The sequence below is a fragment of the Oncorhynchus clarkii genome, chromosome 6, assembly GCF_045791955.1.
Source record: "Oncorhynchus clarkii lewisi isolate Uvic-CL-2024 chromosome 6, UVic_Ocla_1.0, whole genome shotgun sequence".
NCBI classification, from domain to species: Eukaryota; Metazoa; Chordata; class Actinopteri; order Salmoniformes; family Salmonidae; genus Oncorhynchus; species Oncorhynchus clarkii.
Genome location: NC_092152.1, coordinates 22693554 through 22765268, shown reverse-complemented (window position 1 = coordinate 22765268; position 71715 = coordinate 22693554). Strand labels below are relative to the sequence as shown.

General features: G+C 41.9%; 4 protein-coding genes across 9 annotated transcripts in view; all 4 read left to right on the top strand.

Moving 5' to 3' along the window:
• The window catches only part of LOC139411974 (early estrogen-induced gene 1 protein-like), a 13688-nt gene extending 6441 nt beyond the window's left edge, over positions 1 to 7247 (top strand). Inside the window, exons 3-12 of the mRNA XM_071158742.1 lie at positions 2376 to 2496; positions 2756 to 2785; positions 4806 to 4922; positions 5394 to 5440; positions 5600 to 5745; positions 5881 to 5988; positions 6085 to 6268; positions 6424 to 6545; positions 6673 to 6742; positions 6832 to 7247. Of these exons, the coding sequence (XP_071014843.1) occupies positions 2376 to 2496; positions 2756 to 2785; positions 4806 to 4922; positions 5394 to 5440; positions 5600 to 5745; positions 5881 to 5988; positions 6085 to 6268; positions 6424 to 6545; positions 6673 to 6742; positions 6832 to 6886 (1000 nt within the window). The 3' untranslated portion in view covers positions 6887 to 7247. The remainder of the gene's footprint in view (positions 1 to 2375; positions 2497 to 2755; positions 2786 to 4805; positions 4923 to 5393; positions 5441 to 5599; positions 5746 to 5880; positions 5989 to 6084; positions 6269 to 6423; positions 6546 to 6672; positions 6743 to 6831) is intronic.
• Positions 7248 to 12670: 5423 nt separating this feature from the next.
• Positions 12671 to 13390, top strand: LOC139412329 (submandibular gland secretory Glx-rich protein CA-like). The gene has a single exon (XM_071159164.1). The coding sequence runs from the start codon at positions 12671 to 12673 to the stop codon at positions 13388 to 13390; it is 720 nt and encodes a 239-aa protein (XP_071015265.1).
• A 7962-nt stretch (positions 13391 to 21352) lies between these two features.
• LOC139410792 (phosphatidylinositol 4-phosphate 5-kinase-like protein 1) lies at positions 21353 to 27531 on the top strand. Of its 3 annotated transcripts, XM_071156302.1 has the most exons (10): positions 21353 to 21386; positions 21500 to 22460; positions 25470 to 25520; positions 25667 to 25821; positions 25940 to 26064; positions 26158 to 26192; positions 26271 to 26326; positions 26409 to 26518; positions 26694 to 26856; positions 27066 to 27531. In XM_071156302.1, exons 2-10 carry the CDS (start codon positions 22272 to 22274, stop codon positions 27502 to 27504), a joined length of 1323 nt encoding a protein of 440 aa, XP_071012403.1. In that variant the 5' UTR covers positions 21353 to 21386; positions 21500 to 22271; the 3' UTR covers positions 27505 to 27531. The 3 variants fall into 3 exon arrangements, with proteins under 3 accessions (XP_071012403.1, XP_071012404.1, XP_071012402.1); XM_071156303.1 differs by lacking the exon at positions 21353 to 21386 and having other exon boundaries at positions 21387 to 21559; XM_071156301.1 differs by lacking the exon at positions 21353 to 21386 and having other exon boundaries at positions 21387 to 22460.
• Positions 27532 to 28195: 664 nt separating this feature from the next.
• LOC139410823 (endophilin-B2-like) lies at positions 28196 to 53302 on the top strand. 4 transcript variants are annotated; one of them, XM_071156363.1, is made up of 12 exons: positions 28196 to 28467; positions 29581 to 29722; positions 31929 to 32057; positions 37401 to 37534; positions 37758 to 37850; positions 42489 to 42551; positions 42981 to 43004; positions 43212 to 43301; positions 46666 to 46766; positions 46930 to 46944; positions 47110 to 47311; positions 52049 to 52203. In XM_071156363.1, the coding sequence occupies exons 1-12, from the start codon at positions 28405 to 28407 to the stop codon at positions 52154 to 52156; spliced, it is 1164 nt and encodes a 387-aa protein (XP_071012464.1). In that variant the 5' UTR covers positions 28196 to 28404; the 3' UTR covers positions 52157 to 52203. The 4 variants fall into 4 exon arrangements, with proteins under 4 accessions (XP_071012464.1, XP_071012465.1, XP_071012467.1 ...); XM_071156365.1 differs by having other exon boundaries at positions 28284 to 28467; positions 29581 to 29966; XM_071156364.1 differs by lacking the exon at positions 46930 to 46944 and having other exon boundaries at positions 52049 to 53302.
• The last annotated feature ends 18413 nt before the right edge of the window (positions 53303 to 71715 follow it).

Here is a 71715-nt window from a genome sequence, read left to right as displayed (position 1 = left end):
GTAATATAAATGGGAACACAAAAGGATTCCGGTATTTGATCTGGGAGTGTTTGTTTTAGAGTAGGCTGGGGAGGAAAGGGATGCTCCTCTGGGGCTTTCAGTGTTTGGTAGAGGAGTGTGTGACTTCACACACTGACCTAAAGATGAAAGGTAGCCGCACATAAACAAGATTTAGGGGGACATGTGTTATGTCTCTTGGATCTGAGGTCATCAGCGTATTTCTCCTATATGTCCAGAGAACATCCCCCCACTTTATTTTAATTTATAGGATTCATATAATATTCAATAAATATAGTACTTAACATCTGATTTGGACTAAACTTCTAACAATGAATAAGACATGAGGAACCCAAAGAAATTGCCATCCACAGACCCCCCCCCCCCCCCCCCCCCCCCCACACACACACACACACACACCCCACGCCAATCCAAACCCAATGTGTATACAGTATCAATTCTCTGTCTGACAAGTAATATGGAGCTGCAGCTCGGCGTATTTGTTTCTTCATCCTATCGAATATATTCTCAGTGAATTTCATTTTTTATGTTCAGAGAAATTAGTAATTGAAGTTGTTAGGTTTATGGCCCGTCGTACATCCTGATATTACCAAGTTCTGACCACTAGATGTGGCTGTTCCTGCTATTAGTTTTTATTTTATTGTATTTTTTAACATTCCCCAACCATTCCTCTGGACTTTCCGATAGGCGCTCTGTAGAGAACCATATGATGCACCTCATTGAACTTCTGAACTGTGTAGGGCCTTTGAAAGAGCACAAAAACAAACTAAATCATCATGATAACCCTTTCTATGATTACTGTTCACCGGATGTTTTTCTCCTATGCCTGTCATCATTGATAAACACATAGAGTTAAAAAGAATGTTGCCCTCCACTCCACTTCCCCTGCAATGATACAAGACCCGGGTATGCTATGCACCCCTTTTAAGTCTCTTTTTGAGGATTATATAACAGATTGGATGGAGACAATTTATCTGCTTGAGTTATCTGGCAATTCTGTCTCTGGTTTATCTCTGTAACCCGAGTGCAGGTCTACTCAGAAACACAGAGACTGATTTGGTGGTCCCATGTCTTTGATAGAGATGGTGTGTTATCATAGGGCCTGGGGAGTACAGAACTCCCTTTGTTCTGTTGTTGCCTGAAACATACTGAACAAAAATATAAACGCAACATGCAACAATTTAAAAGATTTTACTGAGTTACAGTTCGTATAAGGAAATCAGTCAATTGAAATAAATGAATTAGTCCCTAATCTATGGATTTCACATGACTGGGCAGGGGTGCAGCCATGGGTAGTCAGGCCCAGTCAATCAGAATTACGCATGTTGAGGTCCTTGGCTGGTGTGGTTACACGTGGTCTGTGATTGTGAGGCCTGTTGGATGCACTGCCGAATTCTCTAAAATGATGGTAGAGAAATGAGCAATTGCACGCTCCCTCAAGTTGAGACATCTAGTGTTGTGTTCTGTGACAAAACTTCACATTTTAGTGGCCTTTTATTGTCCCCCAGCACAAACTTCACTTGTTTAATGATCATGCTGTTTAAACAGGCTTGGGTCTATTTTTTGCCACTTCCTGTCTGACTGACGTGTCCAAAGTAAACTGCCTGTTACTCAGGCTCATAAGCCAGGAGCACTCCCACAAGGCAATAGGTACACACTACAGTAAACAGGCTGATCTGTCCACCTCCCTACTCTGTGCGCTTTTAGTTTGGGTGTATCCATGGCTGTTTGTTTACATTGGAGATGATGAGTACGCATATCCAGCCCTGTAAATTTACATTAGCTCCTCATGCTCTGTAAGTTATTCATTATTTCTAGAGTCCACATTAAGCCCTGGATTCACTTGAGTTACTCCTGTGCATTCTGAGTGGCTGGGTCCAGGCACGGGGCATGACTAATACTGACAATGGTTACATTCAGTTCAGTTGGGAAGGGGAGAGTATGAAGTGAGTTAAAATGGGAAGTAGACAGATTATCACCAGGACTGTTTTTACATCAACCGTCCTTCTCTGTATACTCTCAGCCATTTCCCTGAATGTATGGACGGACAGGGTGACGTCAGGCACTGGCCTATTTACAATGTGAACTCTGTTTTTACAGAAGCCCACAGGCTATTGTTCACCGTTTCCTTAACAACAAGTTTGCTTTCACTAAAACTGGAGCAAAACGTTGAAGAGCGAGGGCCAAAGCACAAGTGATGTCTTATGTGCCGTCGAATTAGTAACTTCTCATTGTGAGACCACTCAAACAGTAATGACTGTCATTAACTCCCTTGACACTAATAACAGTTTATTGAGGTTTATGTAGCTGTACTGTAGTGCCATGCCCGCTCTGATTCCTGTCCTCTTGTCCTACAGAGAGGAGGTTCAGGAGAACTGTGTTTGCTGGAAGAAGAGGTTTACCTTTGTGTGTAAAATGAGCACCAACCCCACGACTGGAGTGCTGGATCCCGCCATCTGTCGGGTCTCTGTGCGGAAGGTCTGTCTGACTTTTGGGGGACCTGTCTAAGCAACACACAGCTCTCTGCTGTTATCTCTTTGTCTGTGAATATCAGGGACTACCGTTTCCTGCGTGTACCACTGGGTTATTTATCTTTCCATTCATTATTCACACCCCTGATAGTGTAAACTCTGTAGCCTCTGTAATCTGATCATAGATCAGTGTTAAACACACACTACACTGTGTGCCAGACTGTCAATGCTCAGTAGTCATCTCCCTTTTCCTGTTTTCACTACAGGAACTCAAAGGAGGAAAAACATATTCAAAGGTAAGAGCCCACTCCTCCTGAGCATCCCACCCTATTACCACGAACACATTACAATTTACTGTAGCCTGATGTCAACACACATCAACACTGCTGTTAAGACATTTTAAACATTCACATTAGTCACTCCACTTCTACAAACACAAGCTACAACTTTGGCACTATGTATAAATTGAGTAAACTATACTGAACAAAAATATAAACGCAACATGCAATAATTTCTAAGATTTTACAGAGTTACCGTTCATATAAGGAAATCAGTCATTTTAAATCAATTCATTCGGCCCTAATCTATGGATTTCACACGACTGGGAATACAGATATCTGTTGGTCACAGATATATATATATATTTTAAATGTAGGGGAGTGGATCAGAAACCCAGTCAGTGTCTGTTGTGACCACCATTTGGCTCATGCAGAGCGACATCTCCTTCGCATAGCTGTTGATTGATCTGGCTGTTGATTGTGTCCTGCGGAATTTTGTGCCACTCCTCTTCAGTGGCTGTGCCAAGTTGCTGGATATTGGCGGGAACTGGAACACACTGTCGTACACGTCAATCCAGACCATCTCAAACATGCTCAATGGGTGACATGTCTGGTGAGTATGCAGACCATGGAAGAACTGGGACATATTCAGCTTCCAGGAATTGTGTACAGATCCTTGCGACATGGGGGATGTGCATTACTATGCTGAAACAGGAGGTGATGGTGGCGAATGAATGCCACGACAATGGGCCTCAGGGTCTCGTCACGGTATCTCTGTGCATTCAAATTGCCATCGATAAATGCAATTGTGTTTATTGTCTGTAGCTTATGCCTGCCCATACTATAACCCCACCATCACCGTGGGGCTCTCTGTTCACAACGTTGACATCAGCAAACTACTTCTCCACATGATGCGGTACAGTTAAAATCAGTATTCATCCGTGAAGAGCACACTTCTCCAGCATACCAGTGGCCATCGAAGGTGAACATTTGCCCACTGAAGTTGGTTACAATGCCGACGTGCAGTCAGGTCAATACCCTGGTGAGGAGGATGAGGACACAGATGAGCTTCCCAGAGACAATTTCTGAAGGTTTGTGCAGAAATACTTTGGTTGTGCAATCCCACAGTTTCATCAGCTGTCCAGGTGAATGGTCTCAGATGAGCCCGCAGGTGAAGATGCCGGAGGTCCTGGGCTGGCATGGTTACACAAGGTCCGCGGGTCTGAAGCCGGTTGTACGTATTGCCAAATTCTCTAAAATGACAGAGGTTTCTTATGGTGGAGAAATGAACATTCAATTATCTGGCAACAGCTCTGGTGGACATTCCTGCAGTCAGCATGCCAATTGCACTCTTCCTCAAAACTTGAGACATCTGTGGCATTGTGTTGTGACAAAACTGTCAATTTTACTGGCCTTTTATTGTCCCCAGCACAAGGTGCACCTACAGTATGTCATGATCATGCTGTTTAATCAGCTTCTTGATATGCCACACCTTTCAGGTGGATGGATTATCTTGGGCGAGGAGAAATGCTCACTAACAGGGATGTTAACAAATTTGTGCACAAAATTTAGGATAAATAAACTCTTTGTGCTTATGGAACATTTCTGAGATCATTTATTACATTTAAACATGGGACCAACACTTTGCATGTTGCATTTATATTTTTGTTAATTGGAAATTAACTTCAAATAAAGCTGGGGAAAGTTTATAGATGATGCACTCTCTCAGCTAGCCAGGGACCCTTCCTGTGTTTTCTCACGCTATGCTTATGGATTTCCTTAAGCTAAATAAAACCCCTTTCCTCTTTGGAAATGGGCTTCCTTAAATACACACATCTGTAAACAATAGCTTTGACGAAATTGAACCTGGAGAAAAGGAAATTAGGCTCCTCTTGGATAACCTGAGATTCAAAGAAAATATATCTCTATATCCAGTCCCTTAGGGCTAGAAAACCTAAATGTTAAATGTCATGGCTACCTCACAGTATACGCAGGATTAAAACTACTGTAGTGAAAGTAACTGTTCTTTCTCCCTCAGCTGGGTTTTACTGACCTCAACATGGCAGAGTTCGCTGGCTCGGGCTCTGCAGTCCGATGTTGTCTGCTGGAGGGATACGACACCAAGAATACTAGGCAGGACAACTCCATACTGAAGGCAAGGGACTGTGCTAGGGTGGGCAGGAGTCAAGACTATTGACCTTGGGACTTTGTCAGGGTTGGGTTTTGTTTGGTTGTGCAGAACAACTGACATATTTTATACTTAGTGACTTTGTATTGTGGTAAAGGACCCCTCGTTCCACTGATAACCCAGGGCTGTTGATGCGCAGCACCTCAACTGAACTTTGATATAGATGATCTGTGGCATTCTGGGGCGACAGGATAGCATAGTGGTTAGAGTGTTGGACTAGTAACCGGAAGGTTGCAAGTTCAAATCCCCGAGCCGACAAGGTACAAATATGTCGTTCTGCCCCTGACCAGGCAGTTGAAAATAAGATTTTGTTCTTAACTGACTTGCCTAGTTAAAGGTAAAATAAAAAATATACTGTAGCTAGTGCAAACATTACTTGCTACTTTTTATATGTTCTTATTGTCATAAAAGTAGATTTTGTCTGGATTTTGTCTGAAGGTGACTATTGGGATGGCCCTCCTATCTGGTGATCCATGCTTTAAAACGTGAGTGACCTGACATGTTCAAATCTCTGATCTATCTTTCATCTTCATGCATTTAGAAAATGTGACTCTGGCACCCCCCAATGGGGAGTCAATTAGCCCATCAAGCAAACTTAACATTGCACAGTGTAATGTGGACTGACCAGTCATGTTTTTTTGCAGTGCCCCCAGCACAGCCAAGTCCATCTCCATCTCAGGCCAGGACTATGTCCTGCAGCTGGACTGTAAGGGGGAGGGCACTGGAACCCCTAACCGGCCCACTTCTCTGGGCCGGTCCATGAAGCCCAGGCCCTCGATCATCAGCTCAGGTACGACAGGGCACGTGGATCCGCTCAAACCTGGTAACAGTGGGTATGTTATGATAATCCATCAACACTAAACAGTTAACCTAGGTATGGGACACATGGTGAGGGTCTCTGAGGTGTGGCTCTGTTTGGTGTCAGGTCTTCCAGAGGAGTCAGACCAGACCCAGGCAGCTAGCCCAGGGGAAGTATTCCAGTCGGGGCACTCTCGCAACTCCAGCTATGCCAGCCAGCTGAGCAGGATCTCAGGTGTGTGGGTTCATGTTCCCCATCTTTCCTCTTCAGAGTTTTTTTGTTTGTTGATATTTGCACCTAAGTCTGTAATGTAAATGTCTTGTCCCCCAGGCTGCAGCACAGAGCACTCCTGCTCCTCTAGTATGTCTGACCTCACACACAGGAGGAACACCTCCACAGGAAGCGGCACATCTGGGGGCCTCAGTGTGACAGTAGACACTCCAACAGAGGGAGAGAGGCCAGGGAGACCCCCTCGACCCCCTCGGCCCGTCTTGCCATCCAACAGACCCCCCAGGCAAGACCTTCCACTCACCAGATGTGTTTAGCCAAATGTGTTTGTTTTGACAATCTATGAAAACAAACGAGTGGAACTGTCAGTGGAACACTATTGCTATTTGTATGACTGCTGTTTATCCACTGACTGGGCCTTTTCCCTCCACCCTGTGACAGGAGGAAGCAGGATTCAGTGGAGAGCCATCCCTCCTGGGTGAATGACACCCGCATCGATGCCGACGATATTGTTGAAAAGATCATCCAGAGCCAGAACTTTGCTGACATAAGTAACACTGAAGGTATGGAGCCCCAACCTCACCCTGCCCTTTCACTTGACCACTACATTTTTGGGGGGTTCTTTTTTTACATAACTTGTCTCTTTTGTACTGTTTCATTTGTCTCTTGGTGTGTTTATTTCCTCCTCAGACAGTAACCTGCGACTGTTTGTCAGTAGAGACGGCACCACATCCCTGAATGGTTTACTGCGCAGTAACAGGTGAGAAACCAGAAAGGACACACGCACACACAATAATAATACATCAAACGCACACACAGGTCTTACTCTGCCACTTTTCATTCTTTCAGGGTGTGTGCTGGTGTCTATGAGCAAGTGGTGATAGAGAGCCATTACGACTGGTGAAGATTCATTTTAATTGAGGCCTCTGCAATGAAGCTTGTGGACTAACTCTAAAAATATAATGCAGTCATCCTGGAGCACTGGCTGAGCTGGGAGCCATGAGGAGGACCGTACCGCACAGTTTACACAAATATGAATAACTATCGGACAAATGTAGTACTTTAAAGAAAATACCAATACATGTTTTTATACGCTACTTTGTAATGTATTTTTCCCTTACATGACCCAAGGCACCAGACCCTCTCTGTGATGACCGTGCTAGTCTCGTCACCACTGAAGGAGACCTGGTGATGGAGAAAGTCCTCAGCACTGTCTGACTGGTGTTTATCCAATTTAGACTGTAGTACTTTGGCTCCCTCTTGTGGAGAAAGGGCTTACTGAGGGATCAGTCTCTTTTCTTCAACCAACTATCTCAATGGCATACATTCCAGGATTCCTCTCCCCTCGACCTTCTCTTCCAATGGGGTTTGAGAAGGAAACGAGTGAAGATTATGTCCCCAAAAAACAGACATCTCCTATTCTGTCAATTTTTTTGTAAATACAGATCTCAAGGAACTGGATAGGTGTAGCAGTTTCGGGAAGTTTTATATGCTAAACCCATCTGATGGTTATTTGGTGCAAACACCAGAGGTAAGAAGCTAGGTGTTGTTCTCAGATTTGGGCATACATATTCAACATACTTTCACACTAGTAGATGTCTCCAAACATGATCTTATGAAGGATCATGATTTGTTTGTGTTTTCCAACCAGCTGGCTGGTTTGTTGTATTTTTAAAATGGATTTTAACACTAGAAAGATGGTGAAAAGGGTCCCTGTTGCATTATATATTTTATAGAACGTCTCTCTCTCTCATATATAAAAACTGTTCTCCTGCATATCTGAATGTTAACTGTTAACCTTTTCTATACTATGTGACTAAAATGACTGTTGTTATGGACTGAATGCTTGTAGGTCTGATACACTTGTTCGGCGTAAACTTTTTTCAATGTGCTGATAACTATCATCTATAAGTAGTCTGCCTATGAAGACTGCCTTAAATAATATCAGTCTGTGTACAGTGCCTTCAGAAAGTATTCATACCCCTAGCTTCCTCCTTTTCACTCTGTCAATCAGGTTAGTTTTGTAGAATAATTACAATGCTGTTGATCAATCCTCAGTTTTCTCCCATCACAGGCATTAATCTCTAACTGTTTTAAAGTCACCATTGGCCTCATGGTGAAATCCCTGAGCAGTTTAGTGCCTCTCTGGCTTCTGAGTAAGGAAGGACACCTGTGTCTTTGTAGTGACCTGGTGCATTGATACACCATCCAAAGTGTACTTAATAACTTCACTATATTCAATGTCTGCTTTTTAATTTTTTCCCATCTATGAATAGGTGCCCATCTTTGCGAGGCATGGGAAAACTCCCTGGTCTTTGTGGTTAAACCTATGTTTGAAATTCACTACTTGACCGTGGGCCCTTATAGATAATTGTATGTGTGGGTTACAGAGATGAGGTAGTCATTCAAAAATCTGGTTAAACACTATTATTGCACACACAGTGAGTCCATGCAACTTATGTGACTCAAGCAAATGATTACTCCTGAACTTATTTAGGCTTGCCATAACAAAGGGGTTGAATACTTATTGACTCAAGACATTTCAGCTTTTCATTTTTAATGAAGGGTGTGTAGGCCAGTGACAAAAAAACCTCAATTGAATAGATTTTTAAAGGCTGTAACAACAATGTGGAAAACGTAAGGGGGGTGGATACTTTCTGAAGGCATTATGTACAAAATATGTCATTGTTGTGGTGGAAAAATATGGATCTAATTTCACAACATTGTCACATGGGCTTATATTAACCACAGCAGGGTTTGGTCTCGGGTGATGTGACGTTCATTGCGACAGCATTTCAGATAGAAATGACATGTATTAAAAAGTGATGTTTTTCCATTCTCCTTTCCTGTGTTTGAAGAGGGTTTTAAGCTATGTACAAAGCCCCAGTGTCCTACACATACATTAACAATGTCTAATCTTGTCTTTTGTAATAATATTTTAACAAAATAAAATTATTTTATATTATTTTAACAAATTCACATGTATACTAAATAAAACAATTGACTGTAATCTTATCTATTTGAGATCCTACAGAAATGTTATATATATATATATATGTGTACCAGTCAGAAGTTTGGACACACCTACTTATTCAAGGGTTTTCTTTATTTTTAACACCACACGGGCTATTTGACCAAGGAGAGGGATGTTGTGCTGCATCAGATGACCTGGCCTCCACAATCACCTGCCCTCAACCCAATTGAGATGGTTTGGGATGAGTTGGACCGCAGAGTGAAGGAAAACCAGCCAACAAGTGCTCAGCATATGTGGGAACTTTGTGTAAGAGCCGTTTGAAAAGACCATTGAAATTTCGTCTTGTTTTGGTGGGATTAAGTTTTGGCCTGCCTGGTTACATAACCATAAATGGTAGGTGATGGCGCTGAGGGAGAGGACGATGGTGCCAGGACCCACATCCCCCAGGGCACAGGCGTTGGGACAGGCATAGAGACTTTCCACCCAGATCTGCAAGGGGATGTCTCCACCAAAGTGTTGGGCCTACAGTTGAGCACTACTGTCACAGGGTAGGTGTACTCTAGGACTATGGAAAGCTGATGTCAGGGGGTAGGTGTACTCTAGGACTAGGGAAAGCTGATGTCAGGGGGTAAGTGTACTCTAGGACTAGGGAAAGCTGATGTCATAGGGTAAGTGTACTCTAGGACTAGGGAAAGCTGATGTCAGGGGGTAAGTGTACTCTAGGGCTAGGGAAAGCTGATGTCAGGGGGTAGGTGTACTCTAGGACTAGGGAAATCTGATATCAGGGGGTAAGTATACTCTAGGACTAGGGAAAAGCTAGGTGTACTCTAGGACTAGGGAAATCTGATGTCAGGGGTAAGTGTACTCTAGGACTAGGGAAAGCGGATGTCATGGGGTAGGTGTACTCTAGGACTAGGGAAAGCTGATGTCAGGGGATAGGTGCACTCTAGGACTAGGGAAAGCGGATGTCATGGGGTAGGTGTACTCTAGGACTAGGGAAAGCGGATGTCATGGGGTAGGTGTACTCTAGGACTAGGGAAAGCTGATGTCAGGGGGTAAGTGTACTCTAGGACTAGGGAAAGCTGATGTCATAGGGTAAGTGTACTCTAGGACTAGGGAAAGCTGATGTCAGGGGGTAAGTGTACTCTAGGACTAGGGAAAGCTGATGTCAGGGGGTAGGTGTACTCTAGGACTAGGGAAAGCTGATGTCATGGGGTAAGGTGTACTCTAGGACTAGGGAAATGCTAAGTGTACTCTAGGACTCTCTAGGATGGGAAAGCGGATGTCATGGGGTAGGTGTACTCTAGGACTAGGGAAAGCTGGTGCACTCTAGGACTATGTCATGGGGTAGGTGCACTCTAGGACTAGGGAAAGTGTACTCTAGGACTAGGGAAAGCTGATGTCATGGGGTAGGTGTACTCTAGGACTAGGGAAAGCTGGGGTAAGTGTACTCTATGGGAAAGCTGATGTCATGGGGTAGGTGTACTCTAGGACTAGGGAAAGCTGATGTCATGGGGTAGGTGTACTCTAGGACTAGGGAAATCTGATGTCAGGGGGTAAGTGTACTCTAGGACTAGGGAAAGCTGATGTCAGGGGGTAAGTGTACTCTAGGACTAGGGAAAGCTGATGTCATGGGGTAAGTGTACTCTAGGACTAGGGAAAGCTGATGTCATGGGGTAGGTGTACTCTAGGACTAGGGAAAGCTGATGTCATGGGGTAAGTGTACTCTAGGACTAGGGAAAGCTGATTTTAGTGTTGAGCACAGACAACAATAATGACACTTCTGAATTACGCTTCTGCTTACCACAATATGAAACAGATAGTGTGCAAGCTGTTGTTGTCATGGATTGTTTTGCCCTCATGTCTTCCATAGTTTATGTAGTGACTGATGTATGTGTTATTTCTGTATAAACCTGTCCAGTAAATAACAAATAATTGAATTAATCTTTGGTGTCCTCTGTAAAGACTTAGGCCTATATCGATGCTTTACAGTATGTAATATTGACCAACACAAAATACTGCATATATATTTTTTAACTATGATGATTTTTACGAAAAGTAAATACCTGACTGTCAAACAGGCAACCATATCTGTGCAGTCTGTCCCTGCTCAGAGAATGGTTGACTCGCTGAAGGAGAGGAGGATCGTTGCATTCAGTGGCACATTCTCAGATGGCACAGGCTTTAAGTGTCACAGGAATCCATCTGAATCTCCAATGGCTGCCAGGTTTGTCACCCCTGAGCCATCCTTCATGATGCATCTACAGTTACTTAAAACAGCCCATCCTTCTTCTCTTCAAGGCCGAGTGCAAGGCGAAGTGTTGGTCATGGAGGGAGACGATGAAATGACACCAAAGCAGATGGATAAAGTAAAGAACCATCTGAAACCTTATCTAGACGATGTTGAAGTGGACCTCTAGCTAGTTGTCTGTTGAGGAAGGTTCATTAAGGCAGCCATTTGTAATGTAGCATCGTAGTGCCACTGACAAACTCATTAGAGCCCATCTACTGACACATTCCAGGCAGTCTACAAGGTGTGATCTTTTCCCAGAGGCACATAAACAATCAATGACACCATACACAAACCCATACATACACACAATTTAGTTCAGACTACTCCTGTATTATATCTATTCTCATACATTAAACTATACATAGAATATTTCCCCTCTACAATGAGAAGTTGCAGCTTTAGGCTAGGGTGTGGGGGTATTAAAAACAGATGGGACTGGATAGATTAAAACTACTCAGCAAACTTAAAATACATTGTGACAATAATGGTGCAGAAGACAGACTTCTTTGTTCAGCTTTATAGTGGTAGAGGTTCATAAGGTAGTGTGCTTGCCCTCATGCCCTTAAACAATTGTTTGACAGCCCCCTATATAAATCACTATGATAGGCAGTAAGTTGACGCCATCACTGCATTTGCACACAGCTTTTACGCCTCTGCATGTGTGACAGTCCCTCATATTGAGTACCACAGTATGAGTCATAATACCCATAAAATCTAGCCGTCAAACACGGAAATGGTTCCAATAGTTTTACCCACCATTTCCACCATAGGGGACATTAAAACGACTTTGTATACGATGGGGAGGCAAGTAGCCTAGTGGTTAGAGCATTGAGCCAATAACTGAAAGGTTGCTGGATTGAATCCCTGAGCTGACAAGATAAACATCTGTTGTTCTGCCTCTGAGCAAGGCTGTTCCCTGGGGAATGTCAATTAAGGCAGCCCCCTCCACCTCTCTGATTCAGAGGGGTTGTGTTAAATGTGGAAGACACATTTGAAGGCATTCAGTTGTACAACTGACTTGGTATTCCCTTTTTTGTGTTGGCTTGACGTTTTGATAACAACGTTAATCTCTCTCGGACAAAGTAACTTTTATCAATACATTCGCCTGTAATCATCCCCTCAAAATGAAACACTAATTAGCCACTAACGCCCCTACCTTTTTTTAAGGTGTCTGTGACCGACAGATCTGTATTCCCAGATGTATATCTGTATTCTTGTGAAATCCATAGATTAAGGCCTAATGAATTGATTTAAATTGACTGATTTCCTTATGTGAGCTGTAACTCAGTAAAGTCTTTGAAATGATTGCATATTACGTATATCTTTTTGTTCAGTGTAGCTGGTAAAAGGAACTTTTTTTTTGGTCTTTCACTTTGGGTCTGCAGCTGCCATTTTCTGTTGGGAAAGAGAAATGGACCACCATGGCAGAAGAGGAAGATCCAGACTCATCCACTGTGGCAGAAGAGGAAGATCCAGACTCATCCACCATGGCAGAAGAGGAAGATCCAGACTCATCCACCGTGGCAGAAGAGGAAGATCCAGACTCATCCACCGTGGCAGAAGAGGAAGATCCAGACTCATCCACCGTGGCAGAAGAGGAAGATCCAGACTCATCCACCGTGGCAGAAGAGGAAGATCCAGACTCATCCACCATGGCAGAAGAGGAAGATCCAGACTCATCCACCATGGCAGAAGAGGAAGATCCAGACTCATCCACCATGGCAGAAGAGGAAGATCCAGACTCATCCACCGTGGCAGAAGAGGAAGATCCAGACTCATCCACCGTGGCAGAAGAGGAAGATCCAGACTCATCCACCATGGCAGAAGAGGGAGATCCAGACTCATCCACCATGGCAGAAGAGGAAGATCCAGACTCATCCACCATGGCAGAAGAGGAAGATCCAGACTCATCCACCGTGGCAGAAGAGGAAGATCCAGACTCATCCACCGTGGCAGAAGAGGAAGATCCAGACTCATCCACCATGGCAGAAGAGGAAGATCCAGACTCATCCACCATGGCAGAAGAGGAAGATCCAGACTCATCCACCATGGCAGAAAAGGGAGATCCAGGCCTCTCGGCCGCTGAAGAATGTAAAAGGCTGCTATCTGCACAATTGCAGAATGTTCTCACTGATGTGTAGGAAACATTAGCGCAGTTGAAGGTTCTAATGGAGAATCAGCTGTAAACCCGCAACAGGTATTTAGCATCACAGCTGTCTGATAAAGTACTTAGGATGGAAACAGGACTTCCAGCCAAGGACATAATACATGTTCAACATCGTTGATAAATACTTGGAACATTGCAAGGACTGCACTGTCTACTTTGCCAAGTGAAGGGTCGAGGTGCTGTCTTTTGAGGATCGAGTGTTTATGGCGCTTATGAAGTTGTGTATGAAGTTACACCAACGTGCACCTGGCTCAATTATTCCATTGTAGTGCAATCACTGTCAGAAATGTTACCATCACTTTCATTCATGTGATCCACAAGCTTTTTTTCATTAGCATCATAAAGACTGCTCCAGAAAATGCAGAATGGTCATTGACTGTACTGACATAGAAGTTGCTACTCCAAGTCAGATGGCTCTGCAGAAGCAAATCTACTCTGTGTACAGTTCAATGCCCTCCTACTCCTGGGAGTTGCACATAATGCGATGATAACATAGTGCAGTGATCTGTATCCAGGATCTGTGTCGGACAAAGCCATTGTCCAGAAGTCGGAGTTTGAGAAGATCTGGAGATGTCTGGAGGCATTATTTTGGCACCCAAAGGCTTCTTGATCTAGAGCTTGATGGATTCTGGAGTCACTGTGAACATTCCTCCATTCTTGATCAATGGAAAGTTAACAGAGTGAGAGACATCTCACAAAAGACATAGCGAGAAATAGGATCCATGCGGAGAGGGCAAAAGCTCTACCAAAAGATTTCAATATCCTGAGATTCATCCCACCTTATCTGCATTGTTATAGTAATGTGCTGCTGCAGACTTGCTGTGCACTTGTAAACCTTCAAGACCCACTCATCAGAGAAGTAGCTGTTGATTGGAAAACAAGAACAAACAATGAGGCATGAGGATTAGATGTTGAGGGACCACTTGTCACATTGTCCAAGGTGGGTTTTTGTTATGATAAACAAGGTATTTTCTGTCCAGATAAAGATGTTGATAAGGCATTGAAAAAGACCCACCACTGACCAAATGTCTCTTTGATTTCCCATCCAATAGGAGTGCCGCTCTCAGGCCATCCGATGCATGGACATCCTGTGCCAGTGTGATCTGAGCACAAGCGTCCAGTTGTTGAAAATACAGCAGATCGAGCCTGTGGACGGACACGTCAGTAACTCATCAAATATGACACAATATTGTGTACAACAATGAATTTGTAGATATATCTGCACTATGAGCATCATGAAGAACAAGGAACACACCAGGCAGGTCCGAGATACTGTTGTGAAGAAGTTTAAAGCCGGATTTGGATACAAAAAGATTTCCCAAGCTTTAAACATCCCAAGGAGCACTGTGCAAGCGATAATATTGAAATGGAAGGAGTATCAGACCACTGCAAATCTACCAAGACCTGGCCGTCCCTCTAAACTTTCAGCTCATACAAGGAGAATACTGATCAGAGATGCAGCCAAGAGGCCCATGATCACTCTGGATGAACTGCAGAGATCTACAGCTGAGGTGGGAGACTCTGTCCATAGGACAACAATCAGTCCTATATTGCACAAATCTGGCCTTTATGGAAGAGTGGCAAGAAGAAAGCCATTTCTTAAAGATATCCATAAAAAGTGTTGTTTAAAGTTTGCCACAAGCCACCTGGGAGACACACCAAACATGTGGAAGAAGGTGCTCTGGTCAGATGAAACCAAAATTGAACTTTTTGGCAACAATGCAAAACGTTATGTTTGGCGTAAAAGCAACACAGCTGAACACACCATCCCCACTGTCAAACATGGTGGTGGCAGCATCATGGTTTGGGCCTGCTTTTCTTCAGCAGGGACGGGGAAGATGGTTAAAATTGATGGGAAGATGGATGGAGCCAAATACAGGACCATTCTGGAAGAAAACCTGATGGAGTCTGCAAAAGACCTGAGACTGGGACGGAGATTTGTCTTCCAACAAGACAATGATCCAAAACATAAAGCAAAATCTACAATGGAATGGTTCAAAAATAAACATATCCAGGTGTTAGAATGGCCAAGTCAAAGTCCAGACCTGAATCCAATCGAGAATCTGTGGAAAGAACTGAAAACTGCTGTTCACAAATGCTCTCCATCCAACCTCACTGAGCTCGAGCTGTTTTGCAAGGAGGAATGGGAAAATATTTCAGTCTCTCAATGTGCAAAACTGATAGAGACATACCCCAAGCGACTTACAGCTGTAATCGCAGCAAAAGGTGGCGCTACAAAGTATTAACTTAAGGGGGATGAATAATTTTGCACGCCCAATTTTTCAGTTTTTGATTTGTTAAAAAAGTTTGAAATATCCAATAAATGTCGTTCCACTTCATGATTGTGTCCCACTTGTTGTTGATTCTTCACAAAAAAATACAGTTTTATATCTTTATGTTTGAAACCTGAAATGTGGCAAAAGGTCGCATAGTTCAAGGGGGCCGAATACTTTCGCAAGGCACTGTATATATTATATATATATATATATCGGTGTCCCTTCCACAGGACGGTTGAGCTAACGTTGGCTGATGCGATTAGCATGAGGTTGTAAGTAATAAGAACATTTCCCAGGACATAGACATGTCTGATATTGGCAGAAAGCTCAAATTCTTGTTCATCTAACTGCTCTGTCCAATTTACAGTAGCTATTACAGTGAAATAATACCTTGCTATTGTTTGAGGAGAGTGCACAATTTTGAACATGAAAAGTTATTAATAAACAAATGTGGCAATTTTGGGCAGTCTTGACACAATTTTTTAACAGAAATGCAATGGGTCATTGGATCAGTCTAACATTTTGCACATACACCTCTGCCATCTAGTGGCCAAAATCTAAATTGCACCTGGGCTGGAATAATGCATTATGGCCTTTCTCTTGCATTTCAAAGATGATGGTACAAAAAATTCAAAATAACGGTTGTTTTCTTTCTTTGTATTATCTATTACCAGATCTATTGTATTACATTCCTTACACATTTCCACAAACTTCAAAGTGTTTCCTTTCAAATGGTACCAAGAATATGCATATCCTTGCTATTGGGCCGGAGCTACAGGCAGTTAGATTTAGGTATGTCATTTTCGGTGAAAATTGAAAAAAAGGGGTGGATCCTTAAGAGGTTCATTTGAAATATTGTCTGTTCAATTTAAATATTGTCATTTACTCATTCCACTTAATCTGGCTGGATAGTTAGCTGCTAAACTAACATACTGTGCAGAGACTACCTACATTACTTCATTTGGTTTGCTTTGAGTAAAACTTGAATGTAATACAAACTATTCTAGGAGCCTACTGTTTGTGTATGATCTTTATTCATTGTTCACTTGTTTTTCGACAATGCCAGGGACAGGCAGAGATGACTGGGGCCTTCAGCAAGTAAGAGAGGGGTTAAGAAATGATTTGAACATCATAGATATACATTCCCACTGTGCCCATGATAAAGTTAACTATATTACTTTAGTTGGCTGCTTTTATCAAAACTTGTATGTAATGTAACCTATTCTGGGAGCCTAGTGTGTGTGGAATATTTTTGGACCATTGGCTACTGACAAAAGGTGTGACGATAACACTGATCCAGTGCCCTCTCCCCGCAAAACCCAATTTGATTGGAATAAAACATCAAGGTAAGATAAAAACTGATTTGTGTGCAAAAAAAATTTTACAAGATATTTACAGATGTTCACTGTTGCAGTGCCAACTGCACAGAACCTGTCTAGTCCAGCAATATGAGTCTGCCAGAGGTCGTCACGCTGGATGGGGATAGTGATAGAGGCTTTGGTGGTCCACACAGCGACGAATCAAGTGTCCATTCCAGTGATGTGGAGCTGCCTTTGGACCTCAGTGAGGATGCTCTTCAAGGAGGCGGTAAGACCCTCCCTCCTCCTTGATATAGAAATCCTTAGACTTCACTGCATTTTCAATGGTAAGGTCCCTTGCACCATAGGGACACTTAGCCTCCACCACTGCTGTGGTGCCCATCCGACACTCCGGTGAGGCACCCAGGATACCAGACCCTGTGACCCAAAGCCCTGACTCCTGCACATCCATTCCTGTGGACATTTTGAATGCCTTGATGCCCTCCTCTTCGTTATCTGTGCCCCACTTTACACACAACACCCCTTCCAACGTCTGTGATCTGAGGACCCTTTTTAGCAGCGACGGAGTAACCACTGCTCCCCAATTGCTGGCCGTTAACCTCCCTCACCTCATGGTGTGCCAGTTTGGGTTGTTGCGCTGTCTAACTGTTGCCTGCCATGTAGCCTCTTGCAGCTCCACCGAAAGCGCCATGCCAGGCAGGAGGCCTGCGTGCCCCAGGTGCCCTTGTTTTTTTAACAATGTCCGGTACAGACAGGGATGACAGGGAGGGTAGTTGTTCTGGGACAGGTTCAAGGATACATGCAATTCCATTGAACCTGCCCCAGAGATGGTTCCTTAGCCACTGAAGATCCTCCTCTGTGGGCTCTAGGGACAGAGGCTTGTAGTGTTTGTCCAGGTACAGGTCCCACTGATTGCACCTTGATGGGCACGGCTGGCTTCTTCCACTCACATTCCACATCTGTACAGCTGACATTGTGAACCGCATAAATAGCCAATGCAGCAGCATGGCTACACTTATGAGCTTCACGGCGGCATTCACATGTGGTAGTGAGAATGTCCTGCCAAGAGGAAGGATGTTAAGTGCCACATGCCTTTCAATGCATGACTTTAAACACCTTCAAATGCCTTTGTTTTAAGAAATGTGCAATGTAAAGTTTGATTTGATTGATGACATTACAGCTGTAAAATATTGAACCAACTGTAATTTTCATGAGGACAAGTGCCATTTTTCCATAAACTTAATTGATAACTTGGGATTTTATCACTTGACATATCAATCATACAGTGGGAAGGATCCTATAAATCAAGACTGTGTGAATGTATGTTTTTATTCACTTTTTTCACCTTTATTTAACCAGGTAGGCTAGTTATACCATTCAGGATAAATAAATACTGTGCTCTGGTCATGCAACTACAATATAGGCTGGTTGTCAAAACAAAGTCAATAATTCTGAATGTCAATAGATTGTTTGATTCATTCTCATCAATTACAACATTCTAGAACTGAGTTATCACTCATCTAAGTCTGGTATACTGGGTCATCTGGTTAATGATTGATTAAGTGTCTCTTTCCTTGTAGAATGTTGACAGCTGTGTAGAACACATAGTATTGCTAAGATGCTCAAACTTAATAGCTACACTCACCGACACAGGATAAACTTTATCCCATGCTGGCCCTTACCCAGTGGTGGAAAAGTACCCAATTGTAGTACTTGAGTAAAAGTATAGATACCTTAATAGAAAGTTAATCAAGTAAAAGTGAAAGTCAGCCAGTAAAATACTACTTGAGTAAAAGTCTAAAAGTATTTGGTTTTAAATATACTTAAGTATCAAAAGTAAATGTAATTGCTCAAATTGCTCAAAAGTAAAAGTAAAACTATAAATAATTTAAAATGTATTATATTAAGAAGGGGCACACTCCAACACTCCAAAATTATTTATAAAAAATGCATTTGTGTTAAGTGAGTCTGCCTGGCCAGAGGCAGTAGGGATGACCAAGTGTTCTCTTGATAAGTGCTTGAATCTGACCATTTTCCTGTCTTGCGAAGCATTCAAAGTGTAACGAGTACTTTTGGGTGTCAGGGAAAATGTATGGAGTAAAAAGTACAACATTTTCTTCAGGAATGTAGTGAAGTAAAAGTAAAAGTTGTCAAAATTATAAATAGTAAAGTAAAGTACAGATACCCCCGAAAACAACTGAAGTAGTACTTTAAAGTATCCTTACTTAAGTACTTCTCACCCCCTCACTATAGCTGCACTTCTCCACATGGCCAGACTTATAATGGTATTTTCACCTTTTAATGCTTTTGAAAAATACCTTAAGGTCTGAACTAGACACCAAAGTTGACATACTGTACAAACAATTATCTAGGCTAAGTAAAACTAAATGTTTTTTTGATCTACTGCTCTGCTAACTAGCTAGCTAAAGTATAGTCAGTGGCCAGCTAAGACATAGAAAGGGGACATAAGAAGTTCAACACTTTATTCAAATAATTTCAATACAGCACATGGTTTCATCATGGATTGGGCACAGAATGTCTCTGATCCGCTGGTGAATGGTAGCTGACAGTGTTGGCTAGAGATGACGTGTAGGAGCTTCTTGCAGGAATTTGGAGTCTTGCAGAGGTCTTCTCTGTTGCTAATTAGCGGTCAAAATTTTTTTTGTATACTGTGGCAAATATATTAATAAAACTCACCTTGTCCGAGAGAGAATTACACGTTATTAAAAACGTCATGCCAAGGTAACCCTACAGCTCAGCGTTCAACACCACAGTACACACAAAGCTCATCACTAAGCTAAGGACCCTGGAACTAAACACCTCCCTCTACAACTGGATCCTGGACTTCCTGACGGGCCGCCCTCAGGTGGTAAGGGTAGGCAACAACACATCTGCCACACTGATCCTTAACACTGGGACCCCTCAGGGGTGTGTACTTAGTCCCCTCCTGTACTCCCAGTTCAACCACGGCTGCGTGGCCAAGTACGACTCCAACACCATCATTACGTTTGCTGACGACACAACAGTAGGCCTGATCACCGACAGTGATGGGACAGCCTATAGGGAGGAGGTTTCTCAATGTGAGCAAGACAAAGGAGCTAACTGTGGACTACAAGAAAAGGAAGGCCGAACAGGCCCCAATTAACATTGACGGGGCTGTAGTGGAGCACAGTGGAGTTCCTTTGTGTCCACATCACCAACAAACTATCATGGTCCAAACACACCAAGTCGCGAAGAGGGCATGACAACACCTTTTCCTTCTCAGAAGACTGAAAAGATTTGACATGGGTCTCCAGATCCTCAAAAAGTTCTGACTGGTTGCATCACGGCCTGGTATGCCAATTGCTCGACATCCAACCGTAAGGTGCTACAGAGGGTAGTGCGTACAGACCTGTACATCACTGGGGCCAAGCTTCCAGCCATCCAGGACCTATATACTAGGCAGTGTCAGAGGAAAGCCCAAAAAATTGTCAAAGACTTCAGTCACCCAGACTGTTCTCTCTGCTACCGCACGGCAAGCGGTTCCGGAGTGCCAAGTCCAGGTCCAAAAGGTTCCTTAACAGCTTCTACCCCCAAGCCATAAGACTGCTGAACAATTTATAAAATGGCCACCAGGACTATTTACATTAACACCCCACTCCCCAGCACATGGACTCGGTACAGGAACCACCTGTACATAGCCTTGTTATTGTTATTTTATTGTGTTACTTTTTCTTTTCCTTTTTACTTTAGTTTATTTGGTAAATATTTTCTTAACTTTATTCCTTGAACTGCATTGTAAGTAAGCATTTCACGGTAAGATCTACAACTGTTGTATTCATCATTTCACGGTAAGGTCTACACCTGTTGTATTCGGTGCATGTGACAAATAACATTTGATTTGACCAAATACATACTTCCTTTGAAGTGTTTGGAAAATTCACAATGTGAAAAATGAATGGTAGAAAGATGATTGGAACCATTTCTGGGTTTGAACACTAGGCTTTATGGGTATTATGACATGTCCAATGTGGGGAATTATAATAATGGTGCTTTCAAGACAACTGGGAACTCTGAAAATAAAACAAGGTAAAATCCTGACATCAGTGATCTTCAGGTCTAGCTCTAGAAAGATGCCAGAGTTTCAGACTTCAGACAAGCATTTCACCAGTTGTAGCTAGTTTTTTTCCGAGTTCCCAATTGTCTTGAACGCACTCAAGTCGGAAGTTGCAGATTTCCAAGTTCCCAGTTGTTTTGAACACGGCCTACATCACTACAATAGGAAGTAAACACCCTCACTGCATTGCACACACCTTTTAGGCATCTGCAGGTGTGATACACCCTGAAAATCTTGTCCAACCTGTTTACTGTGGTACTATTCTCGGCTGGAGAAAGAGTTAAGAGAATATAGACCATTGTCATGAAATGTGCTTATTTTTGTATACATGGCTAAACCAAATGCTATTCAATCGCATATGAAAATAATGACTTAATTTTCACTGAATTCAGATATTGTTGGTACAGCCAGGCATCCAAAGATACAGGACAACGTCAGGAAACCAGGTTAAGGTAAGAACTTTTGTGACATAGTGGTTGTCAGCTTTCATGCCAGTTACACTCAGACATTGCTTACAGTTGTAACGAATATACATTTGTCCATATTCTCCCCAAAAATATGAATTTCTTAGCCACGGGATAATTACAATTTCTTCTAATTAAAAACACCTGTCTAACTTGAAATTGAGCTACTCAGTATACAGTGTACAAAACATTAGGAACACCTGCTCTTTCCATGACTGACCAGGTGAAAGCTATGATCCCTTGTTGATGTCATCGGTTAAATCCACTTCAAACAATGTAGATAAAAGGGAGGAGACCGGTTAAAGGAGTTTTAAGCCTTGAGACATGGATTGTGTATGTGTGCCATTGAGGGTGAATGGGCTAGACAAAATAATGAAGTGCCACTGAACGGGATGTGGTAGTAGGTGCCATGCACATCGGTTTGAGTGTGTCAAGAACTACAATGCTGCAGTTATTTTCACGCTCATCAGTTTCCTGTGTATCAAGAATGGTCCACCACCCAAAGGACATCCAGCCAACTTGACACAACTGTGGGAAGCATTGGCGTCAACATGGGCCAGCTTCCCTGTGGAACGCTTTCGACACATTGTAGAGTCCATGCCTTGATGAGTTGAGGCTGTTTTGAAGGAAAAAGGGGGTGCAACTCAATATTAAGAAGGTGTTCTTCAAGTTTTGTGCATTCAGTGTGTGTGTGTGTCAGATGGAGAAGAGGAACGTTCAGCGTTGCTCTGGGACAACAAGGCGGAGGCGGTGGTGGGGTCTGAGGAGGCGCTGGAGAATGTTAGGCCTGTTTGAAATCAACCAGGAACATGAGTTCTACAGCTTCACCTGTCTTATGAAAGAGGGGCTGCATGCTGCCCTACAGACCACCATCGACACACCAGGACCTGTCCGTAAAACTATAGACAATAATATACACACTATTTCAACTGTCGCACAGAATACATTTTTATACCATAGGAACTTACTACATTGACACAACTCTGAGAAAAGTACTGTACATACAGCACTTGCATTGTACAGATGTACTGAACAAAAAATGTAAATGCAACAACTTAAAATATTTTTACTGAGTTACAGTTCAGTCAATTGAAATAAATGCATTAGGCCCTAATCTATGGATTTCACATGGGAGGGCATAGGCCCACCTACTTGGGAGCCAGGCCCAGCCAATCAGAATGAGTTTTCCCCCACAAAAGGGCTTTATTACAGACAGATAATGACCATGCTGTTTAATCAGCTTCTTGATAATCCATCCACCTGACAGGTGTGGCATATTTTAGCAAAGGATTTGCTCACTAATAGGGATGTACACTAATTTGTGTGCACAATTTGAGATAAGCTTTTTGTACGTGTGGAACATTTTTGGGATCCTTTATTTCAGCTCATGAAACACGGGACCAACACTTTACATTTTGCTATATTTTTGTTCAGCAGATTTCGAAGTACAATGCAAGTACCTTTTCAAAGAGTTTCTTTAATAATCCCACAGCACCCCCCCCCCCCCCCCCAACTTGATAAGATTGCCTTTTTTGAACTAACACTCGTATTTGTCCTTTCACCACTACTAGCACTGTCTTTGGTAGCTACTTTGAGGTAACAGTTACTTACTATGACTGAGATATGTGGTTGTCCCATCGACAGTGCATTCGGGAAGTATTCAGGTCCCTTGACTTTTCCCACATTTTGTTATATTACAGCCTTATTCTAAAATGTATAGAAATTAGCTTCGGATGCAGGAAGTTATTTTACATACAATACCCCACAATGACAAAGCTAATACAAGTTTTTAGAAATGTTTGTAAATTTAAAAAACAAATACCTTATTTACATACGTATTGAGAACCTTCGCTATGAGACTCGAAATTGAGCTCCGGTGCCTCCTGTTTCCATCGATCATCACTTGATTGGAGTCCACCTGTGGTAAATTCCAATTGATTTGGAAAGGCACAAACCTGTCTATATAAGGTCCCACAATTGACAGTACATGTCAGAGCAAAAACCAAGCCATGAGGTCAAAAGGAGTTGTCTGAGAGCTCCGAGACAGAATTGTGTCGAGGCACAGATCTGGGGAAGGATACCAAAATATTTCTGCAGCATTGAGGGTACCCAAGAACACAGTGGCCTCCATCATTCTTAAATGGAAGAAGTTTGGAACCACCAAGACTCTTCCTAGAGCTGGCCGCCCGGCCAAACTGATCAATCGGGGGAGAAGGGTCTTGGTCAGGGAGGTGACCAAGAACCCGATGTTCACTCTGACAGTGCTCTAGAGTTCCTCTGTGGAGATGGGAGAACCTTCCAGAAGGACAACCATCTCTTCAGCACGCCACCAATCAGGCCTTTATGGTAGAGTGGCCAGAAGGAAGACACTCCTCAGTAAAAGATGCATGTAATGCTGTTCTGAGTTTTCCAAAAGGCACCTAAAGGACTCTCTGACCATGAGAAACCAGATTCTCTGGTATGATGAATCCAAGATTGAACTCTTTGACCTGAATGCCAAGCGTCACGTATGGAGGAAACCAGGCACTGCTGATCACCTGGCCAATACCATTCCTATGGTGAAGCATGGTGGTGGCAGCATCATGGTGTGGGGATGTTTTTCAGTGGCAGGGATTGGGAGACTAGTCAGGATCGAGGGAAAGACGAACGGAGCAAAGTACAGAGAGATTCTTGATGAAAACCTGCTCCAGAGCGCGCAGGACCTCAGACTGGGGTGAAGGTTCACCTTCCAACAAGACAACGACCCTAAGCACACCGCCAAGACAATGCCGGAGTGGCTTCTCTGAATGTCCTTCAGTGGCCCACCCAGAGCCTTGCCTTGAACCCGATCGAACATCTCTGGCGAGACCTGGAAATACCTGTGCAGCGACGCTCCCCATCCAACCTGACAGCTTGAGAGGATCTGCAGAGAAGAATGGGAGAAATCAAATGTATTTATATAGCCCTTCTTACATCAGCTGATATCTCAAAGTGCTGTACAGAAACCCAACCTAAAACCCCAAACGACAAGCAATGCAGGTGTAGAAGCACGGTGGCTAGGAAAAACTCCCTAGAAAGGCCAAAACTTAGCCTGGTTCCTCTCTAGGTTTCTACCTATGAGGGGTGGCCAGTCCTCTTCTGGCTGTGCCGGGTGGAGATTATAACAGAACATGGCCAAGATGTTCATAAATGACCAGCATGGTCAAATAATAATAATCAGTAGTTGTCGAGTGTGCAGCAAGTCAGCACCTCAGGAGTAAATGTCAGTTGGCTTTTCATAGCCAATCATTAAGAGTATCTCTACCGCTCCTGCTGTCTCTAGAGCGTTGAAGGCAGGATATAACCCCACCCACTTTGCCAAAGCAGCTCCCACACCACTGGAGGGATATCTTCAACCACCAACTTACCATCCTGAGACAAGGCTGAGTATAGCCCACAAAGATCTCTGCCACGGCACAACCCAAGTGGGGGAGAAACTCCCCAACGACGGGTGTGCCAAGTTTGTAGCGTCACTCCCCAGAAGACTTGAGGCTGTAATCGCTGCCCAAGGTGCTTCAACAAAGTATTGAGCAAAGTGTCTGAATACTTATGTAAATGTGATATTGCATGTATTTTTGATTTAATAAAACAACATTTGCAATAATTTCTTAACCCATTTTTGCTTTGTCATTATGGAGCATTGTGTGTAGATTGAGGGGCTGGGGGGACAATTTAATCCATGTTAGAATAAGGCTGTTACGTAACTGGAAAGAGTGAAGGTGTCTAAACACTTTCCGAATGCACTGTAGCTACAGTATCGTAAAATTAACGCATTAACTGTAAGTCCCTCTAGATAAGGGCATCTGCTAAATACCCATAGTTTTTATTTTGTTGCATATGACAAACCTTTCATTGTGGGTTGATTTATTGTTTCACTCAGGATGAACTTTCTGCTGAACATTACAAATCGGAGCAGACTCAAGTCCACAAGGTGCTATTTAAACAATATTCACATGAATAACACTATGAATCACTATTCGCATGGAAAACCAATCCTGACAATTTACTGTCTATTTTAGTAAATGTTTTGTGGGACATATTTTTTGGTCCATGGTCCTCTGTTGCCTGTTCCTGTAGGACTATGAGATGCAGACATTTGCAGGACTGGTGTTTTCCAGCTTGCGGTACTCCCTGGACATAAATGAGGAGGAGTACAAGAGATCCCTCTCTTCAGACTGCTGCTATCTACAGTTCATGAGCAACTCCAAGAGCAAGGCTGACTTCTTCCTCACGTGAGGCCTACTGAAGGACAACATACAAATCATAAAATAAACACATTTAATCTATCAACTCTTTAGTTGCACATGCAGAAAAGGCTTTTTTAAATGTATTTTTTTAAACCTCCTTAAGGAATGACAAGAGGTTCTTCCTAAAGACACAGAATAAGCAGGAGGTGAAGTTTCTTCTTTCCAACCTGATGGCATATATGGATCACTTGGAGAAATACCCCCACTCGTTGTTGGTCAGGTTCCTGGGTGAGATAGAAAATATCACATAAGAAATATTGGGTACAATGTCACCTGTTGCATATCATTTTGTCAGCTGTGCATGCTCTTTTCTTATTCCAGGTCTCCATAGTATCCAGGTACCAAATGAAACAAAGGTGATTTATAATGAAGTACACATTCAAACACAGCTGTAAAAAAAAAAAGTATTTAACTCTTCTCTTAATCTTTCTCAGAAGTATTTCATTGTGATGCAGAGTGTGTTTTACCCGGACGAGAGGATTGATACAAGGTAAATCATTTGTGATGTAGTCATGTAGTTAAAAAAATCTCTTTCTGGATTGTGTGTTGACAATTTTGTCTTTGTCTCTTAGATATGACATTAAGGGCTGTGAGGTGGGTAGGTGGACTGACCCTGCATCTACTGGAAGCCCAGTTAAGATTCTGAAGGATAACAACTTTGAAGGAAAGCACATCATTCTGGGTAAGAGCCTGGTATGCCCTATATCTGCCAGCACCTGACAGAATGGAGAAAGTCATATTTTATTGTTGTTTCCTTGTGTCTTATGACTTAAACAGAAAGGGAAATTAAGTGTCATTCACCAAGGTAAAAACCCATGCATTCCCCTAAGAAGTAAACGTTTATCATTTGTTGACAGATCAGAAGAGTTCCTGGCTTGTGGATCAGGTTGAAATAGACACAGCTTTCCTCCGTAGCCTCAATGTGCTTGACTACAGCATTCTGCTGGCCCATCAACCCTTGCACAAAGATGAGCTGGACGGGAAGCACTCCTTTAGTAACCTTATTGTGCGCACTGAAAAGTAGGTGTTCAGTGGCACACAATCTACTGTATGGAAAACAATGTTACGGAGTAGTCTTTATTGGACACTCCAGACATGCAGTTGTTGCTCAGCTAATGTAAGGTTACACAGTGAGAAGACCATTTGGTAATGGCTTTTACTCTTATCCTAATGTAAGCTGATTGTTATCTCTCTTCTTAATCAGTTGTTACATGCTCTTTCCTCTGCAGGTCCATGGCCCAAGACAGTCCCACAGAGGAAGATCATCCCACTATTCCATTGTTGGGGGGAGACTCTTTTCGACTGGCATCAGATACAATAGACAGTGGGCCAGACCATGTCCAGGACACAGGGGAGCACTCTGGCCATTCAATCCACTGCCAGGAGATAAACCTGCCCTCTGTAAACAGTACAGATGCAGAACTCCATGAGTTCCATGCTCATCACCGTAGGCTGCTGCCTAATTTCAAGAACTCCGTGCATGTCATAGATGGGCCAGAGCTGCGCTACTTTGTGGGTATTGTAGACATTTTTACTGTGTACGGTTTGAAGAAAAGGCTGGAGAACCTGTGGAAGAGTCTGTGCTTCCCTGGCAGAGCCTTCTCCACTGTCAGCCCAGCTACCTACTCCCAGAGGTTCTGCCGGTGGGTAAAGGACCATACCAAGTAAAACGGGGACACTGTGTCTCTAGAAATGCATCTATCTAGATAATCTGGGCATTTTTTTCAGTTTTTGTAGGTAAAGTGTATGAACAATAGGTGGCACCACAGCTTCTGTTGTAGTGGTGGTAGCCTATTTCAAAATACAGATACAACACACACAATTTAATTAAGCAATAAGGCATGAGGGGTTGTGGTGTATATGACCAATATATGCACGACTCAACGCGGAGTGCCTGGATACAGCTCTTATATTGGCCATATACCACAAGCCCCCAGGGTGCCTTATTGCTATTTGAAACTGGTTACCAACGTAATTAGAGCAGTAAAAAGAAAAGTGTTGTCATACCCATTGTATGTCAGCCAATCAGTATTCAGGGCTCAAACCATCCAGTTTATACTTGTTATTAAATTTGTTCATATTATTATGGTATTCTATGTGTTTATATAAATCAATTACCAACAGGAATTTCACTGAAGCTATATTTTACCCAAACAATTATGTGCCAAGTTTCTCAGAAAACAATCATGCACGAATATGTATGACATTTTCTTGCAATTAGTCGTGAATACAGAATCAATAATAAAAACCTGTCACTGCATAATAAACCATACGCTGCATAAATTGTAGTATGGGTAAACGATAAAGGTTATAAGTAATGATTCCAGGATGATGTGTAAATACCAGGGAGGGACACATTGCTTGACAGTGACAGAACCGAGCTAGCGCTGTCACTGACTGGGCAACGTAACGTTATGTCCCTGACTGGACAGGCAGTAGCTAACTTGATGCCCTGAACTCTCGTGGAGACGGTGTGTGTGTTTGTTCATCATATATAGCTATAGCTAACTAGCTAATATATAGCTAACTAGCTAACCTTAGTCGTTGGTTTAGTCAGATACTACTGACATGGATTTCAACGTGAAGAAATTAGCTTCGGATGCAGGAATTTTTTTCACTCGAGCTATACAGGTAACTCATCTAACAGTAACTATATTTTTTTACATTAAATGTATTTCGTGTCTCCAATACATGTACTAAGTAACGTTACTAAAGTTACTGTATACTGTTGCTGTAGCTAATGTTCGATAACTAGCTAGCTGACGTTAGCTAGCGTCTGGCTTCAGTAAAAACTGGAAGCATCATTACATATCTGATTTATGCATATTTGCCAGTCCTTTAGCTAGATATTCGAAGGTTTCTGTGCGGTCTGCTATAGCATCAAGCTAGCAGTGCCAGTGGCTATCGACAGCTAACTATGTTTTGACTAACAAACGTTCGCTATCTAACTTTAGCTATGTTTTTGAAAAAACGATTTACTTTTCTGTTTCGGGTACAGTCAGTGTATCTATGTCTGTGGGGTCAGATGTAAAAACTGGAGGCATCATTACATATGATTTAGCATATTTGCCAGTACATTAGCTAGATATTAGAGGAAGGTTTCTATGGCGTCTGTTATAGCAACTGGCACTGCTAGCTTGATGCTAGGTAGCTATGTTTTCGCTATCTACTATAGTTATGTTTTCGGAAAAACTCTGCTTTCGGTGTCAGGTACAGTCAGTATCTATGGGGTCAGACGTGAACTTTCGCGCCCTCACCCCCCCAAAAATGCCAACGCAAGAGATATCTTTCATTATTGTGACAATGTGTAACAAACAGGTCATGATGAAAATCTCCCCAGGGAATGACAGTCAGACTGATTTCCTAATGACTATGTTGCACATAAAGCAATGGATGTCTGCTCAGCCAATAGAAAGTGCATTCAGTTTAGTTTCTTTGTATCTGAACCCATTGGCAGAGGATACTGGGAATGGGAAAAGACTGGTGAAATATTAGATGGGGAAACTAGTAGGTGTATAGTTTCATGGCCTATGAGGACTTGGCATTTAGTTGTATGCTTTCCAGTAGCCTATGAGGAGAACATGACATGAAGTGCATCCCCAAAACCAGTGATAATGATGCCCCTTCTAGTGGCATTGCATAGGGCAGTTCCATGGCCACCATGTGAAAGTTGATGTTGAGTCGCTGCAATAGGCCTTGTTTACTGAGAACTGAAGGTTGATGCTGTTGTTTCTTGTGCCAAAGTTCACAGGGGAAAAGTTTGGACAGGTAGAGAAGACTGAGCTGGATGCCCACTTTGAGAATCTGCTCAGCCGTGCTGATTCCACTAAAAACTGGACAGAGAAAATCTTCAGGCAGACAGAGGTTCTGCTGCAGCCCAACCCCAGTAAGGCCCAGCATACAAACTGAACTGATCAGGACAGAGGCCTCCAACTCCCACCACCCATCCCTACTCCCTGCTTAATGCAAACACACAGGATAGTTAACCAAAAACACATAAATTGAAAACCGCTTCAAAAACTTCAGATCATTTAAAAAAAAAAAAAAGTGAAACATGGTGGTTAGGTTACATGGTGATGGAGTGCTAACCTGTGCCTTTCTGATTCTCCATGCTACAGTTGACAACACTGGTGAGTATCTCTGTCGTGCAACATTTTCATCCGTGTGGTCTATAGTTCAACAGACAAGTGTTACGATGCTGTATTGGGTGTTTTCAAGCACCAGTCTTTTGTGAAAACCTGTTGTTTAGCCTATCCTCTATCGCAAGTAGTACTTATCAGTGAGCAGCTCAACAGCTGTGTCCGTTAGCCACACCAGACAATGACTCAGCACTGCGGGCCTGTGGGTAACATGAAGAAATTAATTCCCATGTTAGTCTCTCTACTAAGAAGGCTGTCCCAGAAAAAATATGTAATCTTGGTAGACCGAGAGTCATCTGTTCTTTCAACCAATCGATTAGTCAACATTTAAAAATTAGTATTTTTTTCCATATATAGACACACCCTGTGTTTGAATAAAATCAACTATGTGTAGGCTAATGAGCTTGTCTAATGCTTTAAGCCTCCTCCCGCTGCTGCTGGCCTTAGCAGATTCTGCCATTAAGCTCTTAAAGTTGCCGGTAATAGGCTACACTAGCGGTCGGCAACCTTTTCTTTTTGGGGTGCCAAGTTATCCAACCATTTCTACTGATCTGTGTGGCAGTTATGATTTTAATATGCACATTTGTGGAACAGGTTAATTTAATTTATAATAGTCTTCATAACTCAAAATCAATGTCATGTGGTTAATCAAAATTCTAAATAAAAATGATACGAATCAAAAAGTAACTTATATTGCCAATATGTAAAAATAGCCAACATAAAGCCAACAAATAAAAACATTGCAGCCTGCAGGTAGAGAATATTCTGATGAAAATAAATATCCTATAAATCACATTGGCTATCTGCAAGGAACTTGAAACATTGTATCAACTATTGTATTAACTTGGTCCAGCCCAAAGCTAGTGCTAGCAAACTTGCAACATTATATAAAATATTCTGTGTCCTCTTAGTTTCCTGCCCCAAACAGACACAGTTGTAGGCTATTTTGCGCAAGGGATAAGAAGTAATCAGGTAGGCCTATTTTATGTTTCCACCAGATCAGAGCATGACATTTTTCCCCCCTTTCATGCTGAGTGGTAATCGAAATGGAGAGAGCTGAAAATATTTTTCAAATAGGGTACGTATAGGAACTGTTGTCATTTTCAGTGGATGTAAAAACGGACTTTGTTTACTTGCTGTTTTGAGGTGAAGAAAAAATGACTTTGAGAAGCTCCAAGCCAGGTGAGTTAAGACAATCAGAAATAGTCAGATCCCCAAATGGGCACACTTCTATGCAGTCCTACATTTGCACACAGGCCATGTAGACTAGTCCTACTTCTATATGTGTAATCGGGTGCGTTTCCTAACTCAAGATTGACAGGAGCACTCCAAACAAAAGACAATGAATAAAATGACTACTCGTAATTGTAATGAAGTAAACCAAAAGTTTCTTACAAGTGTAGCCTAGGTTGTGCACTCTGCAAACAACGTGTCCACTCCTACAATGACAACGGTAAGACTGTAATAATAATATATTGAATGCATTAACAGAAATGACCATAACCAAGCAAACATTGTAGATTAGAAATTACAGGAACTAATGGTAAATGTACTACTGGTGATACTGGTGTGCCATTCCCATGGCCTCCGCAATGGATTAGTCCTCTCAGCCAGTCGTGAATCAGACGTGTCTCGTGACAATTATTTAGTATATTTTTGCCACTGCTCGACTAAAAAACATCTTGATCGACCAGTCGACTAAATGTAGTCAGCCCTACTACCAATGCTAGTTCTTTTCATTATCTGAGTGAAATAACATTTATTTCCATGACGACTTCATTCAACACCTTATTCCCACAATCTTGAATTACAATACTGTACATTCTCATACTGGGCATTGGCTTACTTTGCTTTGGCATTCTCCTCTCCCACCAATTTCCATTTTCAAGTTTCATTTGATGACTATTTTTGGCCAGTACTCTCTTGAAGCAGGCCCGTTCTTTCTATCTGCAGGTTCCAGGATTGAGGAGTTCCTGTATGAGAAGCTTGACAGAACGGTTCCCTCCAGGCCAAATAATGAAGAACTGCTGGGTCATTACATGCAAGATGCGGCAAAAGATTTTGGTCCTGGAACTCCATATGGTGAGTGTGACTCAAGCTTTGTGTAGGCCTACGGTCTTTCCAGGTGGTATAGAACTGTTTTTTTTTTTTTTATAGGATTGGCAAGTGATAATACAATTTGAGAGAGGAAACTGAGACCGTGTCTTGGGCCCCAGTCAAATCCAATAATTAGATTTTCTGGAAAATACATTTCACCTGATGATCTTACTCAATACATCTCCACTCTGTGCTCTCGCCCTCATGCAATCCCTAAGAATGTCTCGAACCATTTGTGGTACAGTGCCTTCAGAAAGTATTCACAGACCTGGACCTTTTCCACATTTTGTTGTTACAACCTGAATTTAAAATGTATTCAATTTAGATGTTTTGTCACTGGTATACACACTATCACATAATGTGAAATTGGAATGATGTTTGTAAAAGTTTTACAAGACTCTAAGTATTCAACCCCTTTGTTATGGCAAGCCTAAATAAGTTCAGGAGTGAACATTTGCTTAATAAGTTGCATACCTTATATATCCTACACAAAACATTGGTTCAGCTGACATGAATTATCCTCCCTTCTCTGCAGTAGCTGTCGTACTGCTAGGTAGCTTTTCTGGCTTGTGCTATAGCCAGACTAATGTTAGATATTAGAGGAAGGTTTCTGTGCCGTTAGCTATAGCCACGGGCACTGCTAGCTTCGCAGAAGTTTTTGCCTTTCGGTTTCAGGTACAGTCAGTGTATCTATGCGATCAGACATGACCTTGCATGCCCCCACCCCCCAAAAATACCAATGCAAGAGATATCTTTCATTGTTGTGACAATGTGTAACAGGTCTTGATGAAAATGTCCCCAGGGAATGACAGTCAGATTAATTTCCTAATGACTATGTTGCATTTAAGCAATGAATGTCTGCTCAGCCCTTAGAAATTATGTTCAGTTGAGTTTTTCTTTGTATCTGAACCCATTGGCAGAGGATACTTGGAATGGGAAAAGACTGGTGAAATATTAGACAACTAGCAGGTGTATTGTTTCATGGCCTATAAGGGCTTGGTATTTAGTTGCATGGTTTAATTCCCCCAAACCAGTGATAATGATGCAGCTTCTAGTGACATGGTGCCCATGGAACTGCCCTATGCCATGTGAAAGTACAATGATACACAGAAACAGTGGAAGGTCACTATTGATGTTGTGTAACTGCAATAGGCCTTGTTAACAGAGAACTAAAGGGTGATGTTATTGTTTCTTTTGCCAAAGTTCATTGGGGAAAATTTTGGACAAGTAGAGAAGACTGAGCTGGATGTGCTTAACAAGTCACAATAAGTTGCATGGACAAACTCAGTGTGCAATAATAGTGTTTAACATGAATTTTGAATGACTACCTCAACTGCATGTGTGGGGTGCAGAGATATCTGTAAGGTTCCTCAGTCGAGCAGTCAATTTCAAACACAGATTCCCACAAGACCAGAGAGATTTTCCAATGCCTCGCAAAGAAGGGCACCTATTGGTAGAAGGTTTTTTTTTTTTAAATGCTGACATTGTATATCCCTTTGAGCATGGTGAAGTTATTAATTACACTTTGAATGGTGTATCAATACACCCAGTCACTACAAAGACACAGGCGTCCTTCCTAACTCAGTGGTAATATACAACACATTACTGCGGAAGCAGGCTGCATCATGTTATGGGTATACTTGTAATCGTTAAGGACTGGGGAGTTTTTCAGGATAAAAAATTAATGAAATGGAGATGAGCACACGCAAAATCTGTCTGCTTTTCACCAGACACTGGGAGATGAATTCACCTTTCAACAGGACAATAACCTAAAACACAAGGGAAAATCTTCGCTGGAGTTGATTACCAAGAGTGAATCTTCCTGAATGGCCGAGTTACATTTTTGACATAAATCTACTTGAAAATCTATGGCAAGACCTGAAAATGTTTGTCTAGCAATGATCAACAACCAATTTGACAGAGCTTGAAGAATTTTGAAAGTAATAATGGGCAAATTGTTGCACAATCCAGGTGTGGAAACTCTTACAGGTTATTGTGTGTAGATCAGTGAATTATTATATATATTTTTTTTATCCATTTAGAATTCAGGCTGTAACACAACAAAATGTGGAATAAGTCAAGGGGTATGAATACTTCCTGAAGGTACTGTATATCCATGTGAGAAAACATCACCATGTGTAGACTCTATGCTCTTTGTCAAAAAGTTTGTAGTGTCAATCTTCCCAAAGCCTTTGCTTATACTGATGAGTTCACCCTAAAGTGAGTGAGCAGTGAGATTGGTGATCAGGGCTGTTGTAAGCATTAGTCAATTAATCTCCTCCCGCCCCTTCACTCCAGCCTGTCTCATATCTGTCTGCCCAATAAATCACCTTCACTGGCAATTCTGAGGATCAATAGTGCTCTTTCTCTCTCTTTCTCTCTCTGTTGTTCAGAGTTGGCTCTGCAGGCTTGGCTCTGCAACGACAACCTTAATGCATAAAGTTTATGCACATATTAGATTATTAGGTTGTCTCTCTGTGGAGCTTTTCCCCTTCAGTTGGAGAAATGTAACTTCGTCACAGAGACCTGAGTGATGGGTCATGTACAGATTTATTTAGGGCTCTGCAGACCTCCTGTTTTGCTAGGAGTTGTTTTATAAATTAATTCAGCTAATTTGGAATGGAAAGCTCATGCCAATAAATCCACGTTGGCTTTTTTCCAAGATAAAAATGCACAAATACAGTAGCCAATACTCAGGGTTGGGTAGGTTACTTTCTAAATGTAATCCGTTACTAGTTACCTGTGCGAAATTGTAATCAGTAACGTAACTTTTGTATTGCCTAAACTCAGCAATGTAATCTGATTACATTAAGTTACTTTTAAATTACTTTCCCCTGAAGAGACATTAGAAATAGGCAAAAATGTATGTTACCAATTGAACGACATCTATTGCAGTTTACATAGCTGGCCATATATGTATGTTACGTTTTACTTTATGGGTTGGTTATGTAAGCTTCTTCAAACCCATCGCTTTCTACTACATATAATAATACAATTCAATTATCTTTATTATAAATAAATATCATTTATAAGTCCAAAAATGGATGTAGCAACTACAGATTTCCCCTTTAAGTCTATCAAATGTGTGAGGGTTTGAGCATGTGTCCATTAGGCCTATGAATGAATGAATAAATAAATAAAATATCAGCATGAATTCGATTGAACAATAAAAGCCCCACTTTTATTCAGTAGGCTGGGATCCGGACTATGCAGCTGTTACGAGCGCATTTTCACTGGCTGTTCACTGGTTTCAAAAACAATGATTGATAGGCAGTTTAAACTTCTTGAATTGAACCATTATTGGGTTCAAATACACATTTAGATTTGAGAACTAACACCCACAACAACCACAATCCGTAAGGCGCAAATAGCTAAATGAGAGAGCAGCAGTGTGATTCAAGGCGCAAGTTTAAATTTATTCCACCTGAGCGAGTCAGAGACCACTATGATGACACGCCAAATGTGCTTGATGGATCGTGGGAAAAGAGCAGGAATAGCTTGGACTGTAGCCTATCTTCCAATGGTGTGATTCACACTGCTGCTCTCTCAATTAGCTATTTGCGCCTTACGGATGGATTGTGGTTGTTGAGGATGTTAGTTCTCAAATCTAAATGTGTATTTGAACCCAATATTGGTTAAATTCAAGAAGTTTAAACTGCCTATCAATCATTGTTTTTGAAACCAGTGAAAATGCGCTCGTAACAGATTGTGTGAATCACACTGCTGCTCTCTCATTTAGCTATTTGCGCCTTACGGATTGTGGATGTTAGTGACGACACATTTTGATTTAAAAAATGTGCTTTCAATGTGCTATGTAGATATCAATAATAAGTGATATCCGTATCGCTGTAGACTACAATACTTCTGTCATCCTTACCTCCAAGAGTTTATTCAAGTTGGATAAACTTTGGATGCCGACAGCAGTCGCACCATTGGAAGACACAGCTTGGACTGTAGCCTACAAAAGCCTATTCCTGCTGTTTTCCCTCGATCCATCAAACACATTTGGTGTGTCATCATAGTGGTCTCTGACTCGCTCAGGTGGAACAAATTTAAACTTGCGCCTTTTTTCAATGCTGGTTTGAATGTCATTGAGAAAACAGACGTGTCAAATATTTATTTTTTGCAAACATCCTTTCTGAATTTAAAAGTAATCCTTGAAGTAATCATCTAGTTTTTCAAAAGTGTCTAATCTGGTTACAATATTTTTGGTGGTAACGTAACGGATTACAGTTACCGTTTTTTGTAATCCCTTACATGTATTCCGTTACTCCCCAAACCTGCCTACACTAAGCAAGTTATGTTTATACGCTGTATTTCCCTCCTCATGAGAGAAACGGGCATGTTTTAGTGATTTTGAAGTAATTTGATTTATAATGAATTAATTTGTACACAGGTTATTCTGTTCTGTAGCTAGGCATAAATGTCAGACATCTTTGGAACCGTGGAAGAGCAAGACAGCAATCCCATTCTCTCTTCTCCTGCCATAGCAACTATTACTAGATGAACACTCCGTTGCTTTAATCAGGCCGTTAGTGGCCTGTTTCTCAGTGGTGGCTTTTATTGATGCAGCCTTCCGTGTTGATGGGTGGAGAGCCACTATTTCAACATCGTTTTTCTAACAGCAAAGATGTGTAGAAAAACCTTTCCTCAGTATTAGAATGCGGTCTGTCCAGGTTTGACACAGATTTGCATACTTCAAATTCTGCTAGTATAGGCCTTTTTGATGCTATAATCATTGCTGTGTGTTGTTATTCATTAGATATTCCCTTGAGGTCTGTAATCTAGTCTGTTTTACATCTGGGGAAACCCCAATGTTAAAATGTGGAATTTTGAGTTTTGTTGTTTTGGTAAAAGTAATGTCAAGAATGTCACCGTGTCTAGAGGTTCCGTCAGTGTGGCCCTCCCCCTCTCTTTGCAGGTATATTGTAGTTGGCCAAGGTTCTCCCACACTCTATCTCAGCTGCAGTGCATTCATTATTGATGCACTGGGTGTTGCTATCTAGATGGAGCTCTGAATCTACACTACTACACCTAAACAGCAGGCTTTGTGGGGTAGGCTCATCAGGGCATTGATAGACAGTTGGTGAAGGGGAGTTTGTGCCATAGATTACTGGGATGGGAATAGCCTAAATGTTTGTTACAGGTTGTATTGAGCTACCATGTCCTATTGGTCTAGACTTTGTCTGTTTTGTATTCTTCTGATAAGTAATACGTCATTCCTCTGATAAGTACTAAGTACGTCTTCTGATAAGTAATGTCATTCATAATAAATAAGTCACTGCTAGGCCTATATTTCACATATATTGTGTGTGTGTGCTGCTGTAGGTAGCACCCTGATCAAAGTAGGCGATTGTGAGAGGAGACTGGGCAGTGTACAGAGGGAGTTCCTACAGACCTCCGCTATCGGCTTCCTCACCCCACTCAGGAACTTTCTGGAAGGAGACTGGAGGACCATCTCAGTGAGTCTGGCTATCTGGCCTCAGAGGGACATCTTGGGATTGCATGCAGACCAGTGTGTAGACCAGGATTTAATACAATGCTAATCAACACCTTGGGGTTTAGTTTTCTACTTCTTCCTATATGGATGTAGCAGAGTTTTAGGACCTAGCCAACTTAACCCCACACATACAGGCTACATTTATGTTGTGCAGAGAGTTGCTGATCTTCTCCTCCCTGTCTCAGAAAGAGAGGCGTCTCCTGGAGAACCGCAGACTGGACCTGGACTCCTGTAAAGCACGGCTGAAGAAAGCCAAATTAGCAGAGTCCAAGGCTGCGGTGAGTCTACCCTCCTCTCCCTGTTCCCCTTTAGCTGCATCGTGTAGCTATGAGTCTACCCTCCTCTCCCTGTTCCACTTTAGCTGCATCGTGTAGCTATGAGTCTACCCTCCTCTCCCTGTTCCCCTTTAGCTGCATCATGTAGCTATGAGTCTACCCTCCTCTTCCTGTTTCCCTTCAGCTGCATCATTTAGCCATGAGTCTACCCTCCTCTTCCTGTTCCAGTTCAGCTGCATCATGTAACCAGGCTCCAATTCAGCGTGAACTGCTACTGCTAACTAACATCTATCTCTGTTCCAATTATGTTCACAGTGTGAGGGAGAAGTGAGTATTAGTGTAAAATATTGTCCACTTTGGTTATTTTTGACCCCCTTTTTTCTTTCTGACATGCTCTGCCCATTTTCTCATTGGCACTTTGAAATCCAGTTGAACGCATGTGAGAAGCCAAGAGAGCGAGAGAAGACTTTCACGTTCTTTTGAAAGTGAAAGAAAGGATCTTGTGGCATGGTACACTGGAGCAAACCCATATATGACCCTAGAGCAGTGGTATTCAAACTTTTTCAGCAGGGACCCCATTTGTTTTACCACCAGAATTTCTGGGGACCCCACCTCAAATGTAATGACACAATCATAAAATTATGATTTTTACATCTGTGTGGTGTGTGTGCTGTGCCGTGCCTTCGGAAAGTTACAGCCTTATTCTAAAATGGATTAAAATAAAATATTTTCCTCATCAATCCACATACAATACCCCATAATGATAAAGGAAAAACAGCTAATTTAGAAAAAATTTACTGAAATACCTTATTTACATAAGTATACAGACCCTTTGCTATGAGACTCGAAATTAAGCTCCAGTGCATCCTGTTTCCATTGATAATCCCTGAGAGGTTGCTACATCTTGATTGGAGTCTGTGATTTGGGAAGGCATGTCAGAGCAAAAACGTGTCTCAAGGGAATTGTCCGTAGAGCTCCGAGACATTAGTTCAAAGGCACGGATCTGGGGAAGGGTACCAAAACATTTCCCACATCATTGAAGGTCCACAAGAACACAGTGGCCTCCATCATTCTTAAATGGAAGAAGTTTGTAACCACCAAGACTTCCTAGAGTTGGCCGCCCGGCCAAACTGAGCAATCGGGAGAAGGGCCTTGGGTAGGGAGGTGACCAAGAACCCAAATGGTCACTGACAGAGCTCCAGAGTTCCTCTGTGGAGATGGGAGAACCTTGCAGAAGGACAACCATATCTGCAGCACTCCACAAATCAGGCCTTTATGGTAGAGTGGCCAGATGGAAGCCACTCCTCAGTAAAAGGCACACGACAGTTCGCTTGGAGTGTGCTGTAAGGCACCTAAAGGACTCTCAGACCATGGGAAATAAGATTCTCTGGGCTGATGAAGCATGGTGGGGGTAGCATCATGCTGTGGGGATGTTTTTCAGCGGCAGGGACTAGGAGACTAGTCAGGATTGAGGCAAAGTACAGAGAGATCCTTGATGAAAACCTGCTCAGACTGGGGCAAAGGTTCACCTTCCAACAAGACAATGATCCTTAACATACAGCCAAGACAACACAGGAATGACTTTGGGACAAGTCTCTGAATGTCCTTGTGGCCCAGCCAGAGCCCGGACGTGAACCCGATCGAGCAACGCTCCCCATCCAACCTGAAAGAGCTTGAGAGGATCTGCAGAGAAGAATGGCAGAAACTCCCCAAATACAGGTGTGCCAAGCTTGTAGCGTCATACCCAAGAAGACTCAAGGCTGTAATCGCTGTCTAAGGTGCTTTAACAAAGTATTGAGTAAAGGGTCTGAATACTTTCAGTACTGACTACATGCATACATACAGTTGAAGTCGGAAGTTTGCATACACTTAGGTTGGCGTTATTAAAACTCATTTTTCAACCACGCCACAAATTTCTTGTTACTATAGTTTTGGCAAGTCGGTTAGGACATTTACTTTGTGCATGACACAAGTTATTTTTCCAACAATTGTTGACAGACAGATTATTTCACTTACAATTCACTGTATCACAATTCCAGTGGGTCAGAAGTTTACATATAAGTTGACTGTGCCTTTAGACAAAGATCATACATTTTGGAGAAATGTCCTCCGGGCTGATGAAACAAAAATAGAACTGTTTGGCCATAATGACCATCGTTATGTTTGGCGGAAAAAGGGAGAGGCTTGCAAGCCGAAAATACTATCCCAACCGTGAATCACAGGGGTGGCAGCATCATGTTGTGGGGGTGCTTTGCTGCAGGAGGGACTGGTGCACTTCACAAAATATAGTTTCATGATGAAGGAAAATTGTGGATATATTGAAGCAACATCTCAAGACATCAGTCAGGAAGATAAAGCTTTGTCGCAAATTGGTCTTCCAAATGGACAATGACCCCAAGCATACTTCCAAAGTTGTGGTGAAAATGGTTAACGGACTACAAAGTCAAGGTTTTGAAGTGGCCATCGCAAAGCTCTGACCTCAATCCCATAGAACATTTGTGGGCAGAACTGAAAAAGAGTGTGCGAGCAGGGAGGCCTACAACCTGACTCGGTTACACCAGCTCTGTCAGGAGGAATGTGCCAAAATTCACACAACTTATTGTGGGACGCTTGTGGAAGGCTACCCAAAACATTTGACCCAAGTTAAACAATTTAAAGGCAATGCTACCAAATACTAATTGAGTGTATGTAAACTTCTGACCCACTGGGAATATGATGAATGAAATAAAAGCTGAAATAAATCATTCTTTCTACTATTATTCTGACATTTCACATTCTTAAAATAAAGTGGTGATCCTAACTGACCTAAAACAGGGAATATTTACTAGGATTAAATGTCAGGAATTGTGAAAAACTGAGTTTAAATGTATTTGGCTAAGGTGTATGTAAACTTCCAATTTCACTATATATACATACATACATATTGGGGAGCCCACTGCAGTTCCCAGTGGGGTTGCAACCTCGACTTTGAATACTACTGCCCTAGGGACAGCACAACTGAGTAGTACACAAAATCATTTGTAAAATGGAACAGAAGTGTCTTTAAATTGGACCAGTGTATGGGTGCAACGTGACTAACTGCATCCAATTACCAAGTTCATCCTCCTATTAAATCACAAAGGGCTTTTTGAGACCAGTAGTGAGAGGAATGGCCCTGTCCCATGTGAGTACAGATGACTTGGGTTAAAAGTTCTGATTGCTAACATGCTTGCCCAATTATACCATGTCCAGTGAATGTCTACTTCCACATCACATTCCCAGCTCCCACTCTCAGTGAGAGCATTTGAAATGTTAAGATGTATGGCTGTTTTTTTCCTTCAGGTCAAAGATCTAATTTGATATGGTATGTTTTCTTGATAGCATGATTAAATAAACCGATATACAAAGGAAACTCCGTAAACACAATTTATTTTGATTGTAGACTAATTTCAAATCAGACCTTTGAAACCTGTATGCATGGTGATTGCCACATGAAGGCATGCACATTTTTCTAAATATGTTTGTTTAGCGTACTTATTTATTTCCTGCAAAATATTTGTATTTTAGAAGTACTTTAATTACATTAGGATTTGGCCAGCCCAATGTAATGATTAAGAAGTCAATTGAGAGTAATTTACTGTATTCGATTAGATAGATGTATTGCCCTCTGAAAAGGAAATTATTTTCCGCAGACCTCAACATTTTACAGAAACTGTACATAAAAGATCAAACCAACTTATCACCCAGTCCCAGACATAACATTCACAGTTTCTTCTTCCATGCTCCATATATGATAGATTAACCTCAGTGACCAGACGACCGGAACTATTCTCCAGGTATACTGTAGGCTACACATTCTATAGGCTACTGCACACACATTTGTTTTAAATCCAGCACCTGGTTTGTTTGGGGATAGAATGAGATGATGGTTGAAGGATGGCTGTCTTTAAGGGCTATGACAATGACAGGTTGTGTACACATCTCTCATGCTGCTGTGTTTATTTACACATGCTGCATGGTCGTCGTCCTTCTAGTCTAACACGCCTTGGGACTCCAGGCAGTAGATGTGCAGCACAGGAGGTTGATGGCAACTTAATTGGGGAGGATGAGCTTGTGGTAATGGCTGGAGCAGAATAAGTGGAAACCATGTGTTTGATTTCATTCGCTCCGGTCCAGCCATTATTATGAACAGTCCTCAGCAGCGTTCACTGATATGAGGGTGAAGAAAGATATTTGTACCATTCCAGGGCTCTACAGTGGGACCATTTTACTCACATGTGCCTAAATATTTTGCTTTGGGACCTGGAATGTTTATGTTGGAACACCAGCGTGCCTAGAAAAAGTAAGGATTTTAGCTTTAATATCTGAAATATTTTTCATTGTGCTCCTACATTTTTGTATGCACATACATTTTTCAACTTAGGCGCGCACATGTGCTCCTTGTAAAAAAGGTCAGCGTAGAGCTCTGCAGTTTTTGATTGGCCAAAGACTGCAGACGTCTCATTATATCATCAAGATAATAACAAAGGGTTTAGTTTTTTCTGTGTGCGTCCGTGTCACATGACTCTCATACTTTTGGTTTTGTTGTTTTGTTTGTCCTTTTGTGTTTGTTGTTTGGTGCACACTATACTGTATGTGTAAACTACTCTGCCGTGTCTGTAGGCTGTGCCTGATTTTCAGGAAACCAGGCCCAGAAATTATGTCCTCTCTGCCAGTGCATCTGCGGTAAGGAGCTTAAACAGCCAGTCCACTCTACACTAACACTGTACATGTAGCCTACTGTCACTTTACAAATTCTATGGTATTTCTTCATATCACCAGATTGTTTCCGGCATAGTAATATAGTAATCCATTATCTATGTGGTATTTGACTTATCACAGACAACAGTCTAATTTCCCAGGCACAATGACCAAAAGTAGGGCAAAGAAAGCTCTTGAAAGGTGTTATACTTCAATTGATCCAAATAAAATGAACTGTGAATGCAGGACCAAAACATTTGGAATATGCTTTCTTTTGAATGCACCCCTGGGTTGAAAATCGATTTCTTTACTGTCATCAGTCTCAATCCAATCTAAGAATGTGTGTGTCTCCCCTGTGATGTCATCAGAATGTGTCTCTCACTCCCCCTCTCTTGTTGCCCTGCCGCTTTTCAGCTCTGGAGCGAGGAGGTGGACAAAGTGAGTATGACATGTTTGGACACCATCCTCCTCCTGTACTGTATAAATAAGTAATATCTTTACTCCTAGTGAGCTTTGTTTCTAGGTAAAGTGTCTCTCTTTTCACAAGTTATCACCTTCAGAGTTCACAAGAACAAAACAGCTGATAATGGAAAATGGGGGCTGTAGTATTACATGATATCGCTCTCTGTTTTGGTTGTTCTGTAGGCAGAACATGAGCTTCGACTGGCACAGACAGAGTTTGACAGACAGGCAGAGGTCACACGGCTCCTGTTGGAGGGCATCAGCAGTACACACGTGAGTCATGAGGTCAAACTTGTAGAGTGGACCAACTTGACCACTACACATGGCCACTCTCTAAAGCACATATGTCAGAGTCAAGGCCCGCGGGCCACATCCGGCCCGCAAGAAGGTTTTTTACGGCCCCTGGGATGATCTTGATTTATTATTAGAACCGGCCCGCAGCAAGCCGGCAGCCCGCAGATCTTTTACACGCACCAATACTACATTTCCCACAATGCAAAGGTGACGCACCGAGCAGTAGGCTGCTTCATTTCAATATTTATTGGCACAGCAGTCGTCAGCATCACAGTAAAATTAACTTTCAGATACCCATCAAAAATGGCAAAACGGAAGGTGGATACTGAGAACCGGGGGTTTCAAACAAGGTGGGAGTCGGAGTATATGTTCACGAAGGTAGCTGGAAAACCTGTGTGTCTTCTGTGTGGAGAAAGTGTGGCGGTACTGAAAGAGTATAATCTGAGACGACATTATGAAACGAAACACGCGGACAAAAACAAGAATATGGACATGGAACAAAGGCTACAAAAGGCAGAGGAATTAAAACGAGGCCTCAAATCTCGACAGGCTCTGTTCAAAAAAGCCAAATCACAAGGCCAGGCTGCTGTCAAGGCCAGTTTTATTTTGGCAGAAGAGATCGCTAAATCAGCCCGGCCATTTACGGAGGGGGATTTCATCAAAAACTGCATGATTAAAGTTTGTGACGAAGTTTGCCCAGAAAAAAAGCAACTCTTTTTAAATGTGAGTCTGAGCAGAAACACCATTGCCGAGAGAGTAGACCAGTTGTCCATCAATCTAAAAGAGCAGCTTGTGAAAAAGGGAAAAGATTTTATTGCATATTCCTTGGCTGTGGATGAGAGCACCGACATTTCTGACATTGCCCAGTTGTCAATTTTCATCCGCGGAGTGGACTCCAACCTAAGCGTGACAGAGGAGTTTTTGGCTTTACGTCCTATGCATGGCACAACTACGGGGCATGATTTGTATGAAGAGGTGTCAAGATGTGTAAATGAGATGGAGCTGCCTTGGGAAAAACTCGTGGGTTTGACAACCGACGGAGCACCTGCGATGTGTGGACACAGGAGCGGACTGGTGGCGAAGATACGGGAAAAGATGCAAGAGGAAAACGCGACAGGTGAGCTGACAGCTTATCATTGTATCATACACCAGGAAGCGTTGTGCGGTAAAGCCTTGAAAATGGAGCATGTAATGAGCATCATCACGCGCACAGTTAACTTTATCAGAGCCAAAGGTTTGAATCACCGCCAGTTCAAGGCATTTCTGACGGAGTTAGAAACGGAGCATGGTGATTTGCCTTATCACACAGAGGTGCGATGGCTAAGCCAGGGAAAGGTGCTTCAAAGATGTTTCGAGCTTCGTGAGGAGATTTGTCTGTTCTTGGACAGCAAAGGGAAAGACACAACACAACTCCGAGACGAAATGTTTCTGTGTGAAATGGCTTTTCTGTGTGACATTACGAGTCATCTGAATGCAATAAACTTGCAGCTGCAGGGTCGGGATCGTGTCATCTCTGATATGTACAGTACAGTGAAGGCATTTAAAACCAAACTGACTCTGTGGGAGACGCAGATGCGGAAAGAAAATTTGAGCCACTTTCCCAGCTGCCAGACCATGAAAGAGAAGCTCTCTACCAGTGCGTTCCCGAGCACACAGTTGGCTGATAAAATAGGTATGCTTGCCGCTGACTTTCGACGCCGATTTGCTGACTTTGAAGCACAAAAAAGCAGGTTGGAACTGCTCGGTAACCCATTTGCTGTTGACGTGGAAAGCTCACCACCAAACCTCCAAATGGAGTTGATTGACCTCCAATGCAATGATGCACTGAGGGCAAAATATGCGGCAGTGGGTGCTGCGGAGTTCGCCCGTTTCCTCCCCGGCACAATGCCCCAGCTGCGCATCCAGGCTGCTCAAACGTTGTCTATGTTTGGCAGCACATACCTGTGTGAACAACTGTTTTCTTTGATGAACCTGAACAAAACATCACACAGAAGTCGACTTACTGCTGAACACCTCCACTCAATTCTGAGGATTTCTTCAGCTCAGAGCCTTACCCCGAACATTGATGAACTTGTGGAAAAGATGGGACACCACCAAGTATCACCCTCAACCTCAAACAAGTGAACATTACTGTGCAATCACATATTTAGAGTTTTTACTCAGTTCAAGTTTAAAAGTTAAAATTTAATATTTGTTTTCACTGCATGTTACTTCTCCTTAAACAAAGTGTTGTTTTTGATTAATAGATTTTTGCACTTTATTTTTTTGTATTTCAATCCAATTATATTTTAAAAATATTTCAGTTGAGTGGATGATAGAAAATTGCTATTATTGTTTTTTCTTTGAAGTAAATTTAGCCCACTTTTGCTAAAATAGAAAATATAGTCTACTGATGGTGCCTTGAATACCGGTTTCTTTCATTTAATGTTCATGTTATGGGGATATTTATATAAAGGAAATTTGTCTTTTGTGTCTGTTGAAAATTAAAGATTACTGACAGAGCCATAAGAAAATATTGCTTTATTTATCTGATCATATTGTAATATATTTGTTAGGTTTTCAGTAGGTTCAATTAGGTTCACTAGACTATATGCGTCATTTAAAAAATTTTCAATGAACATTCGAACAGTCCGGCCCTCGTCTTGTAGCTGATTTTTTTTATTTGGCCCTCCGTCCATTTGACTTTGACACCCCTGCTCTAAAGCATATGCACTGTTTACCAGGTAATAAGTTAGGGATAATCAATAAGGGGCTCTATGGAAAATAATGAACGATGTGGAAGGTGTGTTAGTGCGGTGTGGACTAACCTTCCACAGAGTTTCATTATTTTCCAGAAAACGCATAGAGCCCTGAGTTGATTATCCCTTTATACCATCATTTAACACATTTGCAGCAAATTTTTTGAAATTTGCAGGTAGAAATGTGTTCAACATCCACTAAAGTAGGTAGCAAGGTTACTAGATAGCTACAGTAGTTGCCTTGGCAACCAAACATACTTACTGGTTTTTGCTAACCAAACAATCAGTCCTATCTTGTTATTATGAATTAATAACATATTGAAAATCGAATTCAACCGTGTCAATAATGTTTTCAATTAGACTTTTGCCTTCAAAAGCAGCTCAAACAGAACATGTAAGACTGAACTATAGCTATTGAATTCTACTGTACTGATATACCGTGCATTATAGGGAAATAATGCATGCACCAGAATGCACTTCAAGCCAATGAGAAACGAGTATTCAACAATGCCATGGTATAAACTGTTTTAATATGGTGGGGACAGGGTATGTTGAGGGGGACCAAGTAACAACTGTGTTATGTGTTTTGGGTATGTTGTCTGTAGGTGAACCACCTGCGCTGCCTGCATGAGTTTGTGGAGGCACAGACAGCCTATTACAAGCAGTGTCACCTGCACATGCAGGACCTGCAGAAAGAGCTGGACAGGTGAGGACTGGCTCTGGGTAGATGCACAACTTTATATTGGACATACTAGCATACTTAGCTGGGCTGTCTAGATCTGGCTTTTATTTGCTGCAGTGTTTGCTATTGAAATGGATGTAAGCTGTTTATCAATGACCATCTCCACTATTGTCTCTTATGCTCTCAGTTCCAATGGAGATGTGTAAGTAACATTTGATGACAATTACAGTTGAACTCACCATTACTCAACATATTTTTGTTAACCGATTACTCAACATATTTTTGTTAACCGTTAGTAAAGTCGGATTATTCCCCAGGGAATGTGCTGCGTACCTTATGAATGTCTTCATTCCCTAAACCTCTGCAGGTTTCCCAATGCGTTTGCTGGTAACCCAGGCCACTCCATGGCCTCCGGTGGCTCCTCTCCCCTGGACCCTGCCAGCGCTGTGGAGATAGACACGCTGAAGATCGAGGAGGTGCAGGCCCCTGCCACAGGCACACGCAAGGCCAAGGTCCTGTACGACTATGACGCTGCCGACACCAGTGAGCTATCCCTACTGGCTGACGAGGTGAGCACACAAACACACACACACAGTTCTACCTGCACACCCGTCATTAGTTGAATCAGGTGTATCTGTGCAGTGCTATAATATGTGGTATGGTGGGCAGGAAACGGTCTACAGTCTTGAAACAGCTAGGACTAGATGGAATATACAAGATGGTGCTATTTTGTGTTTTTTTGTGTTTAACTTATTCTGTACATAATGTTTCTGCCACTGTCTCTTGTGACTGAAAATAGCTTCTGGATATCAGAACAGCAATTACTCACCTCGAACTGGACAAAGATTTTTTCTTTAACCTCTAGTGACACCCCATCCCGTGAACGGGACCGTTGTCATCATCTGACACTAATTAGCATAACGCAACGGACATAAATATTCCTAGAAAATATTCCTATTCATGAAAATCACAAATGAAATATATTGAGACCTTTTGTTAATCACACTGTCATCTCAGATTTTGTGTAAGTTTATTGATAGCCTAGCATAGCATTTTGTCCAGCTAGCATCAGGTAACTTGGTCACGGAAATCAGAAAAGCAATCAAATTAAATCGTTTACCTTTGATGAGCTTCGGATGTTTTCACTCACGAGACTCCCAGTTAGATAGCAAATGTTCCTTTTTTCAAAAAATATTATTTTTGTAGGCGAAATAGCTCCGTTTGTTCTTCACATTTGGCTGAGAAATCGCCCGGAAATTGCAGTCACGAAAACAGCGAAAAATATTCCAAATTAGCTCCATAATATCGACAGAAACATGGCAAACGTTGTTTATAATCAATCCTCAAGGTGTTTTTCAAATATCTATTAGATAATATATCAACCGGGACTGGTGGCTTCTTAGTAGGACAGAGAGAAACAATGGCCGCATTTGTCCTTTACGCACCAAACACTCTGAGAGACTTCAGCTGACCACTGACGCAATGTTGACGTTCAGGCTCATTTTTCAAAATAAAAGCCTTAAACTATGTATTGTGACACTAGACACATTAGGGAAGCCATAGAAAAAGTAATCTGGTTGATAGCCCATTCACTGCTCAATAGGGACGCATAGGAACGCAGAGCCTTCTAAATAAGAGTCCATTCCTGTTTGGATTTTTCTCAGGTTTTTGCCTGCAACATCAGTTATCTTATACTCAGACAATATTTTTACAGTTTTGGAAACTTTAGAGTGTTTTCTATCCTAAGCTGTCAATTATATGCATATTCTAGCATCTTGTCCTGACAAAATATCCCGTTTACTACGGGAATGTTATTTTTCCAAAAATGAAAATACTGCCCCCTAGTCACAAAAGGTTAATGAGTCGAACGCAAAGGATTTACTGCTGATACCAGGCCTAAATCCCCGTAATTCGCATGAAGAGGAGATGCCGATACAGGGGACGCAGTTCCGGGTGCCTTGTGAGAATTCGTCAGCAAGTGGGTAACCCGTCTCTACCATCCGTCCCATTGACCAACGTGCAATCATTGGAGAATAAACTGGATGAGCTCCGTTCGAGACTATCCTACCGGGACATTAAAAATGCTAATATCTTATGTTTCACCGAATCGTGGCTGAACGACGACATGGATAATATACAGTTGACTGGGTTTTCCATGCATCGGCAAGACGGAACGGCTACCCCCAGTAAGACGAGCGGTTTGTCAATAAGTCTTTGTCAATAACAGCGTGATATCTGGTGTTTAAGAAGTCTCAAGATTTTGCTCGTCTGAGGTAGACAACGTCATGATAAGCTGTAGACCACACTATTTACCAAGACAGTTTTCATCTATATTTTTTGTATCTGTCTATTTACTGGCACTACCCGCACTCAACAAGCTGAATAAGGCCATAAGTAAACAAGAAAATGCTCATCCAGAGGCGATGCTACTAGTGGCTGCGGACTTTAATGCAGGAAAACTTAAATCTGTTTTAACTAATTTCTACAAGCATGTCACATGTTCAACTAGAGAAAAAAAACCTCTAGACCACCTTTACTCCACAGACGCATACAAAGCTCTCCCTCACCCTCCATTTGGCAAATCTGAATAATTCTATCCTCCTGATTCCTGTTTACAAGAAAAAACTAAAGCAGGAAGTACCATTGGCTCGCTCAATATGGAAGTGGTCAGATGACGCAGATGCTAAGCTACAGGACTGTTTTGCTAGCACAGACTGAAATATGTTCAGGGATTCATCCGATGGCGTGAGGAGTACACCACATCAGTCACTGGCTTCATCAATAAGTGCATTGATGACGTCGTCCCCACAGTGCCCATACGTACTAGAGGTCGACCGACTACGACTTTTCAACGCCGATACCGATTATTGGAGGACAAAAAAAGCTGATACCGATTAATCAAACGACTTATATATACAGTGGGGCAAAAAAGTATTTAGTTAGCCACCAATTGTGCAAGTTCTCCCACTTAAAAAGATGAGGCTTGTAATTTTCATCATAGGTACACTTAAACTATGACAGACAAAATGAAGGAAAAAAAAATCCAGAAAATCACATTTGTAGGATTAATGAATTTATTTGCAAATTATGGTGGAAAATAAGTACTTTTTAAGTGGGAGAACTTGCACAATTGGTGGCTGCCTAATACTTTTTTGCCCCACTGTATATACACATTTTTTGTAATAATGACAATTGCAACAATACTGAATGAACACTTTTATTTTAACTTAATATAATACATATTATGGGCTTTTGGATGGGTGTTCTTAAGGTGATTCCACAGGTTGGTGGTATTTTTTGATTTAGCTGTTGCTGACCCCATGCTTACATCTTTATCACAAATAAGACACCTTGCTTTCCCTGGTGCCAATTCCATGTAATAGTCCCACACTGGTTCTCTGCTTTTCTCTACCATCTGTAAAACACACACACAGCTCTGAAGTGTCTGCTTAGGAGACAAATACTCTCAACTGTTTGAATAAAAATAGAGTTTAAGTTACATGTGATGAATGTTGAAAACAAAAACTGTACTTTCTATATGCAGGAAATCCTATTTTAATAATGGACATGGTAAGAATTGACTACCAAAGTGCGAGTCATAATTCCCATGACACCTTCTAACAAAATCTGAAAAGCGGTTCCTTCATTCATTTATTTCATAGGATATTTTTAGATTCACTTAAAATAAGGTCTGTGTCGTGTAGGCTTACACCACCTTGCCAATTTTATAACGGTGTAGATATCCATAGGACAAGGTAACTCTGATCAATATTGGCTAAATATAAGCAAAGATAATTTTTTTTGTAGAGTGGATTTATGAAAATATGTTGACAAACGTTACCTTATCCTAGTGAGATTTACACGGGTATCAAAATGCAGAGGCGGTTTAAGCCTGCACCCTAACCTGCACGAAACACAGACCTTATTTGAAGTAGATCAAGACATTCTCTATGGAAGACATGAACGGTAAAATAACGAAGGAACCCCTTTCAAGTTCAGCCGCAAGTTATTACAGGAATTATAACGCGTCGACTATCTCTCTCTAAACCATATACCTTTGACTATTACGAGCCTGCTGCTGCCTACCACCCCTCAGTCAGACTGCTCTATTAAATATCAAATCATAGACTTAACTATAATAAACACAAAGAAATACGAGCCTTAGGTCAAATCCGGAAACTATCACCTCAAACCAAATGTTTATTCCGTTCCGTATTTTTATCTAACGGGTGGCATCCATGAGTCTAAATATTCCTCTTACATTGAAGATTGTGCAATGTTATGTCATAATTACGTAAAATTCTGGCAAATTAGTTCGCAAAGAGCCAGGCGGCCCAAACTGTTGCATATACCCGGACTCTGCTTGCAATGAACGCAAGAGAAGTGACACAATTTCACCTGGTTAATATTGCCTGCTAACCTGGATTTATTTTAGCTAAATATGCAGGTTTAAAAATATATACTTGTGTATCGATTTTAAGAAGGGCATTGATGTTTATGGTTAAGTACAGATTGGAGCAACGTCAGTCGTTGATTGATTGTTTTTTACAAGATAAGTTTAATGCTAGCTAGCAACTTACCTTGGGTTACTGCATTCGCGTAACAGGTAGGTTCCTCGTGAGGCAGGTGGTTAGTGCGTTGGACTAGTTAACTGTAAGGTTGCAAGATTGGATCCCCCGAGCTGACAAGGTAAAAATCTGTTGTTCTGCCTCCTTCCTAGGCCGTTATTGAAAATAAGAATGTGTTCTTAACTGACTTGCCTAGTTAAATAAAGATTAAATAAAGGTGTAAAAAAAATATTTAAATCGGCACCCAAAAATACCGATTTCCGATTGTTATGAAAACTTGAAATCGGCCCTAATTAATCGGCCATTCCGATTAATTGGTCGACCTCTAGTACATACATACATTGCTTCTGGTTGGGGTATTACAGGCAACATCCGCACTGAGCTAAAGGGTAGAGCTGCCGCTTTCAAGGAGCAGGACTCTATCCCGCTATGCACTCCGACAAACCATCAAACAAGTGTCAAATACAGGACTTAGATTGAATGGCATCCATTCAATGACATTTTCAACCCATCCTTGACCAAGTCTAATAACTACATATTTCAAGCATACCACCATATTCCCTGTGCCCAAGAACACCACAGTAATCTGCCTAAATGACTACCAACCCGTAGCACTCACGTCTGTAGCCATGAAGCGCATTGAAAGGCTGGTCATGGGGTGGCGCGCAACTCAACATTAGGAAGGTGTTCTTAATATTTTGTACACTCTGTGCATGTTATTATTTTGTCTTTTCCCAGCTAATCACAGTTTACACAGTGCCAGGCATGGACTCAGACTGGCTGGTGGGAGAGAGAGGGAACCAGAAAGGGAAGGTGCCTGTCACATACCTGGAGCTGCTCAGCTAAAGAAATAAATTGAAAGATGCACGCTTGCAACATTGCACTCACATGCCGACGTTGACAAATTTAACCAAACACACCCACATGCTGTACGCACACGGACCGCATTACATCATTATTGAATATGAAGGCAAATGCACAACATTGAATATGGAGGAATAGTTACCATGACAACTCGACCGAAAATTCTGAAATGTAAGATATTTACTTACTGAAATGCCCTGTATTATTCAGGCTTTGATGACCTTTGGTGACCTTTCACAGCTGTGGAAAAAGCTTCATACAGCCTGCCCACACACTTGCACCTGTTTTAGACATCTTTCCCAAATCCATTATTTTCATGTGGAACATTCCATACACCCTGTGCACCTCTCGTTAGTCCACATTCCTATATTGTCATTTTCCTGGACACCTCTACCACTACCTGGCACTGAAACATTTCATGGCCGTATGCCCTGCTTAGTGACTAACCAGAAATTGAAGCACTCCTAGTCTTTTACTAACTGCCTTAAAATAATGGGAGAGAGGCTGTGTCCATCTGCTATAACTCATAGAATGTATTGGACACACTGCAATGTCCACACTCCAGTTTGCCTGTTCGCTTAGGACACTTATTTTGAAGAGGACAAGCCAGATCTTACACAGAACATACATTTTGGCATGCAAAACTGTAACTTATTATTTAAGTATCTGTGGTGAGTTATATTCCCATTTGTCCCTTTTTTTAGTTATTTTTGCTGTTCTGTTTCTTTAACATGTCATTATTCCTTCAGTTGTCTTTGTATGTTTTTAGTTGAATTGTTTGATCCGATGTTGTCTTTTCTGTGATAGTCTCAGTGTCTTCAAGACAGGACCTAGGCTGCTACATGTGCTACTGGCAGGAGTTAGTCAGACTACTCTGCTCAATGCAAAGCCTCTGTCTTTCTTTTAACCAGAATTTTAATGCCTGTATATTTATTTCTCATAGACCTTTTAGTACCAAAGCAAACTTAAGTATGCATGCACTCTGTCATGGTTTGTAATGCTGTGACTGTTTTGCCATATCTTGTTTTGACCCTTTTCTGCCTTTTACTGTCAATGTATTTATTGTCTGTTCCCAAGCCATGCTGGGTGACTGCGTAGGATGTAATAAAAAATATGCTTTGGACACAATCTCGTTTGTGTGGTTTGTCAGTTCAGGTTCTTAATCTAATATTCTGGTGTAGTAGTCTGTCGGATTGGAAGTAATCATTAAATACATATTTTTTTCAAACTTTGTCCATTCTAGAACTCGTACTGGTAATTACAACACGCTCTCCTTTTTACAATATTTTCTATGACTACTGCATCAATGTTTATGCATATAAAGTATTTTAATCTGGCATGTTTGGCATTAATGTAATGATTTAATTTCAAATAAACAATTCAAGAAATATAGCTTAAACCCATATTTCAAATAAGTACTATAGGTCATTTGTCCAGCAAATCGGTGGATATACAATATGTACAGTGCCTTCAAAGTATTCACACTCCTTGAAGTTTTCCACATTTTGTTAAAAAGGGATTAAATTGAGTTTTTCTTTCACTGGCCTACAAACAATAGCCCATAATGTCAGTTTTCAGAAATGTTTTCAGCTTTTCATTTTGAATTAATTGTCAATAAGTAATAAACCCGTTTGTTATGGCAAGCCTAAATAAGTTAAGGAGTTAACATTTGCTTAATAAGCCACATAATACGTTGCATGGACTCACTCTGTGTGAAATAAGTGTTTAACATAGTCATAAACTCATCTCTGTACCCCACACATACAATTATCTGTATTATGTCCCTCAGTCGAGCAGTGATATTCAAACAGATTCAACCACAAAAACCAGGGAGGGTTTCCTGGGCCTTGCAAAGGATGGCACCTATTGGTAGATGTGTAAACATAAAAAAAGCAGACATTGAATATCCCTTTGAGCCTGGTGAAGTTATTAATTACACCCAGTCACTACGAAGATACAGGCGTTCTACCTAACCCAGTTGCCGGAGAGGATGAAACCGCTCAGGGATTTCACCCAACTTTAAAACAGTTCAAGTTTAATACCTATCATAGGAAAAAACTGATGGTCACAACATTGTAGTTACTCCACAATATTTATTGTTAAAACGAGAGGCTGCCTGGATCTGTAATTTAAAAACCCTTGCGCCCTTCGGTCTCAACGTAGACTTTGATCTGAAGCCATTCTTGTGATTATTGTGACTTTGCCATTGTAATTGTTTGTAAACTTGTATAGTCAAATTAATCTATGATCGTATGCTATCCATTTGTTTGTATGCTGTTCTTTGTATGACATTTTAATATTTGATTATTAACCAATGATATTAGGCCACTCCTGGCCATGATTACAGACACCTGTGTCTTTTGACACTATATAAACGAGTCATCCCGCAGTGTTTGTGATTAGACCCTGACGAAGACAGCTTGGCTGTCGAAACGTTGGTATTACATTTTTGCATCTGAGCTCCTAGAGTGTGCGGCTCTCTTTTATTTTCAAGTTTCTACTCCGCTAGCCAGCACCTCGTCTTAATAGGTGTGCGTTTCTTTTTCTTCTAGATCACTCCACAATATTAACCTAAATGACAGAGTGAAAAGAAGGAAACGTACAGAACAAAAAAATATTCCAAAACATGCATCCTGTTTGCAACGAGGCACTAAAGTAATACTGCCGAAAATGTATGTCCTGAATACAGTGTTATGTTTTCACAAATCCGACAACATATTATTCAGTTCCACTCTTCGTATTTTCAAACATGGTGGTGGGTGAATCATGTTATGGGTATGCTTGTCAACGGCAAGGACTAGGGAGTAAAAAAAAAATGGAATAGAGCTAAGCACAGGCAAAATCTTAAAGGAAAACCTGGTTGTCTGCTTTCCAACAGACACTGGGAGATAAATTCACCTTTCAGCAGGACAATAACCTCAAACACGAGGCCAAATATACACTGGAGCTGCTTACCAAGACGACATTGATTGTTCCGGTGTGGCCTAGTTACAGTTTTGATTTAAATCGGCTTGACTTTGGCAAGACGTAAAAATGGCTGTCTAGCAATGATCAACAACCAACTTGAGCTTGAAGAATTTTGAATGTGCAAGGATTGTACAACCCAGGTGCACAAAGCTCTTATTTACTTACCCAGAAAGACTCACAGCTGTAATCGCTGCCAAAGGTGATTCCAACATGTATTGACTCAGGGTTATCAATACTTATGTCAATGAGATACCTCTGTATAATCATTTTCAATACATTTGCAAAAAATAAATAAATGTTTTCACTTTGGCATTTAGGGACATTGTGTGTAAATGGGTGAGAAAAAAATCAATTTAATCCATTTTGAATTCAGGCTGTAACACAGTGGCACTCATTGTGCAGCCTGTGAGCCCTTAATTTGCAGCTCACTGTGATTTGCCTATTTTCCATTCATAATACATAATGATAAAATGTCAATTCAATGCATTTCTGAATCACTTCACTGAAAATATTGATTGTTCCCTGGATGGCAGATAGATGGCAGTATAGCGCAGCTGTTGAACAGAAAGGCCGAAATAGAATGCAACTGCTCAGCTAAAGCGACTGACAAATATCAGTTTGCTGCTAGCTAATTTTACAGGCTGGTCGACATTGATAGATTTATTGTAAAAAAAAAAAAAAATCTATTGACAATGAAAATGAAGGGTAAGAGCAGAAAATCACATTGTATGATTTTTTATGAATTTATTTGCAAATTATGGTGGAAAATAAGTATTTGGCCACCTACAAACAAGCAAGATTTCTGGCTCTCACAGACCTGTAACTTCTTCTTTAAGAGGCTCCTATGTCCTCCACGTGTTACCTGTATTAATGGCACCTGTTTGAACTTGTTATCAGTATAAAAGACACCTGTCCACAACCTCAAACAGTCACACTCCAAACTCCACTATGGCCAAGACCAAAGAGCTGTCAAAGGACACCAGAAACAAAATTGTAGACTTGCACCAGGCTGGGAAGACTGAATCTGCAATAGGTAAGCAGCTTGGTTTGAAGAAATCAACTGTGGGAGCAATTATTAGGAAATGGAAGACATACAAGACCACTGATAATCTCCCTCGATCTGGGGCTCCACGCAAGGTCTCACCACGTGGGGTCAAAATGATCACAAGAACGGTGAGCAAAAATCCCAGAACCACACGAGGGGACCTAGTGAATGACCTGCAGAGAGCTGGGACCAAAGTAACAAAGCCTACCATCTGTACCACACTACGCCACCAGGGACTCAAATCCTGCAGTGCCAGACGTGTCCCCCTGCTTAAGCCAGTACATGTCCAGGCCCGTCTGAAGTTTGCTAGAGAGCATTTGGATGATCCAGAAGAAGATTGGGAGAATGTCATATGGTCAGATGAAACCAAAATAGAACTTTTTGGTAAAAACTCTCAACTAGTCGTGTTTGGAGGACAAAGAATGCTGAGTTGCATCCAAAGAACACCATACCTACTGTGAAGCATGGGGGTGGAAACATCATGCTTTGGGGCTGTTTTTCTGCAAAGGGACCAGGACGACTGATCCGTGTAAATGAAAGAATGAATGGGGCCATGGTGAGATGGTGAGATTTTGAGTGAAAACCTCCTTCCATCAGCAAGGGCATTGAAGATGAAACGTGGCTGGGTCTTTCAGCATGACAATGATCCCAAACACACCGCCCGGGCAACGAAGGAGTGGCTTCGTAAGAAGCATTTCAAGGTCCTGGAGTGGCCTAGCCAGTCTCCAGATCTCAACCCCATAGAAATTCTTTGGAGGGAGTTGAAAGTCCGTGTTGCCCAGCAACAGCCCCAAAACATTTGAAGACTTACAGAAAACGTTTGACCTCTTTCATTGCCAACAAAGGGTATATAACAAAGTATTGAGATAAACTTTTGTTATTGACCAAATACTTATTTTCCTCCATAATTTGCAAATAAATTCATTAAAAATCCTACAATGTGATTTTCTGGATTTCTTTTTCTAATTTTGTCTATCATAGTTGAAGTGTACCTATGATGAAAATTACAGGCCTCTCATCTTTTTAAGTGGGAGAACTTGCACAATTGGTGGCTGACTAAATACTTTTTTGCCCCACTGTATTCATGTGAAGCTGTCACGTCTTCTGACGAAGTCGGTCCCTCTCCTTGTTCGGGTGGCGTTCGGCGGTCGACGTCACCGGCCTTCTAGCCACCGCCGATCCACTTTTCCATTTGTTTTTGTCTATGTCTTACACACCTGGTTTCACTCACCCAATTACCTGTTTAGTATTTAACCCTCTGTTCACCATGTTTGGTTGTGAGTGATGTTTTTTTATTTTTTATTTTTATTTCACCTTTATTTAACCAGGTAGGCTAGTTGAGAACAAGTTCTCTTTTGCAACTGTGACCTGGCCAAGATAAAGCAAAGCAATTCGACACATACAACAACACAGAGTTACACATGGAATAAACAAAACATACAGTCAATAATACAGTAGAACAAAAGAAAACAAAAAAGTATATATACAGTGAGTGCAAATGAGGTAAGATAAGGGAGTTAAGGCAATAAATAGGCCCTGGTGGCGAAGTAATTACAATATAGCAACTAATTACTGGAATGGTAGATGTGCAGAAGATGAATGTGAAAGTAGAGATACTGGAGTGCAAAGGAGCAAGATAAATAAATACAGTATGGGGATGAGGTAGGTACAGTGAGGGAAAAAAGTATTTCATCCCCTGCTGATTTTGTATGTTTGCCTACTGACAAAGAAATTATCAGTCTATAATTTTAATGGTAGGTTTATTTGAACAGTAAGAGACAGAATAACAACAAAAAAAATCTAGAAAAACATGTCAAAAATGTTATAAATTGATTTGCATTTTAATGAGGGAAATAAGTATTTGACCCCTCTGCAAAACATGACTTAGTACTTTGTGGCAAAACCCTTGTTGGCAATCACAGAGGTCAGACGTTTCTTGTAGTTGGCCACCAGGTTTGCACACATCTCAGGAGGGATTTTGTCCCACTCCTCTTTGCAGATCTTCTCCAAATCATTAAGGTTTCGAGGCTGACGTTTGGCAACTCGAACCTTCAGCTCCCTCCACAGATTTTCTATGGGATTAAGGTCTGGAGACTGGCTAGGCCACTCCAGGACCTTAATGTGCTTCTTCTTGAGCCACTCCTGTGTTGCCTTGGCCAAGTGTTTTGGGTCATTTTCATGCTGGAATACCCATCCATGACCCATTTTCAATTCCCTGGCTGAGGGAAGGAGGTTCTCACCCAAGATTTGACGGTCCATCGTCCCTTTGATGCTGTGAAGTTGTCCTGTCCCCTTAGCAGAAAACTCCCAAAGCATGTTTCCATCTCCATGTTTGACGGTGGGGATGGTTTTCTTAGGGTCATAGGCAGCATTCCTCCTCCTCCAAACACGGCGAGTTGAGTTGATGCCAAAGAGCTCCATTTTGGTCTCATCTGACCACAACACTTTCAACCCAGTTGAATCATTCATTGGCAAACTTCAGACGGGCATGTATATGTGCTTTCTTGAGCAGGGGGACCTTGCGGGCACTGCAGGATTTCAGTCCTTCACTGCGTAGTGTGTTACCAATTGTTTTCTTGGTGACTATGGTCCCAGCTGCCTTGAGATTATTGACGAGATCCTCCTGTGTAGTTCTGGGCTGATTCCTCACCGTTCTCATTATCATTGCAACTCCATGAGGTGAGATCTCAGAGGGAGATTGACAGTTCTTTTGTGTTTCTTCCATTTGCGAATAATCGCACCAACTGCTATCACCTTCTCACCAAGCTGTTTGGCGATGGTCTTGTAGCCCATTCCAGCCTTGTGTAGGTGTACAATCTTGTCCCTGACATCCTTGGAGAGCTCTTTGGTCTTGGCCATGGTGGAGAGTTTGGAATCTGATTGATTGATTTCTTCTGTGGACAGGTGTCTTTTATACAGGTAACAAGCTGAGATTAGGAGCACTCCCCTTTTTAAAATTTATTTTACCCCCTTTTCTCCCCAATTTCGTGGTATCCAATTGTTAGTAATTACTATTTTGTCTCATCACTACAACTCCCGTACGGGCTCGGGAGAGACGAAGGTCGAAAGCCATGCGTCCTCCGAAACACAACCCAACCAAGCCGCACTGCTTCCAAAAACAGCTCGCCTCCAACCAGGAAGCCAGCCGCACCAATGTGTCGGAGGAAACACCGTGCTACCTTGGTTAGCGCGCACTGCACCCGGACCGCCACAGGAGTCGCTGGTGCGCGATGAGACAAGGATATCCCTAACGGCCAAACCCTCCCTAACATGGACAACGCTAGGCCAATTGTGTGTCGCCCCACGGACCTCCCGGTCGCGGCTGGCTGCGACAGAGCCTGGGCGCGAACCCAGAGTCTCTGGTGGCACAGCTAGCGCTGCGATGCAGTGCCCTAGACCACTGCGCCACCCGGGAGGCCCGGAGCATTGAAGCTCGTCTGGAGGTTAGTTAACACAGTGTCCAAAGAGGGGCCAGAGGTATACAGAATGGTGTCGTCTGTGTAGAGGTGTATCAGAGAATCACCAGCAGCAAGAGCAACATCATTGATGTATACAGAGAAAAGAGTCGGCCCGAGGATTGAAATCTGTGGCACCCCCATAGAGACTGCCAGAGGTCTGGACAACAGGCCCTCCGATTTGACACACTGAACTCTGTCAGAGAAGTAGTTGGTAAACCAGGCGACGCAATCATTTGAGAAATCATGGCTGTCGAGTCTGCCAATAAGAATGTGGTGATTGACAGAGTCGAAAGCCTTGGCCAGGTCGATGAGTACGGCTGCACACTGCCTCTTATCGATGGCGGTTCTGATGTCGTTTAGGACCTTGAGCGTGGCTGAGGTGCACCCATGACAGGTCTGAAACCAGATTGCATAGCGGAGAAGGTACGGTGGGATTCGAAATGGTCGGTAATCTGTTTGTTAACTTGGCTTTCAAAGACCTTAGAAGGACAGGGTAGGATAGATATAGGTCTGTAGCAGTTTGGGTCTAGAGTGTCACCCCCTTTGAAGAGGGGGATGACCGCGGCAGCTTTCCAATCTTTGGGAATCTCAGACGATACGAAAGAGAAGTTGAACAGACTAGTAATAGGGGTTGCAACAATTTCGGCAGATACATTTAGAAAGAGAGGGTCCAGATTGTCTAGCCCGGCTGATTTGTAGGGGTCCAGATTTTGCAGCTCTTTCAGAACATCAGCTATCTGGATTTGGGTGAAGGAGAAATTTTGGCGGCTTACCTCATATGAGTACATGAGGGCGATGACAACACATGAGGCAGCAGGAGATTGCGACGAGCAGGGACTCCATCAGGAAGTCTTTGGGCAGGGGAAGCTCTCATCCCCCTGTGGAGGGCCATTCATGTACTAAAACAACATAGGTGAACACGCAGGGACACAATAGCCCATTAAGATATCTGACATTCTTGATTTTGAATAAAGATTTCAAATAGAACTGGCACATTACTTTCATTGCAATACATGACAATATTTTGATATATTTTTTATCCGGAAGTCGTCTTGCGTGATAAGGAATAAGGCAATTCATTGTTAAACCATAACTGAATCCTGTGATTATGTCCTGTGATTAGGGCTGTTGTGGTGACCATATTACCTACACACCGGCAGTCATGAGTCATGACCCCATAAAGAAATGGTGACTGTAGAGTCACGCTAATCTCCTTTTATGCACTCTGGACATGCGTTAGTAGGGTACCCAACACGCTAATGATCATCAGGTCGCTAATGGCCTGGTACCCTGGGCTCTATTGTCCAGCTAACCACTGACATCAATGCAAATGCAACTAAAATCAAACACTTTTCATCAAAACAGTATGATCTTTATGGATGTTGTTTCAAAAACATAACACAACAAAGTGGACAGTGGTTTCTAAGGCGATGATTAATTCAAAACAACCATATGCATATTAGAGATTATGCAAATGCATTGGCCTATATATGAGCCAAAGCGCCCCCCCCCCCCAAAAAAAAACCCAAATTAAAATAAGGATTGTGAGTTATACAATGCATAGCATACCTCATATTGCACATGGCAGAAAAACATTTTAAACATTTAAAAAAATGCTGATTTAACATATCTTTGGAACATAATTGGTCTACCCTAAATTAAACAAGTTCCGAGCTAGCCTACAATTATAGTGAATTTGTTTTTGATTTTGAATAGCCTAGTAATAATAGGGCATTTTATATTTTAACATTTAATAGACTGTCACATTGCCTATAGCTACAGAATATCTCCCCACTGTGCGTTTTCATCTCCTCCCCTCTCTCCTTCATTCCTTTCTCCAGCGCACAGAAAGAGGGGCTGTCATGTTACTATCGTATTCCCGAACAGATTTCACTTGATTTCGCAAATTAAGCACGGGGTAGCTGCAGAAACCGGGTTGGAGAGCCCATGGCATAAAGAGTTTGGGCAGAATAGCACCTTTTGCACAGTGAAATTACCGGAGTAGCCTAACTTTACCTGACATGAGTGAAAAACGTACTAGCGGGAAAGTGGCCTCCATTCGCTATTTGAGTGCATATGGATGACATGTCTTTTTTTCTTGCCCCTGTTCCCGCCCTTCTGTTAATGGACCATTCTATATCAAAACTACACTGAACAGAAATGTAAATGCAACATGTAAAGTGTTGGTCCCATATTTCATGAGCTGAAATAAAAGATCCCATAAATATTAAGCTTATTTGTCTCAAACGTTGTGCACAAATTTGTTTACATCCCTGTTAGTCAGCATTTCTTCTTTGCCAAGATAATCCATCCACCTGACAGGTGTGGCATATCAAGACGCTGATGAAACATCATGATCATTGCACAGGTGCGCCTTGTGCTGGGGACAATTAAAGGCCACTCTAAAATGTGCAGTTTTGTCACATAGCACTGTCATGACTGTCCTGTGAGGATCCAAATATTTCAGATCAGGTTTGCAACGAATGACTTCCACCAGAGTTGTCCGGGTTAGGGGAGGGTTTGGCCGGCAGTGATGTTCTTGTCCCATCGAGCACTAGGGACTCCTGTGGCGGGTCAGATGCAATGCATGCTGACACGGTCGCCAGGTGTACTGTGTTTCCTCTGACTTATTGGTGCGGCTGGCTTCCGGGTTAAGCAGGCTTTGTGTCAAGAAGCAGTGAGGCTTGGCTGGGTTGTGTTTCAGGAGAGGCGAAGGTCGAGAGCCGTGCGTGCTACCTTCGCCTCTCCCGAGTCCGTACGTGAGTTGCAGCGATGGGACAAGACTGTAACTACCAATGGATACCACGAAATTGGGGATAAAAATGAGTAATAAAATAAAAGAAAGATTAAAAAAGAAAGGGATGTGCTTTGAGAAACTATGAGAGATAATAGTTTCACATAACTTTGTACAAGTGACAAGTCACGGCCCTTGTCAGAGAGCGTGTCAGCCTGACGCAACCGCCCCTTTCTAACAAACTGTATAAAATGATGGGTTAAGAGTGAACATATCACACCAGAGAGACGTTGAGCTGAAGCTCACATTTAAATTGGTTTGAACTCTGAATCTCAACACGAGGTAGAGACAATAAACCTCACAACCAATCACTGGTACGCTTGATTAGCTGTCCAAGGTAAAGTGTCTAGAAAAGCGAATTTAAGTGGGACCATTCTACTACTCCGCTCAAACCATCTTATTACGCTACGCTCATCACCCCAATGGGAACCATCGACACGGCTGGCTAGCTTGTCAAATAAGTATCATCCAGAGCGAATGGAAGGACAATAAACTCTGTAGTTCTGTTTGGGACTAAACGACAAGTCACTGGATACCGGACAACTACAGAAAAGGACAACAGTAGAAGACTTGTCGGAACCATTTCGGACATCAGAGCCTTGCAGCAAAAAGGCCAGGTTACGAGAGATACACGGCGAACCAAGGAATTGCACGTAAATACATTCATGATTTCTTACTCCAAGCAGGCGGCAGATCGTGTGCAAAGTATGAGTACTATAAGTGAGAGTAGTTTCTAAATGTACCAACATTGTCTCTATGTCTCTGTCCCTCTCTCTCTCTCATCCTCTCCATGTCTTTTGTAACAAGCAGCCATATTGTTGTCAGTCCACTAGGGACCTGTTTTTAATGTATTAAGTGTGTATGTTAATCCTGTGTTACCATTTAGTTAGCTAGTAAATAAATAATTAAAGCAATTTGTGTAGTACTGAATCATAAGTAAGGCATGGGTTTTTGCAGATGCAAGGAGGTTACTACTGTTCAGAATGATGACATGATACGAGGTTATGATTAATAAATTGACTGTTAATAGAAGTGATAGGTAAAGAGCTTTTGAGTTTAATTCGGGAGATGGTAACTCCTTAAAGAACTGCTCTCATGGTGCCCCAGATCCTATTGAATTAATTGTTACATGATTAATTTAATCAGGTAACATTTAAACATAGTTAGTTGATTAGATAAATAACAATCTTCAGATTAATGTTAAAAGTCAAGTCATGACAATACAATGCCACAGATGTTTCACGTTTTGAAACTTGAGCTTGCAATTGGCACTGCAGGTATGTCGGCGGAATTTATATATTTTTTGGCCCTGACAGAGATGGCCACCTCACTTCACGTTCCTAGGAAACTATGCAGTATTTTGTTTTTTTTACATGTTATTTATTACATTGGTACCCCAGGTAATCTTAGGTTTTATTACATACAGTCGGGAGGAACTGTGCAGTTGTTGTTACACATGGTCTGCCACTGCGAGGACGATCAGCTGTCCGTCCTGTCTCCCTGTAGTGCTGTCTTAGGCGACCGTTCCACAGGTGCATGTTCATTATTTGTTTATGGTTCATTGAGCAAGCATGGGAAACAGTGTTTAACCCCTTTACAATGAAGATTGTGGGATTATGGCTGAAGGTGGATTGAAACCTGTATTGTAACGTAACCTGGATATGACAACATCAGTTTCTCTGGTCACACCAAAACCAATGTAAAAATAAACAACCATGTTTTAGAAAAGGATAAGCTTTTTATCATGAATGGGAACTGTGATAACATTTGATTGAAAAATCATTCTGAGGGATTGTTTAGACAAGAATCAAATGAACCGTGAAGAACAATTAATTTCCAAGCGGAAAACCCAGTGACTCAGTGATCAGGTATCTAGAGCACCGTACTTCCTTTCATCCACTACAAAGGTTAGTAACAAAGGACAGGATCAGCAACAAGCATCAATAGGAGTAACTACAGTCCACTTTCCATTTGGAAACAAATGTGCATTTAGAAAAGTTCTGATATTGTCAAATACAGTCAGGTCCATAATTATTGGCATCCCAAAGTTGAACAAAAAATAATACAAATACTGAGCTATATTGCATTCTCCAATGAATTAATTAATGATTTTATACGAATTCAATTGCTCAGAGAAAGAGATTGTGTAATAAAACACATTTCAAAAAGTTAGGTTTCTATCTTTTTTTTATTGGCACCCCTGTTTTCAATACTCCAGCACCCTACCCTTGCGTCGACACTGAGCCTTTTTCTAAAACGTTTTATGTGATTGGAGAATCTGACCACAGCACCACCTGGAGTTTGATATACGGCATCGGGACTTGAATGGTAACCGGTGCTTTGGTCAGATGACATGAAAATAGAGCTCTTTGGCCACGCACACCAGTGGTGGGTTTGGCATTGGAAAACAAAAGCATCTGCAGAAAAGTATGTCATACCATTTGTAAAATATGGTGGTGGATCTTTGATGTGAGGGGGCTATTTTGCTTCCACTGGTCCTATGGCTCTTGTTAAGGTCAACAGCATCATGGACTTGACCAAGTATCAGGACATTTTAGCCAAAAACCTGGTTGCCTCTGCCAGGAGGCCGACACTTGTTCGCAATTGGATCTTCCAGCAAAACAATAACCCTAAGCACTAATCAAAATCCACAAACAATTATTAATGGACCACAAAGTCAACATTTTACAATGGCCATCTATCTCCGGACTTGAACCCCTTTGAAAACCTGTGGTTTGAAATGAAGAGGGCAGTCCATAATTTGTCTGTATGGAGGAATGGTCTATTAAAGGCTCAGTGATGTTATCCTCTCAAGGGGAGGGTGCTCGAGTATTGAAAACAGGGGTGCCAATCATTTTGACCCCTATTGTTTTAAGATTTGTATTTTATTCCATGGATGCTCATCTACATCAAGGGTGCCAATCATTATGGACCTGATTTGTATTTCTCTCATTTTTTATATATAACACATCAAGTGTCATTATTAAAAGATTGTCATCACACTTCTACTTTTCAATTATAGTTGCTAGTTTTTGATTTTATACTTATTTTCCATACTTTTATAATGATTTATAAAGTTTTTTGTTTTTCAAAATGCACATACAGTGCCTTTGGAAAGAATTCAGACCCCTTGACTTTTTCCACATTTTGTTACGTTACAGCCTTATTCTAAAATGGATTTAAAAAATAATTTCAGCAATCTACACACAATACCCCATAATGACGAAGTAAAAACAAGTTTTTAGACATTTTTGCGAATGTATACAAAATTAAAAACATAAATACCTTATTTACATAATTGATCAAATGGCGCTGGAGCAGAAGCCAGACATTGTATGTGCCCCCAACCAATTGTTTTTTTTGTTTGTTTATCTCCGTTGTTTGTAACATATATATTTTTTTAAATAATTGTACATTAATGTTGCCGCTACCGTCTCTTATGACTGAAAATAACTTCTAGACATCAGGACTGCGATTACTCACCACGGACGAGCAGAATCCTTTTCCTTCTTTCACAACTCTGACGAGCCCGAGGTGGAGGATGTACGGCTCCCTGTGGAACAGTCCCCGACCTCAGTGATCTGCGTGAAGAGGAGGCGGAGAAAGAGAGGCCGGAGGTCGGGCTGCCTGCTGAGGAGTAGGAGGCGATCTAATAAACACCCACTCCCCTCAATTCTGCTCGCAAACATGCAATCATTGGACAATAAAATGGACAAGTTATTGGGAAGATTAAACTACCAATGGGACATTAAAAACTGTAACATCTTATGCATCACGTAGTCGTGGCTGAACGACGACAATATCAACATAGAGCTGGCTGGTTATATGATGTAACAGCGGGATAGAACAGCGGCGTCTGGTAAGACGAGGGGCGGCGGTCTATGTATTTTGTAAACAACAGCTGGTGCACGATATCTAAGGAAGTCTCGAGCTATTGCTCACCTGAGGTAGAGTATCTCATGATAAGCTGTAGACCACACTACCTACCGAGAGAATTCTCATCTATATTATTTGTAACTGTTTACATACATACAGTTGAAGTCGGAAGTTTACATACACCTAGGTTGGAGTCATTAAAACTAGTTTTTCAACCACTCCACAGATTTCTTGTTAACAAACTATGGTTTTGGCAAGTCGGTTAGGAGATCTACTTTGTGCATGACACAAGTAATTTTTCCAACAATTGTTTACAGACAGATTGTTTCACTTATAATTCACTGCATCGCAATTCCAGTGGGTCAGAAGTTTACATACACTAAGTTGACTGTGCCTTGAAATAGCTTGGAAAATTCCAGAAAATGATGTCATGGCTTTAGAAGCTTCTGTTAGGCTAATTGACATAATTTGAGTCAATTGGAGGATTATCTGTGGATGTATTTCAAGGCCTACCTTCAAACTCAGTGCCTCTTTGCTTGACATCATGGGAAAAACCAAAATAAATCAGCCAAGACCTCAGAAAAAGAATTGTAGACCTCAACAAGTATGATTCATCATTGGGAGCAATTTTCAAATGCCTGAAGGTACCACGTTCATCTGTACAAACAATAGTACTCAAGTATAAACACCATGGGACCACGTAGCCGTCATACCCGCTCAGGAATGAGACGTGTTCTGTCTCCTAGAGATGAACGTACTTTGGTGCGAAAAGTGCAAATCGATTCCATCGATTGCTGAAGGAAATAGGTAGGAAGGTATCTATATCCACAGTAAAATGAGTCCTATATTGACAACCTGAAAGGCCGCTCAGCAAGGAAGAAGCCACTACTCCAAAACCGCCATAAAAAAGCCAGACTACGGTTTGCAACTGCACATGGGGACAAAGATCGTACTTCTTGGAGAAATGTCCTCTGGTCTGATGAAACAAAAATAGAACTGTTTGGCCATAATGACCATTGTTATGTTTGGAGGAAAAAGGGAGAGGCTTGCAAGCTGAAAATGGTGCACTTCACAAAATAGATGGCATCACGAGGAAAGGAAAATTATGTGGAAATATTAAAACAACATCTCAAGACATCAGTAAGGAAGTTAAAGCTTGGTCGCAAATGGGTCTTCCAAAAGGACAATGACCCCAAGCATAATTCCAAAGTTGTGGCAAAATGGCTTAAGGACAACAAAGGCAAGGTATTGGAGTGACCATCAAAAAGCCCTGATCTCAACCCCATAGAACATTTGTGGGCAGAACTGAAAAAGCATGTGGGAGCAAGGAGGCCTACAAACCTGACTCAGTTACACCAGCTCTGTCAGGAGGAATGGGCCAAAATTCACCCAACTTACTGTGGGAAGCTTGTGGAAGGCTACCCGAAACATTTTACTCAAGTTAAACAATTTAAAGGCAATCGTACCAAATACTAATTGAGTGTATGTAAACTTCTGACCCACTGGGAATGTGATGAAAGAAATAAAAGCTGAAAGAAATATTTGTCTCTATTATTATTCTGACATTTCACATTCTTAAAATAAAGTGGTGATCCTAACTGACCTAAGACAGGGAATTTTTACTAGGATTAAATGTCAGGAATTGTGAAAAACTGAGTTTAAATGTATTTGGCTAAGGTGTATGTAAACTTCTGACTTCAACTGTACCACCACAGTCAGAGGCTGGCACCAAGATAGCATTGAATGAGCTGTATTCCACCATAAGCAAACAAGAAAACGCTCACCCAGAGGCGGCGCTTCTAGTAGCCGGGGACTTTAATGCAGGGAAACTTATTCTAATTTATATCAACATGTTAAATGTGCAACCAGAGGTAAAAGAACTGTGGACCACCTTTACTCCACACACAAAGATGCATACAAAGCTCTCCATTTGGCAAATCTGACCATAATTCTATCCTCCTAATTCCTGTTTATAAGCTAAAATAATTGCAGGAAGCAGCAGTGACTAGATAAAAATGTAGTCAGATGAAGCAGATCCTAACCTACAGGACTGTTTTGCTAGCACAGACTGGATTATGTTCTGGGATTCCTCCAATGGCATTGAGGAGTACACCACATCTGTCATTGGTTTCATCAATAAGGGCATTGATGATGTCGTCTCCACAGTGACCATGTACACATACCCCAACCAGAAACCATGGATTACAGGCAGCATCCTCACTGAGCTAAAGCCTAGAGCTGCCGCTTTCAAAAATCTGGACTCTAACCTGGAAGCTTATAAGAAATCCCGCTATGGCCTCCGGCGAACCATCAAACAGGCAAAGCGTCAATACAGGACTAAGATCGAGAACACCGGCTCTGACCTCTTCCTGTCCGAGTCTGAAATGCCAACATGTTTAAAGCAGACCATCATAGTGCCTGTGACCAAGAACACTAAGGTAATCTGCCTAAATGACTACCGACCCGTAGCACTCACGTCTGTAGCCATGAAGTGCTTTGAAAGGCTGGTCATGGCCCACATCAACACCATCATCCCAGAGACCTGCCCGTGTGGTGCCAGGACAACAACCTCTCACCCTACGTGATCAAGACAAAGGAGATGATTGTGGACTACAGGACAAAGACGACCGAGCACGCCCCCATTCTCATCGACGGGGCTGCAGTGGAGCAGGTTGAGAGCTTCAAGTTCCTTGGTGTCCAGATCACCAACAAACTAACATGGTCCAAGCACACCATGAGAGTCGTGAAGCTGGCACGACACAACCTATTCCCCCTCAGGAGTCTTGACATGGGTCCTCAGATCCTCAAAAGGTTCTACCATCGAGAGCATCTTGACTGGTTGCATCACTGCCTGGTATGGCAACTGCTCGGCCTCCGACTGCAAGGCACTACAGAGGGAAGCGCAAATGGCCCAGTACATCACTGGGGCCGAGCTTCCTGCCATCCAGGACCTCTATACTAGGCGTGTCAGAGGAAGTTATTTTTTATTGCTCCTCTTTAATTACTTGTTACTTTTATCTCTTATTCTTATCCATATTTTTTTAACTGGTTTTGTGTCGAGGCACAGATCTGGGGAAGGGTACCAAAAAATGTCTGCAGCACTGAAGGTCCCCAAGAACACAGTGGCCTCCATCACTTTTAATTGGAAAAAGTTTGGAACCACCAAGACTCTTCCTAGAACTGGCTGCCCGGCCAAACTGAGCGATGGTCACTCTGACAGAGCTCCAGAGTTTCAATGTGGAGAAGGGAGAACCTTCCAGAAGCACAACCATCTCTGCAGCACTCCACCAACCAGGTATTTATGGTGGAGTGGCCAGACTGAAGCCACTGCTCAGTAAAAGGCATGTGACAGCCCACTTGGAGTTTGCCAAAAGGCACCTAAAGACTCTCAGACCATGACAAACAAGATTCTCTGGTTTGATGAAACCAAGATTGAACTCTTTGGCCTGAATGCCGAGCATCACATCTGGAGGACACCTGGCACCATCCCTACGGTGAAGCATGGTGGTGGCAGCATCATGCTGTGGGGATGTTTTTCAGCGGCAGGGAGACTAGTCAGGCTTGAGGCAAAAATGAACAACGCAAAGTACAGAGAGATCCTTGATGAAAAGCGCTCTGGAGCAGGTTAGGACCTCAGACTGGGGCGAAGGTTCACCTTCCAACAGGACAATGACCCTAAGCACACAGCCAAAACAACGCAGGAGTGGCTTTAGGACAAGTCTCTGAATGTCCTTGAGTGGCCCAGCCAGAGCCTGGCCTTGAACCCGATCAAACATTTCTGGAGATACCTGAAAATAGCTGTGCAGCAACGCTCCACATCCAATCTGACAGAGCTTGAGAGGATCTGCAGAGAAGAATGGGAGGAACTCCCCAAGTACACGTGTGCCAAGCTTGTATCGTCATATCCAAGATGACCCGATTCTGTAATCACTGTCAAAGGTGCTTCAACAAAGTACTGATTAAAGGGTCTGAATACTTATGTAAATGTGATAATTCCGTTTTTTTATTTTGATAAATTAGCAAAATTTTCAAAAACATGTTTTGCTTTGTCATTATTTAATTAGGCAAGTCAGTTAAGAACAAATTCTTATTTACAGTGACTACCCAGGCCAAACCCGGATAATACTGGGTCAACTGTGCCCCGCCCTATGGGACTCCCACTCACAGCTGGTGTCTTGTTTTGATCAACTGATCAACTGACCATGACCTAAACATCTGGGTGGTCTTAACCAATCATAGGATACGGAGGTAAAATGCATCCAATTATAATTCAGTATGTTTACACATGTTAATATTACAGCTGGTTGGGGTCTGAACCAGGGTCTGTAGTGATGCCTCTTGCACTGAGATGCAGTGCCTTAGACCGCTGAGCCACTCTGGAGCCCATTATGGGGTATTGTGTGTAGATTGATGAGGGAAAAAAACAATTTAATCCATTTTAGAATAAAGCTTTATCGTAAAAATGTGGAAAAAGTCAAGGAGTCTGAATACTTCCGAAGGCACTGTATAAGGTTCTTTCTCTCCATGATTCAGTAATGAGGTTATTTACATTCCATTCCACTTTTCAACACAACCCACTCAGTTTTTTTTAAAGACTGGTATTTATTTCCTTCCCTAAAGTATTTGGCAGCAATAACACAAAATGGCATGTGCAGTTTACTCCCATAGAAATTATATTTATCATACCATTCCCACCCCCCTAAAACCCAACCCACATGTTTTGTCATGCCTGCTTCCACTCCCTCTCTCAGGCGCCCGCGGCCAGCCTGCCCATCATTACGCACACCGGTCACCATCGTTTTAATTTTTTTTAAACTAGGATGGTCAGTTAAGAACAAATTCTTATTTACAATGACAGCCTAGTGGGAACCTTGTTCAGGGGCAGAACGGCAGATTCTTCCCTTGTCAGCTCAGGAATTTGATCTAGCAACCTTTTGGTTACTGGCCCAACACTCTAACCACTAGGCTACATGCCACCCCATTGTTATGCGCATCAGCGCTTCATTTTACTCACCTGGACTCCATCACTTTATTAAAACGCCCCCTCTCTCCTGACATGTTTATTGTTTATGTAGCCCACCAATGCTTCTGGTGTCTTATTACAGCCTCATGATGCATTTTGTTATTCCTTTTAGGGTCACCATGCAAACCTTTAATGTGAGGGTAAGTTTCTTCTTTCATAAGAGGGGATGAATTATATTTTACATGTTTCAAAGTCATTTACTGTATTCAAAGATTTATTAAAATGCTACACCTTTTTCACACTAGAAATGTACCCAGATATTGGTACAGGTCGTAAAGGGTAGACTTATTTTAAATGGAAGTGAAGACAATTGCCTAATAATGTGAATGTGAAAATTAAAACTTTAGTTTTTCTTACTTTCTGCAACATCAATGTAAA

What these genes read in the sequence shown, in the direction of transcription:
- LOC139410792 (XM_071156302.1), top strand. Translation starts at nt 22,272, where the DNA reads ATGGAGAAGAGGAACGTTCAGCGTTGCTCTGGGACAACAAGGCGGAGG. An exon ending in AAGGCTGACTTCTTCCTCAC is followed by an intron (nt 25,822 to 25,939) that starts GTGAGGCCTACT and finishes AACCTCCTTAAG; the next exon opens with GAATGACAAGAGGTTCTTCC. An exon ending in AGGTACCAAATGAAACAAAG is followed by an intron (nt 26,193 to 26,270) that starts GTGATTTATAAT and finishes AATCTTTCTCAG; the next exon opens with AAGTATTTCATTGTGATGCA.
- LOC139412329 (XM_071159164.1), top strand. Translation starts at nt 12,671, where the DNA reads ATGGCAGAAGAGGAAGATCCAGACTCATCCACTGTGGCAGAAGAGGAA.
- LOC139410823 (XM_071156363.1), top strand. Translation starts at nt 28,405, where the DNA reads ATGGATTTCAACGTGAAGAAATTAGCTTCGGATGCAGGAATTTTTTTC. An exon ending in AGGGCATCAGCAGTACACAC is followed by an intron (nt 43,302 to 46,665) that starts GTGAGTCATGAG and finishes TGTTGTCTGTAG; the next exon opens with GTGAACCACCTGCGCTGCCT. An exon ending in TATCCCTACTGGCTGACGAG is followed by an intron (nt 47,312 to 52,048) that starts GTGAGCACACAA and finishes GTCTTTTCCCAG; the next exon opens with CTAATCACAGTTTACACAGT.